This window comes from Emys orbicularis, chromosome 19, assembly GCF_028017835.1.
Source record: "Emys orbicularis isolate rEmyOrb1 chromosome 19, rEmyOrb1.hap1, whole genome shotgun sequence".
Lineage (NCBI taxonomy): Eukaryota > Metazoa > Chordata > Testudines > Emydidae > Emys > Emys orbicularis.
In genome coordinates this window covers 5723434-5791897 of record NC_088701.1, presented here as the reverse complement: position 1 = coordinate 5791897, position 68464 = coordinate 5723434, and the positions used below count along the sequence as shown (strand labels likewise).

The following is a 68464-nucleotide window of genomic DNA, read 5'->3' as shown; positions in this document are numbered from 1 at the left end:
TGGCAGCAATCTCCGGCTCCCACGGCACTGGGATCACCTTGACCAGGAGTGGGGTGGGTCAGAGAGGGGAGGTGACTGTTCTCTACTCGGCGCAGGAGAACCGTGTCCAGGTTTGGGTGCTGCGCTTCAGGAAGGATGAGGACAAATTGTAGAAAGGCCAGAGGAGAGCAACAGAAATGATCAGAAATGATCAGAGGTTTAGAAAACATGACCTGTGAGAAAAGGTTGAAAGAATTGGGCATGTTTTGTCCAAAGAAGAGTCGGCTGAGGGGGGACATGATAACAAACTGCAAATATGCAAAAGGAGTGTGATCAGTTGGTGCCCATGTCCACCAAGGGTAGGAGAAGAAGGAATTGGCTTAGTTGGCAGCAAAGGAGATTTAAGTTAGATATTAGGAAAAACTTTCTAACACTAAGGATGGTTCAGCACAGGAACAGGTGACCTAGGGAGGTTGTGGAATCCCTGTTATTGGCGGGTTGTAAGAACAGGTTGGACAAACACCTGCCAGGGATGTTCTAGGTGCACTTGGTCCTGCCTCAGCACATGGGAATGGATTGTTTGACCTCCTGCGGTCCCTTCAACTCCCCATTTCTGTGATTGTGTGATGTGGTGCTAGGCCCTCTGCACTGTGGTCAGTTTTCCCCATAGGTACTCAGCAAAGTAAATGCTTATGGGGCTGGGAGAAGTGGTAGGGCAGAAGGAAGGAGAGCAGGGCATGCTGAGAAGACGGTGCTTTCCTGTGTGCAGTACTGTCGGTTGATACGATAACATGCAACAGGACATGAGTCGACTTGGCTTCTTGTCTCATTTCTCGAAGATAAGGAGGGTACAAAGCTCAGAATTCTCAGAATTGACCTTCCCTGACAGCGTCTAAGGGAGCACCGTGGGAACCCGAGGTCAGGGCCGGCTCCAGGCACCAGTGTAGCAAGCAGGTGCCTGGGGCGGCCAATGAAGAGGGGGCACGTCCAGCCGCTCGGCGGCAATTCCGGGGCGGGCGAATTGCCGCCGTAGAATGAAGCAACAGTAGAGCTGCCGCCGCTTGCGATTGCGGCTTTTTTTTTTTTTTTTTTTTTTGCTGCTTGGGGCGGCAAAAACGCTAGAGCCGGCCCTGCCCGAGGTGACGCGTATCCATTGGGTGAGTGGAACAAAGTCCATGGGCTGAACTCGGGTGGGGCTAGGAGAGTGCAGAGGGGCCCATGGGTCTGTCTGCGCTGGGGCTGGAAGGTGAACGTTCCAGCTCAAGAAGACGTAGTCGCACTAGCTCTCATGTAGCTAGAAATAGAAGTGTTGCCATGGGGGCGGGAGGGGCTGGCTGCCCTGATTTTGTACCTGTGGTCTTGGACGGGATTGTAGTCAGGGCAGGGAGCCTCTCCTGTTACTTGCCCAAACGCGGCCACGCTTCTATTTTTAGCATGCCAGCTGGGTCAGAGCAAGCCCAGGTATGTCTCCTTGAACTAGAATTTACACCTAGGCCTACGCTACATTGGTGTAACGTGCAATTTCCTCTGCTCCCTTCAGTGCTCACATTGCACCACCTGAGACTCCATCCAGATCCACTGAAACACCCTTCGATTTACTGGGCCAGATTCCTGGGGCTGGCTGAGATGGGTTCACTATGAGACCAGAGCGTGGAGTGATCAAAGATGGCTTTCCACTGCTTTAACAGCTACTGAATCCCAGGGGATAACTGCGGATCAGTCTGGTTAAATCTATCTCTGAAGTGTTCACCCATATATGTCAGGCTAATATATCACATGATCAATAGGTATGATTCAAATTACATATATTAATATGGATAGTATGTGCTTAAGGCATATAACATTTGCCTTTGCGAACAGGGGCTGCTAACAGGGAGTTTCGCAAGGGAGTTTAGAAGGGGAGTGGGAAGGGAGTGGGAGTCCCTCGCCAGCCGTAACCCCATCCCCGTGGCCCCCCCCTAAAACCTATAAACCAAACCACATTCCAAAACTTCCTTCTGTAAACCACCCTTTCACTAACTAGGATACAATGCAGGCAGAAGCCCAGCAGCAGAGTGGGGGCTATCCAGTTTATTGCACCGACTGTTGCATGTATGATTACCTGCCCTGTGGGCGGGTGGCGTATGTGTGCAGTCGGTGCAAGGAGCTCCTGGCCCTCAGAGACCATGTACGGACTTTGGAGGCCAGGGTGGCGGAACTGGAGGAGCTGAGAGAGGCAGAGAGGTATGTTGATGAGGCTTTCCGGGACACTGTAGAATTGTCCCACCTCCGCTTAGACAGCACCTGTGCTGTTAAGGAGGAAGAAGGGCCCAGGGAAGTAGAGCAGTCAATGGGAGCAGAGGGAAACTTTCCCGTAGTTGGGACCCTCCTTCCAGATGGTTCTGGGGTTGCCTCTCGCACTGAGGTTGCCTCTCCGGGGGAGGGAACTCCAGTTTCTAGGAAAAGGCAGGTGTTAGTAATGGGAGATTCGATTATTAGAAATGTAGATAGCTGGGTCTGTGATGACCGGGAGAACCGTATGGTGACTTGCCTGCCTGGTGCAAAGGTTGCGGATCTCTCGAGGCATCTAGATAGACTTATGTGTGGTGCTGGGGAGGAGCCGGTGGTCGTGGTACATGTAGGTACCAATGACATAGGGAAGGGTAGGAGAGATGTCCTGGAAGCCAAATTTAGGCTGCTAGGGAAGAGACTGAAATCCAGGACCTCTATGGTGGCATTTTCAGAAATGCTCCCAGTTCCACGCGCAGGGCCAGGTAGGCAGGCAGAGCTTCAGAGTCTCAATGCGTGGATGAGACGATGGTGTAGAGAGGAGGGGTTCACGTTCATTAGGAACTGGGGAAACTTCTGGGATGGGAGGAGCCTATACAGGAGAGATGGGCTCCACCTAAACCAAAGTGGAACCAGACTGCTGGCACTAAACATTAAAAAGGTTGTAGAGCAGTTTTTAAACTAGGAGATGGGGGAAAGCCGACTGCTGCAGAGGAGCGTGTGGATCGGACACAGACTTCCCTTAGGGGAGAGTCTGATGATAGAGAATCTCCAGGTTATAGTCAGGAGCAGAGGACTGAAAAGTATAATGTAAGGGCCGGATCAGATGATAAACAGCCACATAAAAAAGAATCTGGCACATCAGAAAAAGGCAGGCTAATAAACAGGGACAAGTTTTTAAAGTGCTTGTACACAAATGCCAGAAGTCTAAATAATAAGATGGGTGAACTAGAGTGCCTTGTGATAAAGGAGGATATAGATATAATAGGCATCACAGAAACCTGGTGGACTGAGAGCAATCAATGGGACACAATCATTCCGGGGTACAAAATATATCGGAAGGACAGAACAGGCCGTGCAGGGGGAGGAGTGGCACTATATGTTAAAGAAAGTGTAGATTCAAATGAAGTAAAAATCTTAAGCGAATCCACAGGTTCCATAGAGTCTCTATGGATAGAAATTTCATGCTCTAGTAAAAATATAACATTAGGGATCTATTATCGACCACCTGACCAGGACAGTAATAGTGATGATGAAATGCTAAGGGAAATTAGAGAGGCTATCAAAATTAAGAACCCAATAATAGTGGGGGATTTCAATTATCCCCATATTGACTGGGAACATTTCACTTCAGGACGAAATGCAGAGATAAAATTTCTCGATACTTTAAATGACTGCTTCATGGAGCAGCTGGTACGGGAACCCACAAGGGGAGAGGCGACTCTAGATTTAATCCTGAGTGGAGCGCAGGAGCTGGTCCAAGAGGTAACTATAGCGGGACCACTTGGAAATAGTGACCATAATACAATAGCATTCAACATCCCTGTGGTGGGAAGAACACCTCAACTGCCCAACACTGTGGCCTTTAATTTCAAAAGGGGGAACTATACAAAAATGAGGGGGTTAGTTAGACAAAAGTTAAAAGCTACAGTGACTAAAGTGAAATCCCTGCAAGTTGCGTGGGCCCTTTTTAAAGACACCATAATAGAGGCTCAACTTCAATGTATACCCCAAATTAAGAAAAACAGTAAAAGAACTAAAAAAGAGCCACCGTGGCTTAACAACCATGTAAAAGAAGCAGTGAGAGATAAAAAGATTTCCTTTAAAAAGTGGAAGTCAAATCCTAGTGAGCCAAATAGAAAGGAGCACAAACACTGCCAACTTAAGTGCAAGAGTGTAATAAGAAAAGCCAAAGAGGAGTTTGAAGAACGGCTAGCCAAAAACCCCAAAGGTAATAACAAAATGTTTTTTAAGTACATCAGAAGCAGGAAGCCTGCTAAACAACCAGTGGGGCCCCTTGACGATGAAAATACAAAAGGAGCGCTTAAAGATGATAAAGTCATTGCGGAGAAACTAAATGGATTCTTTGCTTCAGTCTTCACGGCTGAGGATGTTAGGGAGATTCCCAAACCTGAGCTGGCTTTTGTAGGTGATAAATCTGAGGAACTGTCACAGATTGAAGTATCACTAGAGGAGGTTTTGGAATTAATTGATAAACTCAACATTAACAAGTCACCGGGACCAGATGGCATTCACCCAAGAGTTCTGAAAGAACTCAAATGTGAAGTTGCGGAACTATTAACTAAGGTTTGTAACCTGTCCTTTAAATCGGCTTCGGTACCCAATGACTGGAAGTTAGCTAATGTAACGCCAATATTTAAAAAGGGCTCTAGGGGTGATCCCGGCAATTACAGACCGGTAAGTCTAACGTCGGTACCGGGCAAATTAGTTGAAACAATAGTAAAGAACAAAATTGTCAGACACATAGAAAAACATAAACTCTTGAGCAATAGTCAACATGGTTTCTGTAAAGGGAAATCGTGTCTTACTAATCTATTAGAGTTCTTTGAAGGGGTCAACAAACATGTGGACAAGGGGGATCCGGTGGACATAGTGTACTTAGATTTCCAGAAAGCCTTTGACAAGGTCCCTCACCAAAGGCTCTTACGTAAATTAAGCTGTCATGGGATAAAAGGGAAGGTCCTTTCATGGATTGAGAACTGGTTAAAGGACAGGGAACAAAGGGTAGGAATCAATGGTAAATTCTCAGAATGGAGAGGGGTAACTAGTGGTGTTCCCCAAGGGTCAGTCCTAGGACCTATCCTATTCAATTTATTCATAAATGATCTGGAGAAAGGGGTAAACAGTGAGGTGGCAAAGTTTGCAGATGATACTAAACTACTCAAGATAGTTAAGACCAAAGCAGATTGTGAAGAACTTCAAAAAGATCTCACAAAACTAAGTGATTGGGCAACAAAATGGCAAATGAAATTTAATGTGGATAAATGTAAAGTAATGCACATTGGAAAAAATAACCCCAACTATACATACAACATGATGGGGGCTAATTTAGCTACAACGAGTCAGGAAAAAGATCTTGGCGTCATCGTGGATAGTTCTCTAAAGATGTCCACGCAGTGTGCAGAGGCGGTCAAAAAAGCAAACAGGATGTTAGGAATCATTAAAAAGGGGATAGAGAATAAGACTGAGAATATATTATTGCCCTTATATAAATCCATGGTTCGCCCACATCTCGAATACTGTGTACAGATGTGGTCTCCTCACCTCAAAAAAGATATTCTAGCACTAGAAAAGGTTCAGAAAAGAGCAACTAAAATGATTAAGGGTTTAGAGAGGGTCCCATATGAGGAAAGATTAAAGAGGCTAGGACTCTTCAGTTTGGAAAAGAGAAGACTAAGGGGGGACATGATAGAGGTATATAAAATCATGAGTGATGTTGAGAAAGTGGATAAGGAAAAGTTATTTACTTATTCCCATAATACAAGAACTAGGGGTCACCAAAAGAAATTAATAGGCAGCAGGTTTAAAACAAATAAAAGGAAGTTCTTCTTCACGCAGCGCACAGTCAACTTGTGGAACTCCTTACCTGAGGAGGTTGTGAAGGCTAGGACTATAACAATGTTTAAAAGGGGACTGGATAAATTCATGGTGGCTAAGTCCATAAATGGCTATTAGCCAGGATGGGTAAGAATGGTGTCCCTAGCCTCTGTTCGTCAGAGGATGGAGATGGATGGCAGGAGAGAGATCACTTGATCATTGCCTGTTAGGTTCACTCCCTCTGGGGCACCTGGCATTGGCCACTGTCGGTAGACAGATACTGGGCTAGATGGACCTTTGGTCTGACCCAGTACGGCCTTTCTTATGTTCTTATGTTCTTATGTTAACATTCCATTGTATATACTCCTCTAGCAGTTACATGGCCTGGAATGGTGGCCAGTGTCTTTCTATAGTCTTGTTCACCTATGCTATCCCATGATATCTTGCATTAGCCAGGAAAACTGTCAGGATCAGCACATGTGGGTGGTCTACTGTAGTAACAGGCAGGGAGTTACTCTCACTGGAGTGTCCCAAAAATAAGGACAATATATATGGGACAAGCCTAGGAGATGCATCATGCTCTTGGTACTTGAAATTCCTGAGTCCAGAACAAAGAGCTATGGGGTACCGTGTGTGTCATAACTATGAAGGGAAGGGTAACAGCTGTACTGTAAAATCCCTCCTGGCCAGAGACTCCAAAATCCTTTTACCTGTAAAGGGTTAAGAAGCTCGGGTAACCTGGCTGACACCTGACCTTAAGGACCAATAAGGGGACAAGATACTTTCAAATCTTGGGGGGGGGAAAGGCTTTTGTGTGTGCTCTTTGTTTTAAGGGGTGGTTCGCTCTTGGGACTGAGAGGGACCAGACATCAATCCAGGTTCTCCCCATCTTTCTAAACAAGTCTCTCCTATTTCAAACTTGTAAGTAAAAAGCCAGGCAAGGCGTCTTAGATGTACTTTGTTTTCTCAACTTGTAATGTACCTTTTACCAGAGTGTTTATCTTTGTTTACTGTACTTTGAACCTAAGACAGAGGGGGGTCCTCTGAGCTCTTTAAGTTTGATTACCCTGTAAAGTTATTTTCCATACTGATTTTACAGAGATGATTTTTACCTTTTTCTTTAATTAAAAGCCTTCTTTTTAAGAACCAGATTGATTTCTCCTTGTTTTAAGATCCAAAGGGGGTTTGGATCTATATTCACCAGGTGTTGGTGAAAGGAAGGAGGGGGGAAGGGTCAATTTCTCCTTGTTTTAAGATCCAAGGGGGTTTGGATCTGTATTCACCAGGGAATTGGTGAAAGGTTTCTCAAGGCTTCCCAGGGAGGGAATTCTTGAGATGGTGGCAGCGGACCAGAGCTAAACTGGTAGATAAGCTTAGAAGTTTTCATGCAGGCCCCTACATTTGTACCCTAAAGTTCAAAGTAGGGATACAGCCTTGACATGGTGGCATAGCGGTGGGATACATTTTAAACCCAAAAGCCAGTAAGAGATTTTTTTTTTCCTTCTAGCTGCTTGGAAAGCAGAGCTGAAGGTAGATGCATATCTTATCTCTCCTTGCCTGAAGGCAGAGGTGTTAAGTTTTTTTTAACAAGGGGCTTTGTTAAGAGAAGTGTTCAAATAAGCAAACAAACTTTGAACTGGTAAAGATAATTTACAAGCTGAATTGTGTTTTTTTTTCTTTTTTACATCCTCGGAAGTAGCTAGTTAGAAAGTCTCTGTTAACTCAGCAGCACTCAGCAGGAGCCTGAGCTAAGTACATCCCAGTTTCAGTCAACTGCAGAGGGGTGTGACCCAGCACAAGAAAACCAGGAAAATGACTACCAAAGAAGAAAAAGCTAAAGAGGAGGCCCACAAGAGAGCTATGGAGCTGAAAGAAAAAGAGATAGAGCTGAGAGACAGAGAAGAGAAAGCCAAAGAGGGGGCCCACAAGAGAGAGATGGAGCTGGAAAAAGCCAAACAGGAGGCCCATGAAAGAGAAGAAAAAGCCAAACAGGAGGCCCATAAAAGAGAGATGGAGCTGAAAGAAAAAGAGATGGAACTGGAAGCAGCAAGGACTAGGCAGGGTGCATCAGACCATCCTAACAACTCCTCTCCAGGTACCACTTCCCATCCCAGGAAATTCCCCACCTACAAGGCAGGCGATGATACTGAGGCCTTCTTAGAAAATTTTGAAAGGGCCTGCCTTGGATACGACATCCCTCCAACCCAGTACATGGTAGAGCTGAGGCCGCAGCTCAGTGGACCCTTAGCAGAGGTGGCGGCTGAAATGCCTAAGGAACACATGAACAGTTATGAACTTTTTAAAAACAAGGCCAGAATCAGAATGGGGCTAACACCTGAGCATGCCCGTCGGCGGTTCAGAGCCCTAAGGTGGAAACCTGGTGTGTCATTTACCCGACATGCCTACCACATTGGGAAAAATTGGGATGCCTGGATATCAGGAGCAAATGTTAAATCTACGGAAGAGTTGCCCTTCCTATTGCAAATGGAGCAGTTTTTAGAGGGTGTTCCTGAGGAAATAGAAAGGTACATCCTAGATGGGAAGCCCAAAACTGTAACCGAGGCGGGGGAGATTGGAGCCAAATGGGTGGAGGTGACAGAAAAGAAAAAAGCTAGTAGCAGTTGGAGCGAATATCAGAAGGGGCAAGCCGAAACAAAACCTTATCACCGGGGACAACCCAAGGCCCCACCCACATCCCAAGAGAAACCCCAGACGCCTTCTCACCCCACCCCACCAGTCTCCACCAACCAACATCGCCCCGGTGATACCTTAGCAGGGCGATGTTTTAAATGTAATGAACTGGGGCATATAAAGGCTCACTGCCCCAAGAACCCCAACCGATTACAGTTCATTACACCCCAATCACACCAAAGATCCCCAGACCCAGATGCCTCTCTCATACTCTCGGAGCGAAGGGAAACCTTGAGAGTGGGCGGAAAGAAGGTTATCGCTTGGAGGGATACTGGGGCACAAGTGTCAACTATCCACCAATCCCTAGTGGACCCCAAACTCATCAACCCGGAGGCTACAGTGACAATTCAACCCTTCATGTCACAGTCTGTAACCTTGCCTACAGCCAAGTTGCATGTCCAGTACAAGGGCTGGTCAGGAATGTGGACTTTTGCAGTCTATGACAATTATCCCATCCCCATGCTGCTGGGGGAAGACTTGGCCAACCATGTAAAGCTAGCCAAGAGGGTGGGAATAGTCACCCGCAGCCAGGCTAAGCAAGCTTTCACCCCCATCCCAGTTCCTGAGCCGTCCACCAGGGCCCCGTCTGTGTTACCGAAGACCCAAACACAGGTGGTGGAACCGGATCCCCTGCCAACGACTGCAACAGCCATAGTGGCTCAAATCCCAGAGACCCAGCCAAAGCCAGTCCCGGAACCGGAACTGGCAACGCAACCAGCACCAGAACCATTGCCAGCACTGAGTCCAGCGCTTGCAACCCCGTCTACAACTCCAATGCCAGAGGACACCAGCGAGCCTGAACTGGCGGAAGCAGCAGATAACCCTACCCAAGAGGCTCAGCCAGAGCCTGAGATACCACATAGTGCACCAGCGGACAGCGGTTCACAGTCAATGGAAACAGCCCCAGCACCTGCATCGCTTCCAGAGGGACCAAGCCCCAGTCCACAGTCCAAGGAGGAACGGATGTCTCCAGCATCAAGGGAACAGTTCCAGGCCGAGCAGGAAGCAGATGACAGCCTTCAGAAAGCTTGGGCGGCGGCGCGGAGCACCCCACCGCCTCTCAGCTCTTCTAACCGATCCCGGTTTGTTGTAGAAAAAGGACTTTTATACAAGGAGACTCTTTCTGGTGGGCACCAGGAAGACTGGCATCCTCAAAGACAGTTGGTAGTTCCCACTATGTATCGGGTAAAGCTCTTGAGCTTAGCCCATGATCATCCCAGTGGCCATTCTGGGGTGAACAGAACCAAAGACCGGTTGGGGAAGTCCTTCCACTGGGAGGGAATGGGCAAGGACGTTGCTAATTATGTCCGGTCTTGTGAGGTGTGCCAACGAGTGGGAAAGCCCCAAGACCAGGTTAAAGCCCCTCTCCAGCCACTACCCATAATTGAGGTCCAATTTCAGCGAGTAGCTGTGGATATTCTGGGTCCTTTCCCAAAGAAGATACCCAGAGGAAAGCAGTACGTACTGACTTTCATGGATTTTGCTACCAGATGGCCGGAAGCTGTACCCTTAAGCAATACCAGGGCTAAAAGTGTGTGCCAGGCATTAGCAGACATTTTTGCCAGGGTAGGTTGGCCCTCCGACATCCTTACAGATTCGGGAACTAATTTCCTGGCAGGGAACATGAAAAACCTGTGGGAAGCTCATGGGGCGAATCACTTGGTTGCCACCCCTCATCACCATCAAACCAATGGTCTGGTGGAGAGGTTTAATGGAACTTTGGGGGCCATGATACGTAAATTCGTAAATGAACACTCCAATGATTGGGACCTAGTGTTGCAGCAGTTGCTTTTTGCCTACAGGGCTGTACCACATCCCAGTTTAGGGTTTTCACCATTTGAACTTGTGTATGGCCGCGAGGTTAAGGGGCCATTACAGTTGGTGAAGCAGCAATGGGAGGGGTTTACGCCTTCTCCAGGAACTAACATTCTAGACTTTGTAAGCAACCTACAAAACACCCTCCGACACTCTTTAGCCCTTGCTAAAGAAAACCTAAAGGATGCTCAGGAAGAGCAAAAGGCCTGGTATGATAAACATTCCAGAGAACGGTCCTTCAAAGTAGGAGACCAAGTCATGGTCTTAAAGGCGCTCCAGGCCCATAAAATGGAAGCGTCGTGGGAAGGACCATTCACGGTCCAGGAGCGCCTAGGAGCTGTTAACTATCTCATAGCCTCCCCCACCTCCAACATAAAGCCTAAGGTATACTATGTTAATTCTCTTAAGCCCTTTTATTCTAGAGAATTAAACGTTTGCCAGTTTACAGCCCAGAAAACTGATGACGCGAAGTGGCCTGCAGGTGTCTACTATGAAGGAAAAAGGAATGGTGGCGTGGAAGAGGTGAACCTCTCCACGACCCTGGGACGTCTGCAGCGACAGCAGATCAAGGAGCTGTGCACAAGCTTTGCACCGATTTTCTCAGCCACTCCAGGACGGACCGAACAGGCATACCACTCCATTGACACAGGTAATGCTCACCCAATTAGAACCCCACCCTACCGGGAGTCACCTCATGCCCAAGCGGCTATACAAAGGGAGATCCAGGACATGCTACAGATGGGTATAATCCGCCCCTCTAGCAGTGCATGGGCATCTCCAGTGGTTCTAGTTCCCAAACCAGATGGGGAAATACGCTTTTGCGTGGACTACCGTAAGCTAAATGCTGTAACTCGTCCTGACAACTATCCAATCCCACGCACAGATGAGCTATTGGAGAAATTGGGACATGCCCAATTCATCTCTACTTTAGACTTAACCAAGGGGTACTGGCAAGTACCACTAGATGAACCCGCTAAGGAAAGGTCCACCTTCGTCACCCAGGCAGGGGTGTATGAATTCAATGTACTCCCTTTCGGGTTGCGAAATGCACCCGCCACCTTCCAAAGACTTGTAGATGGTCTCTTAGCGGGATTGGGAGAATCTGCAGTTGCCTACCTCGATGATGTGGCCATTTTTTCTGATTCATGGACAGAACACCTGGAGCACCTGGAAAAAGTCTTCGAGCGCATCCGACAGGCAGGACTAACTGTTAAGGCTAAAAAGTGTCAAATAGGCCAAAACAGAGTGACGTACCTGGGGCACCAGGTGGGTCAAGGAACTATAAATCCCCTACAGGCCAAAGTGGATGCTATCCAAAAGTGGCCGGTTCCAAAGTCAAAGAAACAGGTCCAATCCTTCTTAGGCTTGGCCGGATATTATAGGCGATTTGTACCACGCTACAGCCAAATCGCCGCCCCGCTGACAGACCTAACCAGAAAGAAACAGCCAAATGCAGTTCAGTGAACTAATAAGTGTCAAAAGGCCTTTAACCAGCTTAAGGCAACACTCATGTCTGACCCTGTGCTAAGGGCCCCAGACTTTGACAAACCGTTCCTAGTAACCACAGATGCGTCCGAGCGAGGCGTGGGAGCAGTTTTAATGCAGGAAGGACCGGATCAAGAATTCCATCCTGTCGTGTTTCTCAGCAAGAAACTGTCTGAGAGGGAAAGCCACTGGTCAATCAGCGAAAAGGAATGCTACGCCATTGTGTACGCGCTGGAAAAGCTACGCCCATATGTTTGGGGACGGCGGTTCCAACTACAAACAGACCATGCTGCGCTACAGTGGCTTCATACCGCCAAGGGAAATAACAAAAAACTTCTTCGGTGGAGTTTAGCTCTCCAAAATTTTGATTTTGAAATACAACACATTTCGGGAGCTTCTAACAAAGTGGCTGATGCACTCTCCCGGGAAAGTTTCCCAGAGTTAACTGGTTAACAATTGTTCTTGGAATAAAACATATTGTTAGTTTTTATATAATCAGTAGTATGTCTAAAGGTACATGTGTCTTATTAACTCTGTTTTCTCCTAGAACTCCAGGAAGAAATCACAGCCAGTGTGGAACCGAACGTCCAACACTATCTGTGATTTGGGGGGCGTGTCATAACTATGAAGGGAAGGGTAACAGCTGTACTGTAAAATCCCTCCTGGCCAGAGTCTCCAAAATCCTTTTACCTGTAAAGGGTTAAGAAGCTCGGGTAACCTGGCTGACACCTGACCTTAAGGACCAATAAGGGGACAAGATACTTTCAAATCTTGGGGGGGGAAAGGCTTTTGTGTGTGCTCTTTGTTTTAAGGGGTGGTTCGCTCTTGGGACTGAGAGGGACCAGACATCAATCCAGGTTCTCCCCATCTTTCTAAACAAGTCTCTCCTATTTCAAACTTGTAAGTAAAAAGCCAGGCAAGGCGTCTTAGATGTACTTTGTTTTCTCAACTTGTAATGTACCTTTTACCAGAGTGTTTATCTTTGTTTACTGTACTTTGAACCTAAGACAGAGGGGGGTCCTCTGAGCTCTTTAAGTTTGATTACCCTGTAAAGTTATTTTCCATACTGATTTTACAGAGATGATTTTTACCTTTTTCTTTAATTAAAAGCCTTCTTTTTAAGAACCAGATTGATTTCTCCTTGTTTTAAGATCCAAGGGGGTTTGGATCTATATTCACCAGGTGTTGGTGAAAGGAAGGAGGGGGGAAGGGTCAATTTCTCCTTGTTTTAAGATCCAAGGGGGTTTGGATCTGTATTCACCAGGGAATTGGTGAAAGGTTTCTCAAGGCTTCCCAGGGAGGGAATTCTTGAGATGGTGGCAGCGGACCAGAGCTAAACTGGTAGATAAGCTTAGAAGTTTTCATGCAGGCCCCTACATTTGTACCCTAAAGTTCAAAGTAGGGATAGAGCCTTGACAGTGTGGTACCAGAAAAACAAGGTAGAAAGATGGTAGGTTAAGACTAGCCTCAGAGGATGCATACAGTACCTCTTTCCGTGTAAACAGGTTGGATATAAAAAGGACGGCTTTAGGGGTGTGACTTTGGAGGCAAGCCTTATTTGTAAGACAAATTTAGCACTGCTGCAGGAGACGTTCCCGGAAATTGGAGTTGTATTGAACCTTTGTTCCTGTAATATGCTGTTACTGAGTATTAGCAATAAACCAGACGAATATTGGTTATTTGGTCCCTTGGGCATATTGCATAATGAACCAAAGTGTGGTCGAGCAATTGACCATACGGTTTACCAACAGTAGGGAAAACCCAGAATCTTCAGAACTGGAAAGGTTTACGGGCCGCATGTCCCAGCTAGAGTAAATGGGCAGAGCTTCACTGAAGTTAAAAGAGTGATGGCAGTTTACACCCGGTGAGGATCTGGCCCTCTCTGTGTGTGAGGTTTAGTCCCTGTATGTTCATTTGTCCATTCAGTCTCATCCCTTCTGTTCATGGGGTTCTAGTTTGCCACTAGACACACTGTCTTTTACATGATTCCTCCTTCTGCTGCGTCTCACTGAGACGTCTCCGAATGGTGTCGCTAGGTCTCGCCCTCTACTTAAGGGTTGGTGGCGCAGACAGCAGTAACTGGAGGACTAGCAGGCTGGCCGAGTGGCGGTGGGGTGGGATTGAGATGCATTGGCATAGCTCTGCCTGGGTTTGGAGCTCAGGACTGGGATCGAGATTGAGGGGCACCACAGTGACGGTGGTTGGGGGGAATCCCGGGGCTAGAATTGCCGGGGTTGTGGGTCAGGATTGAGGGGCATCAGCAGAGCTGTGGAAATGAGGATGCCCAGGACAGAAATGTGGGGGTGGGGCTGTGGGTCAGGATACAGACCATTAGCAGAGCTGTCCTGCCACGGGAGTCAAGGTTGGTCGCCAGCGCCCCCTGGAGGTGATCAGCACCTTGCAGGAGTAGGGCAGTGTCGGGCAATACAACCAAAGACATTGCCTAACTAGGGTGTGGCTTTCAAACTGACTCAGTGACTTTGGAGGAGAGCTGTGCGCACAGCAGAGTGTTTGGGGCGCTGGCCAAACTGAGAAGGAAATTATTTCAGATCCACCTGAAATGAAAATTTTTCGATTTTCTCAACGAAAGAGAAAATCAGGAAAAAATGGTTTCAGGTCAAATGAAATGTTTTGTTTCCATTTTGGCCACTTTTGAGTGCTTATTAATAAAAAGCAACGTGGGAGCACTGTGAGGCGGTGCTGTTTCTCCCCGACCCCCACACGCTGTAGCTCTGGTTTTCGAGCACTTCGCTGGGATGTGGGCAGGCCCGGTTCAAGTCCCCCTGTACCTGAGTTGGAGCAGGGGTTTGAGCTTGGGTCTCCCATACTGCAGGTGTAGAGTAGTCTGGGGTGGCTCTCGCTCACTGTCTCCTGCTGAAGCTGTTCCAGTCACAGAGACACGTCCAAATCCCCCTGCAATATCCTCGCCTCACTTCCCACGGTTACTAAGGAACATTGGGGAGAGGGAGATTCATAGATTCATAGATTCTAGGACTGGAAGGGACCTCGAGAGGTCATCGAGTCTAGTCCCCTGCCCTCATGGCAGGACCAAATACTGTCTAGACAGACATTTATCTAACCTACTCTTAAATAGCTCCAGAGATGGAGATTCCACAACCTCCCTAGGCAATTTATTCCAGTGTTTAACCACCCTGACAGTTAGGAACTTTTTCCTAATATCCAACCTAGACCTCCCTTGCTGCAGTTTAAGCCCATTGCTTCTTGTTCTATCCTTAGAGGCTAAGGTGAACAAGTTTTCTCCCTCCTCCTTATGACACTCTTTACACAAACCATGAGCAAAAGACCCACCCCCAGGTAAGTTGGGCAGTGTCCTTTTCCCCTCAGGGTCTGAAGTCCAGCAACCCAAGTGTTAGGCCACTTGCATGGAACTTTGAGTTGCTTTCCCCTGCCGTGAAATGCAGGAATACCAAGATGAGACCTGCCCTGACAGTGGAGAATCGAGTGGCGATAGCCCTGTGGTGCCTGAGAGGTGTTTCCGCAGCAGTTTGTAACTTTAAAATGGTGGATCTCAAGCCCCGGAGGGCAGGGCCAGATTTAAACCTCACGCGGCCCTAGGCACAGCATCTTCAGCACACACACACACCCCCGCCCACAGCTGACCTCCATGTTGTACATAGTATTAGAGAGGTAAGGCACCCCAGAATGCCCGGTGCCCCTAGACATGTGCCTACTATGCCTCTTTGGAAATCCGGCCCTGCTGGAGGGTAGACCCCAGTGGTATGTCTACAGCATACTAAGCCGGAGCTCTGACTCAGGCTTAAGACCAAGCCCCACTTCTGGCCACACAGAAGTTAGTTTGACTCAGGCCTGCAGAGCCTGCTAGGGGATGGGGTCAGAGCCGAAGTCCCACTGTGATGCAAGTCAGAGCCCAAACGCTTTGTAGTGTGGATGCAGCTCAGCTCCATGTCACCGACTTGGGTGTGGAGAATCTGCCAACACTATCTAACAATCCCCAGGGACTGCGCTTCCCGGCCCTTCAATTCCAAAACTTGCCCCTTGCTTCCCAGGAACCTTATGTAACATGGGGATACTGATAATGGCCTCCTTTGTAAAGGACATTGAGACCTTCTGAGGAAATGAGCTACAGAAGAGGTAGGTGGTCTTAGGGTGCAGGTCCAACACAGACTGGTCTGGCCCCTCTTCTCAACAAGGGGTCAGCTGCTGCTCTGGAGGTGAAAGGCTCTTGGTATCTCCTCAGCCTCAAGGCCTTGTAATGTCCTAGGGACGATCTCCCTCTGGGTTCCTGACCAGGACGTCGGTTATTCCTTCCACTTAGAATCCACCCTTACGATTGGAGACTGGCCACTTCCCAGGGCTTTGGGAGATGAGTCAGAGCTGCGGGACACCAGTGTGGTGCTGAGGTGGCCAGCTACTGCTCTCATTTACCTGGGTGCAGGGCAGGAGTAACTCTCCCGAAGTCAATGGGGTTTCTTCTGATTTTTCTGTGGAATATTCCAGCTGCTGGGGATGGTTCTAACAGGGTTCCCACACCCAGGAAAGACTGAACCTGCTCCCTTCCCCCACCTTGAGGAGCAGCAATCAGATGTTTGTAATGAACCAGCAGCTTCCTCCCCCATGCGAAGGCTGCAGTGTCTGGAGCTGGGCGGGAGCAGGGAGGTGTTTCAGACATGCAAGGCTCCGCTTCCCCTCCACGTTCTTCATTGCTGTGTAGGTGGGGTTGGACTGAGCTCCCCTCTGACGTGGCGAGATGAGCTGGGGGAACAGACTCCAGCAACAGACTGTGTTTCCAGAAGCACCTGCTGTGCCTAGGAACTCAGCAGAGGGAACTGTTTTGCCAAAGTGACCCCTTTGGGCGGGTGTTGGGTTACAAATCACTTTAGTAGGGAGTGCAGGGGAATGGCATGTTGTCACCCTGACTATGTGAGGAAAGGGCAGCAGAACTGTGCTTAGCCTGCCCTGATTGACGCTCACTCACTAAGCAGGGGGGTGGGGATGCCAAATCCCTGTGAGAGTGAGAGAGAAAGAGGGTGGGGACAGGTGTCTGTATCCGGGGGTGTGGGCTCTGCCTAAAGAGTCCTAGATGCCATTTGACCATCTCCCTCGCCACTGTGTAAAGGCAGAGCTGATCAGACACACTGGAGAGTCCTTGTTTTGTTAACAGGTTTCAGAGTAGCAGCCGTGTTAGTCTGTATCAGCAAATAGAACAGGAGTACTTGTTGCACCTTAGAGACTAACACATTTATTTGTGCGTAAGCTTTGGTGGGCTAAAACCCACTTCATCCGATGCATGCTGTGGAAAATACAGTAGGAAGATATATATACACAGAGAACAGGAAAAAATGGGTGTTGCCATACCAACTGTAACGAGAGTAATTCATTAAGGTGAGCTATTATCAGCAGGAGAAAAAAAAACTTTTCTAGTGATAATCAGGAGGGACCATTTCCAACAGTTGACAAGGAGGTGTGAGTAACAGTAGGGGGGAAAATGAGCATGGGGAAACAGTTTTTACTTTGTATAATGACCCATCCACTCCCAGTCTTTATTTAAGCCTAATTTAATGGTGTCTAGTTTGCAAATTAATTCCAATTCTGCAGTTTCTCGCTGGAGTCTGTTTTTGAAGTTTTTTTTGTTGGAATATTGCGACTTTGAGATCTGCAATTGAGTGTCCAGGGAGGTTGACGTGTTCTCCGACTGGTTTTTGAATGTTATAATTCTTGACGTCTGATTTGTGTCCATTTATTCTTTTGCATAGAGACTGTCCGGTTTGGCCAATGTTCATGGCAGAAGGGCATTGCTGGCACATGATGGCATATATCAAGTTGTTTTTCTCCTGCTGATAATAGCTCACCCCTCCTTCTAAATGGAAAAGTACCAGGTTTAAGATGGATTTCATTATCAGGTGAATGGTCACATGTCACTGTAAGCCCCCCAGTCTCCATTCCCCATTGGCTGGCCCACACGTACACAGGGAGGCTTTCAAGTAACTAAGGCCATTTACAACTGATTGTTTCGGGAGCACCCTTAATGGCCTCCACTTAATATGTTTTTCATCAGTGATACAGGTTTATATCTTATTCTCCTAACTCCAGATATAGAAATAACACATGCAAACAAATAGGATGAACACACTTAGTAGATTACAAGCTTTCTAAAGACACCATACAAGGGGTATTTAGCATAAAGCATATTCCAGTTATGTCATATTCATGAGCATATTTCCATAAAGCATATGGAGTGCAACGTCACAGGGGGCTCCAGCCGGTTTGGTTTTGTATTGGAACCCCTAGGTATTGAACCCGGCCCCGGTGGCTGCCGACTCCACCTGGCAGAAGGGTTACTCCTGGCAAGAAAAGCAGAAAAATGACAATAGGTTCCAAGGCCACTGAGAGCGTAATGTGCAAACTGGTGGGTTGTCTCTGGGAGGCGACACACAGAGCCCCTGGATCCTGATCCTTAGGGATAATGGGGCCAAGGGAAATTCTTCATGGCGCTGACTGCTCATTGGGGATGATCCGTCTGCACTGACAAGGTTTCAATCCCAGGGGACAATCTGATCTATTCAGATCAATACACTGCAAGAGCCAATGCCTGCCTAGTCCACCTGAGTGACCCCTGGAGCTCTCAGGAGAGCCAAGGGAAGGGAACGCGGAGGTGCCAGGACAGGGCATTCTGTTCTGGTGCCTAAGACATCTAGGATACTCCTGGATAGTGACCGACTCTCACTAACACTTGCAGTGACGTTCCCAACTGGCTCATAACCAATCCTGCATCATTCGGGGGGCAAAGCACCTTTACAGCAGTGATGAGACCCAGCTAGAGATGACTGTTTCACAGGCTGGTATTGGAACAGAGCAGAGGACCTCTTACCGTCTTGGTGCTGGTGGTGGGGACAGCAGACATGGATAGATCGTATGTCTGAGATTTCGTGCTGAACATTCGGAATCCCTTGATCCATCTCCTGTACTCCTCTCTCACCTGGAGAGTGAGGGACACGGTCACTGCACTATGTAACTAACTCTGAGAAGATCAGACATGGCCACCGCGAGGCCGGTGAAGGTGCTGGGCGCTGACGGGCTGTGGCTGTTACCTGGCGATTGAGGAGACAGTGCACCAGGAAGATGAAGGCTCCCTGCAGGCTGTTGACGATGGTGAATAAATATGCCATGACCGTGGCTGCTGGGCCGACTTGGAGGAGACCAAGGCTCCATGTGCAGCCCAGAATGAAGAGCTGGGCGATGGCTTTAAAGGTCAGTAACCTGGATAAAGGCAGATGGAGAGATCCTGTTACAATAACCCTATGGAGAGCAATTGGGTCAAGAGGATCTGGGCAGGGTAGGGTGGAGCTACCGGCCCCGGCTTTCCTGTGTGGGACAGGGTTACTGTCAATGCAAACACACTCGGAATTCATTCCTATGGATCCTAGATATGCTGTTCCCCTCCTGCAATCCCTCCCACCCTCTGGTGCCAAGGACCTTCCAAACCAAGGTATCTGACCCTCCAGGATTGTTTTGTTGCCGTCTCACCTGTGGTTTCTGAGGGTGGACACATCTGCATTGAGGGAGGAGAGTCTGTTTCTCAGGATCCACAGGGTCAGGGCAAAGAACGTTATATTTATCTGTGGGAACAGTGGGAAATATTTCCTGTAAAACATCACATCCGGGGCTGGTGACTCCAGCTGAGGCAGAGAACGATCCCAGGGGACCGAGCCGAACACTGCAGAACCGGGGACTGCTCATTTCCGGTGGGAATCATCCCCTCTTCTGTAATATCCCCTGGCAGCTCCTGGTCCCTCCCCATGCATGGAGCTGACAGCACAGCCAGGGCTGAGATGGATCAATGGGATCACAGAGGTCAGATGCTGCTCCGAGTTAAATATGGAGCCTTTCCAGTGGAGTCAGGAGTTATTTTGGGTTTACACTGGTAACTGAGAGCGGGATTTGGTTCAGAGATTCCAGATTCTGCCTCTAGAATACTTCCTGCCACTTTCAGGCTGTAACAATTTCCCCTCCCCGCAACTTCCCCAGGGGGTACGGAGGAATATTTAGGGACATTTGTTTCCCTCCCTACAAAAAACGCTGCAGAGCGTAGCCCTGTCCCTTCCTCGTTCCTTGGGTCATTAACTAGACTAGGCCAAACTCTTCTGTCTTCACTTGGCAAAACTCCTACTGACGTCCATGGGAGCTGTGCCCGAGTAAAGGCTGTAGGCCTGGGGATACAGCACAGGGACTCATCCCGGGACTGACCACAGCAGATGAGCCAGGTGGGACCTAACTGGGTCTTTCCTTGTGTTTTATGGGCCACGTTCTCCTCCCTGCTTCACTGAAATCAATGGGGTCGCAGAGGTGAGAGGAGAATGGGGCCCTGTGGTTCTGTGAGGTACCCACCAGGATTATGGCACAGACTGGACCCAGGAAGCTCCAACGAAAGCCGCTCTTCAGGCTGAGCCAGCAGCTAGAGGGAGGGAGGAAGAAGGTGACGTTAATGGGATTATTGACCTTTTTCAGCCCCGGGGGCAGAGAGGGGGTGTCACAGGGCAGCTGGCTCTCAAAAGCGAGATGGATCTCAGCCTGCCTGTGACATGGCTGACTCTCTTGCAGGCAGCAGTCAAACAGCCCTCCCCATGTACCTCAGCATCTCCTGCTTTCAGCCCCCACTTCCTCTTTCACCTCCTCAAATGACCCTTTCTGGTGGATGGGCGCAGTATTGCTGGAGGGCCAGACATGCAGCGGATGGACATTGGCCTCGCTGCACTGAAGGAAGTGGAGCTACCCTGATTTACACCAGCTGAGGATCTCACCTGGGGTGTCTAGAACACGCCACGCCCTGTTTTAGTGGAGTCGCTCACTTTAGAGGGGGGATCCTCAGGGATCTGCACACGGGAAGAAGGTGCATTTGTTTCCTAACCACCAGCCCCACAAACCCAGCCTGGGAGCTGGGAGTCACGCTGGGATCTTTCTGGCTTGTTCTTCCACATCATCAGTGGGGTGAGGAGTGTAGATGTCTGACAGGTGGGAACTCAACTGCAGCGCTCGGGGCAGCTTAGTGTGACTGGGGATGGGAAGGGTTCCAGGGGGACATTCAGCTCCCTGGTGGGGTGAGCCAGGAAATCTAGGTGCAAGTCAGACCTGGGGTGAGCCGGACAACCGCATGGAAGCCACATCCCAGCTCCCCTTTGGGATGGGTGCTGCACGTACTGTGTGGAAGTTCCGTAGCCATCAGGATTCACCGCTGCAGAAATCGCCACCACCAGGGCTGGGAAGCCGTAGCCGAACGGGTACATGAATCTCTTCTTGAACCGGCTGGCGCTGGTGTAATTCACGACCTTCAGGTTCCTGACGGTGAGGAAGAGGTGCAGCCCCTCCAGGAACATCCAGGTGAAGCAGGCCAGGAAGAGGTAGTGTAGGAGGCCAGCAATGACAGCACACGCCACCTGGGGGAGACAGAGAGACACTGCGGTGGGGAAGGGAAATGCTGAGTATGGGGGAGACCTGCCTGGGGGGGGGGGGGGGGTCACACCGGGATTCTTGCTAGGACAGGTCTCCAGTTATAGAGCTCCATGGGTCCTGCGGGTGCACATTGCTGATGCAGGAAGGGAGCAGAGATGAGTGGTTAGAGCAGGGGAGCAGGGCTCAGGGGATCCAGGTTCTGTTCCCAGCCCTGCCACAGAGTCCCTGGGTGACCATTGGCAAGTCACGTAGGAGAGGAATCGAGGCACAGGGAGCCTGTGACATAGGGATAGAAGTGGCTGAACTCCAGGGGTTGGGGACACTCAGACCCTGTGCCCAGTGTGAAGGGGCCTAACGGGGTGGAAACATCCCCCCGGGAATCCCCTCTATGTCCTGCACAGCCCAGAATCCGGGGATCACAAAGGGGTTCAAAGCCACACACCCCAGCCCTGCCCTGAGGAACAGAGCAGGGGAGAATCAGGCCGTACCTGACTGCCGGTGCGGGTCAAGGCAGCGAGGAAGAGCAGGTCGGCCAGGAAGAGGCAGAGGCAGAGCTGCAGGTGGAGGGAGGTGCTGACGTTGCGGATGGAGCGGCACAGGAGGAAGGTGAGGATGGCGAGGAAAAGGCAGAGCAAGGAGAGGGTCAGTCCCACGTAGGTGATGATGGTCAGTGCGTAACTCTCCTGTAACACAGCAAAGGGACAATCACCAGTGACCCCAGCCCAGCCCCCTCGGCTCCGACTCAGCCTTTTGTGCAGCAAAGCCTCCAGTGGCTCCAGGGAGAGCTTTGCCCACGGCTGAGTGCGGAGCTCAGGGTCCAGCCCTGTGATCCGAGTCTCACGGTGAGATACCGTCACTGTGGTGGGAGCCATTAGGACGGCGAAGCTGGAGAGATGGTCACAGCTGCAGTTGGTGTGAGTGCTGTTCGTGTGCACGGTGGTGCAGCCGTCCGGAGACCAGCTGCCTTTCTCAGCCTCTACTTTCCAGTAGACGCAGAGAGCCTCTTCCTCCTCCTTTTTGGCCTGGAAACACAACAGAATCATCCTCATCCTCCCAGGACCACAGAACATCGTTTCTGTTATCACATGTCTATAGCGAACCCGAGGCCACCTACAGCTCCACGGCTCTCCCCACGCAGCCCCCAGTGCCCACTGGGGCCATCCCGGTGACAGCAGAGAGAGAACGGAGATCCTGATGCTCCAAAAGCATAGGCCCTGCTACTGGAGCAAAAGGGAGATGAATCCTTGCTAGCCGTTAGCACAATAAGGAACGTGGCACATGGCTGAGCAGTTCTGACTGCATCCAGCAGAGGGCAGTGCTGTGTGCACACATACATATAAGCACCATAAACATTTCATTACCGTATCAAAGTGTTTCATGCTGATTCCCTGAACCACAGTCTCTACAGAAAGTGGCTTTCCAGTTATTCCGGCTCAGGGATGAGCTAGGCGGAGCTGTTACCCTAGAGCAGAGGTGGGCAAACTTTTAGGCCCAAGGACCACTTCGGGGAATGGAAAATGTATGACGGTCCATGAATGCTCACAAAATTGGGGTTAGGGTGTGGGAGGGGTTGAGGGCTTTGTTTGGGGGTGCAGGCTCTGGGGTGGGGCTGGGGATGAGAGGTTGGGGGGGCAGGAGAGTGCTCCGGGCTGGGATCAAGGGGTTTGGAGAGCGGGAGGGGGATCAGGGCTGTGGCAGGGGGTTGGGGCATGGGGAGAACTTGAGGAGTCCAGGGGCCAAGCAGCGCTTAAATCAAGCAGCTCCCAGAAGCAGTGGCATGTCCCTTCTCCAGCTCCTACGCAGAGGCATAGCCAGGCGTCTCTGCACGCTGCCCCATCCGCAGGCACCGCCCCTGCAGCTCCCATTGGAGCACCGGAGGGGGTCATTGGAGCATGTAGGAGCTGGAGCGGGGCTATGCCGTGGCTTCTGGGAGACATGTGGTGAGGCCCATGACCCTTTGCCCAGGCCGGAGTGGGGCCGAGCCATGTGGTCTGTCTCCCAACCCAGCGCTCCAACCAGATTGGGGCCGAGCTGCATGGTACGGCCCCCAACCCCAGCGGGAGCTCGTGTGCTGTCTTAAAATGGCTTCCTGTCCAGATGCGGCCCACGGGCTGTAGTTTGCCGACTCCTCCCCTAGAGCACTTTGCACAGCCATGTGTCATGGTGCGACGCCCGATAACCTCCTCCAGTAACACAGCCCCAGTGCATCGGGAATAAGGAGGCCGCCGCTTCTCAGGACCATCGGGATCCAGAAAGGCGGCACGGTCCAAATGCCCGGCAGGAGATGGTGCCTTCTATAGGCCCCTCTGGAGCCCCAGATATGGAGCAAAGTGAGGGGATTTCCCTCCACGCACCTGTCTGTGGCGCAGGGTGAAGTGTGCTGGTCTGGAGAGGTTAATGGGTCTCCCGTTTCCGATGGCCCCACTCACCACCCTGGAGTTGAGATGACTCTTCTCCAGCTTCCCACCAGCTGGTAGATTTCCCTCGCTGAGAAGTGTCGCATTGATGATGGAGTCCAGGGTCGAGTAGGAAATAAAAGCAGCAGCCCCCAAACCTGCTGGGAGAGGAGATGATCCCTCGTTAGGGAGCTGGGGACGCTATGGCAAAGAATGAGCCGGCCGGGTGCCCAGGGGTCACAGTGAGTCTGTGGCAGATCTGGGAATGGGACCCAGGATCCTGACCACAACTCTTAAGATTTAGCCACTGGACCATAATGCCTCCTCCCCCGGAGCCCCCAAGAAGGCGTCCCAATGGAAACGTCTAGCTTCAGGATGCAGAGATGAAGATTCAGTTTCTCAGCGAGACCAGGAGAGGGGCTGGCCAGAGATGAGCTTCCCCTGGTGCTGGAGGATTCGGGGCCCTGAATATGGCAGCTGAGGGTACATGTTACCCTGGTCCCCCACATCTGCATTTGAGGATCTAGCTAGACCAGGCCGTCCCTGCCCTTTCCATTCTCTGGGCCCACTTCATACCAGAGACCCTCTCATGAGCCGTCTCCCCTCTGCGCCCCCAACTCCTCACTGCTCGGGGCTCAAGCTGTGGGACAGCCAGGAACGAAGGCGTCAGCTCCATGGCCACAGCCTGAGAACCACTGGCTCAGCCAGCAAGGAGCACTCCAGGGCTAGAGACAGAGGCCAGGGCCCGGCCTGGGGATCCATGGAGAGGGAGGGAGGGAGAAATGGGGAACCCAGAGTGGAGTTCGGTGCCCGGGAACTGCTCTGTGCTGTGGTTTGGGCTCTGGGTGTCTCCATCCCCAGGATGGTACCTCGTGTGGCTGCCCTGGTGACTGTATCACAGTGCACGACCATCGTCTCCTCGTGAGCTCTCAGCGTGAAGACCTCAGTGTCCCGGCTGCAGTTTCCTGTGACGAGCCGCGTCTGGATAGCTGCAGGGGGGTGGGGGTGAGGAATGACAGAGCCCCTCACTGTGAAACCCCTTCCCTGGGAATCTGTCCATTCTGGGCCAGTTCCACCCCCCTCCCACTCCACTTGGAGCTGGGGGGCTTCAGGGCACTTCGCACTGTGGGAGGTGGAAATTTGGTGCCCCCCCCCCCCCCCGAGTTCCATTGATCACCCCCCGTATCCCCTCCCCCCATTCTGGCTGTGTCTCCCTGGGGTTGCTGCGTCCCCAGAAGGGAGAGTATTCGGGGTGGGGGGTGGCAACTGGCTCAGCGTGGCAGCCCCTAGTGGTGGAATGCCAAATATTACATTTAAACCCTTCTCGGGCATTGCTTTTGCTCCGGGGGCACTGGCGGGGCTGGGTTATATTTCCTGGTGCAGGGTCAGTGCTGGTCTGTGTCTGTACTGAACACAGGCTCACATCCACAATGGTATATAGGCTCTAACTTCCAGTGGATTTGGGGCACAGTGTGTAACCCCATATCTCACGGCAGCCAGCAGGTGGCGCTGAGAGCCACACGTCCCCCCTCACCCATCGACTCTGTCATCATGTTCTGTGTTGTCTTATCCGGAGACCGGAGCGCAGTGGCCAGCACAGCCCATTCCACGTTCAGCAGCAGGACCGTCAGGGCGGACCCCACGTCCCCCTTGTCTCCGCCATCCCAGAGGGAGGTGCTGTTCAGGAGGGCGTTGAAAGGGAGAGTCGCGTTCTGGGGATAGGAAAGGAAAGGCCCTGGGAGCGAGGAGTCCGGGGGTTTAGGTGCCAGGTCCCGTGTGTTCCCAGGGGGCATCGGGTATCACAGCCTCTCCCAGTTGAGGGGGCTGCAGTACTCTCAGAGGGGGAGCCCTTTACAAAGGGGGTCCACTGAGGCTGACTCGGGGCCCCACTGGGACCTGAAGCTAACTGGGGCTAGAACCCTTTGTCCTTCCTTCTTCGCTCCCACATCCCTCCATTACAGATGCCAGGGAACAACATTGTCACAAGTCCACGGCTTCCTAGGCTGTCTCTATGCTGCATCCGGCAGCTGCTCAGAAATGTCTAGCAGGACAGGGATAGAGCCCAGATCCTGCTGCCTGGAAAACTCAGGTCACTGACAGATGAGCTGAGGAGAATCCCCATTAACGGTCAGCAGTATAGCACCTCTGATGAACAACAACAGTTCTGAACACTAGAGGGCGCATGTGGGTGGACAAACACAAATGTGCACTCACACCACTATGGGCATGTGCGCGCAGACACAGACAAACACCACTAGAGGGTGCACCCCCCCTCCCCCACCCCACAGCAGTGGAGGGCACAGATCTTTTCTGAAGAGTATCTACATGTCTCCCTCCCGCCCAGTGAAACTCCTAACCCAGCACACAGGGCCTGCTCTAGGCACCAGCAAACCAAGCACGTGCTTGGGGCGGCACATTTGCAGGGGCGGCATTCTGGCAATCTTTTTTTTTTTTTGCTTCAAAAGCGTAGAGCCGGCCCTGGCAGCAGCAGTGCATCGTGGGTGGGAGGCGCCCTGAGGCTGCTGCAGTTCGTGCAGCGGGGAACAGCACCTGCACTTTGTGGCTGGGCTGAGCAGGCTCCAAGCGGGGGACACTTGGGCTGGGGGCAACCCCACGGGACACATGGAGCTGCCTGCAGATGCCGCAGGGCGGCCGCCCCCCAGCGCTGCAGCTGGGGCTGAGCGAAGCGGCCCGAGCCGCCCAGGGACTGTGGCAGGGTGGCCAGAAGCAGCAGCAGCAGCAGGGCCATAGAGGGCGGGGCGCTGCCATGCGGGGCCCACGTCCTGCTCTCCGGGGCTCCACTCTGTCTGGGTCTACCCTGCCCCGGTTCCTCAGCCCCCTGCCGGGTCTCGGCTGGTCCTGGAGGTGGGAGCCCTGGCTGGAGGGACCCTGGGCTGAGGCGTGGCCCGGGAGCCCCGCTGTTTACCCCGACCCTGCCAGCACCTGACCAGCTGGAGGCGAGGGGGGAGCGGGCGGAGTCAGCACTGGTGGTGGGGAGCCCAGGGCTGGGGCGGCAGGGGGTGTGTGTGGGGGGGAGAGCCCAGCGCTGGGGTGGAATGACATGCGGGTGCGGGAGGGCACTGGTCGGGGGGGGGAGGGTGAGAGCCCAGGGCTCAGGTGTGGGGCAGCCAAAAATTTTTTTGCTTGGGGCAGCAAAAAACCTAGAGCCGGCCCTGCCAGCACAGCATCACGCAGGGCTCTGGGGCACACACAGGGACACTAGCCCTCAGGTCACATTCAGCGGGCAGAGCCTCTCACCTCCAATGATAACGCCGCACTCCCGTCTCCACACATGGACTTCAAAATGTCTAAGGCTGAATTAAAGAAAGAGCAAAAACTGCTGCTTCTGCCGCTCCGCTTTCCCTGCAGAGAGACCCAGGGCAGAGAGTGAGTTCTGCAAGTGCTGAAGGGCGACCGACATTGGTGTTTGCCTTATGCAGGGGCCTGATCCTGACACCCCTCATTGAGTGAATAAAGCTTTTCTACCAGACGTGTCCAGGACATGTACGATGGTGCTGTTGCCAGAGCGCGAGGTTCATGTGGAGAAAGGGAACCGTTTCTAGTAACAGCTGGAATACATCAAGGCTTGGGACTAAACCCCTTTTTGTTCACGTCGGTGCTGGATGCATTGACAGAAAGCAGCCAGAGAGTGGCCCCCTGGCACATGCTTTTTGCAGATGACGTAGTGCTCGTGGGGGGAGAGGAAAGAGGAAGTGAAGGAAGATGCAGCGAGACATGGAGATGCATATTGGAAAGAAACGGCATGAAAACCAGCAGAAGAAATCAGAGTATATGGTCTGTAAATTCAATGCTCTCCTGCAGGAAGACAATGGGCGTGTAAGTCTAGGGCCAGCCACTAGGAAAGCTACAGAAGTTTTAGAAGGTTCGATATCAATTTGCAAACGCCTAGAAGATAATACGGTGATAAGTAACAGTCAGCATGGATTTGTCAAGAACAAATCCTGTCAAATCAATCTGATAGCTTTCTTTGGCAGGGAAACAAGCCTTGTGGATGGGGTCATAATGGACCACAAGATAAATCTGAGTCAACAGGGTAATGCTGTTGCAAAAAAAGCAAACATCATTCTGGGATGTATTAGCAGGAGTGTTGTAAGCAAGACACGAGAAGTAATTCTTCCGCTCTACTCCGCTCTGATTAGGCCTCAACTGGAGTATTGTGTCTAGTTCTGGCGCCACATTTCACGAAGGATGTGGACAAGTTGGACAAGTTGGAGAAAGTCCAGAGAAGAGCGACAAAAATGATTAACGGTCTAGAAAACATGACCTATGAGGGAAGATTGAAAAAATTGGGTTTGTTTAGTCTGGAAAAGAGAAGACTGAGAAGGGACACGATAAAAGCTTTCAAGTAGATAAAGGATTGTTACAAGGAGGAGGGAGACGAACTGTTCTCCTTAAGCTCTGATGATAGGACAAGAAGCAATGGGCTTAAATTGCAGCAAGGGCCGTTTAAATTGGACATTAGGAAAAGCTTCCTGTCAGGATAGTTAAGAACTGGAATAAATTGCCCAGGGAGGTTGTGGAATCTCTAGCATTGGAGATTTTTTAGAGCAGGTTGGACAAGCACCTTTCAGGGGTGGTCTAGATAATACTTAGTCCTGCCATGAGTGCAGGGAACTGGACTAGATGGCCTCTCAAAGTCCCTTCCATTCGTACAGTTCTATCATAGTACAGGAAAATGATCAACTCAACAAGAAACTTATAAGCAGACTGGGAAAGTCATGGAGTAAAGGGCGAGAAGCAAGGGAGTGCTCTGCGATAGGAGAACACCTATCAAACAGAAAGGTAAGATCTAGAAGATGGTGATCAGGGCTGCACTTTTGTATGGCTCCGAAAGCCAGGGACTGAGGAAGAGCCAGGAGCTATTCTTGAAGACAGAAGAAGTGAAAATGTTAAGATGGATGCTTGGAGTTACAAGGACGGGGACCACGTTCGAAATGAGGGAATTAGGGCAAGAGTGAAAGTAGGACCAATTATAGAAAAGCTGAGGGAACCAGGCTCACATGGTGTGGGGTTGTGACAAGAAAGTCAGAAAAACAAACAGGAAACAAGGTGCTAAACATAGATGCAGAAGATAAGAGGATTGGGAGACCCCAAATTAGATGGTGTCAAGTATCGGGGGTAGCCGTGCTAGTCTGTATCCACAAAAACAACAAAGAGTCAGGTGGCACCTTGAAGACTAACAGATTTATTTGGGCATAAGCTTTTGTGGGTAAAATTCCTCACTTCTTCACATGCATGGAGTGAAAATTACAGCTGCAGGCATTATATAGAACTGTATGGTGACTTGCCTGCCTGGGACGAAGGTTGCAGATCTCTCGAGGCATCTAGATAAACTTATGTGTAGTGCTGGGGAGGAGCCGGTGGTCGTGGTACATGTAGGTACCAATGACATAGGGAAGGGTAGGAGAGATGTCCTGGAAGCCAAATTTAGGCTGCTAGGGAAGAGACTGAAATCCAGGACCTCTATGGTGGCATTCTCAGAAATGCTCCCAGTTCCACACACAGGGCCAGGTAGGCAGGCAGAGCTTCAGAGTCTCAATGCGTGGATGAGACGATGGTGTAGGGAGGAGGGGTTTACATTTATTGGCAACTGGGGAAACTTTTGGGATGGGGGGAGCCTATACAGGAAGGATGGGCTCCACCTAAACCAAAGTGGAACCAGACTGCTGGCACTTAAGATAAAAAAGGTTGCAGAGCAGTTTTTAAACTAAGAGATGGGGGAAAGCCGACTGCTGCAGAGGAGCACGTGGATCGGACAGAGACTTCTCTTAGAGGAGAGTCTATTGATAGAGATTCTCTAGGTTTTAGTCAGGAGGAGAGGATGGAAGAGGATGAAGTATGGGCCAGATCAGATGAGAAACATTCACAAAAAAAAGGATCTGACACATCAGAAAACAGGTTTTTAAAGTGTACACAAATGCTAGAAGTCTAAATAATAAGATGGGTGAACTAGAGTGCCTCGTGTTAAAGGAGGATATTGATATAATAGTAATCACAGAAACCTGGTGGTGTGAGGACAATCAATGGGACACTATCATTCCGGGGTACAAAATATATCGGAAGGACAGAACAGGTCATGTGGGGGTGGGAGGGGGAATGGCACTATGTGTGAAAGAAAATGTAGAATCAAATGAAATACAATCTTAAATGAATCCACATGTTCCATAGAATCTCTAGGGATAGTAATTCCATGCTCTAATAAGAATATAACAGAAGTGATCTATTATCGACTACCTGACCAGGACAGTGATAGTGACGATGAATTGCAAAGGGAAATTAGAGAGGCTATCAAAATAAAGAACTCAATAATAGTGGGGGATTTCAATTATCCCCATATTGCCTGGGTACATGTCACCTCAGGACGAAATGCAGAGACAAAATTTCTCGATACTTTAAATGACGGCTTCTTGGAGTAGCTGGTACAGGAACCCACAAGGGGAGAGGCAACTCTCGATTTAGTCCTGAGTGGAGCGCAGGATCTGCTCCAAGAGGTAACTATAACAGGACCGCTTGGAAATAGTGACAATAAAATAATAACATTTAACATCCCTGTGGTGGGAAGAACACCTCAGCAGCCCAACACTGTGGCATTTAATTTCAGAAAGGGGAACTATGCAAAAATGAGGGGGTTAGTTAAACAGAAGTTAAAAGGTACAGTGACTAAAGTGAAATCCCTGCAAGTTGCGTGGATACTTTTCAAAGACACCATAATAGACGCTCAACTTAAATGTATCCCATATTAAAAAAACACAGTAAAGGAACTAAAAAAAAGCCACCGTGGCTTAACAACCATGTAAAAGAAGCAGTGAGAGATAAAAAGGCATCTTTTAAAAAGTGGAAGTCACAACCTAGTGAGGTAAATAGAAAGGAGCATAAACACTGCCAAATTAAGTGTAAAAATGTCATAAGAAAAGCCAAAAAGGAGTTTGAAGAACAGCTAGCCAAAAACTCCAAAGGTAATAACAAAACGTTTGTTAAGTACATCAGAAGCAGGAAGCCTGCTAAACAACCAGTGGGGCCCCTGGATGATCGAGATAAAAAAGGAGCACTTAAAGATGATAAAGTCATTGCGGAGAAACTAAATGAATTCTTTGCTTCAGAGTTCACGGCTGAGGATGTTAGGGAGATTCCCAAACCTGAGCCAGCTTTTGTAGGTAAGAATCTGAGGAACTGTCACAGATTGAAGTGTCACTAGAGGAGGTTTTGGAATTAATTGATAAATTTAACAGTAACAAGTCACCGGGACCAGATGGCATTCACCAGTTCGGAAAGAACTCAAATGTGAAATTGCGGAACTATTAACTATGGTTTGTAACCTGGTCCTTTAAATAAGGTACTGTACCCAATGACTGGAAGATAGCTAATGTAATGCCAATATTTAAAAAAGGGCTCTAGAGGTAATCCTGGCAATTACAGACCGGTAAGTCTAATGTCAGTACCAGGCAAATTACTTGAAACAATAGTAAAGAATAAAATTGTGAGACACATAGAAAAACATAAATTGTTGGGCAAAAGAAAACATGGTTTCTGTAAAGGGAAATCATGTCTTACTAATCTATTAGAGTTCTTTGAAGGGGTCAACAAACATGTGGACGAGGGGGATCCAGTGGACATAGTGTACTTAGATTTCCAGAAGGCCCACACCAAAGGCTCTTATGTAAATTAAGTTATCATGGAATAAGAGGGAAGATCCTCTCATGGATTGAGAACTGGTTAAAAGACAGAGGACAAAGGGTAGGAATAAATGGTAAATTCTCAGAATGGAGAGGGGTAACTAGTGGTGTTCCCCAAGGTTCAGTCCTCGGACCAATCCTATTCAACTTATTCATAAATGATCTGGAGAAAGGGGTAAACAATGAGGAGGCAAAGTTTGCAGATGATACTAAACTGCTCAAGATAGTTAGGACCAAAGCAGACTGTGAAGAACTTCAAAAAGATCTAAAAAAACTAAGTGATTAGGCAATAAAATAACAAATGAAATTTAATGTGAATAAATGTAAAGTAATGCACATTGGAAAAAAATAACCACAACGATACATACAATATGATGGGGGCTAATTTAGCTACAACGAGTCAGGAAAAAGATCTTGGAGTCATCGTGGATAGTTCTCATCTCCAAAAAGATATACTTGCATTAGAACAGGTTCAGAGAAGGGCAACTAAAATGATTAGGGGTTTGGAATGGGTCCCATATGAAGAAAGATTGAAGAGGCTAAGACTTTTCAGCTTGGAAAAGAGGAGACTAAGGGGGGATACGATAGAGGTATATAAAATCATGAATGGTCTGGAGAAAGTGAATAAGGAAAAGTGATTTACTTGTTCCCATAATATAAGAACTAGGGGCCACCAAATGAAATTAGTGGGCAGCAGGTTTAAAACAAATACAAGGAAGTTCTTCTTCACGCAGCGCACAGTCAACCCGTGGAACTCCTTGCCTGAGGAGGTTGTGAAGGCTAGGACTATAACAGGGTTTAAAAGAGAACTAGATAAATTCATGGAGGTTAAGTCCATTAATGGATATAAGCCAGGATGGGTAAGGAATGGTGAAGAAGAACTTCCTTTTATTTGTTTTAAACCTGCTGCCCATTAATTTCATTTGTGTAGACATAAATATATATATAAACAAATTGGGATTGTGTTTTTCAGTTGTGCGTCGTCTCGTTAGCGGAGTGTTCCAGGGGTTAACAGAGAGACAAGCCGGGAGGAATGAGACAAAGTCAAAGAAAATGAAAGTGGGCACTTTAAACCGGGCTTTTACTAAAAGAACCCAAGAGGTTTAGGAGCTCCTGCTTGGGGTGTGGGAAAGAATTCTGAATCGGCAACATGGTAAAGCAGGTGCTTAACTTTAAGCATGTGCTTCTGTTCTAATGTTTGAAGTCTCCTTGTGTACTAATGATCAGTAATAATAAATAAGATTATTTCATTAATAGTGGTAAGGCCTGTGAGGCTGGTGAAAGGATTTGCAAACCTGCCCTGTAGTGACAGACTCCAGGAGCTCAGTTGGATTAGCAAAGACAGGGAAGGGGTCACTCGGTCAGTCTATAGGGACTGTGATCATGGGCTCTTCAGTCTAGCAGCCAAAGGGCTGGAAGCGAGACTGTCACACTGGATATTGGCAGGGAGGGTAAATTAACCCTGGGACAGCTTCCCCGGGGTCCTGATGGATTCTCAGCACTGGCCCTTTCCCAATGGAGCCGGGACATTCTGCTCTCAATGGAGCAGGAGTTAATCCAGGGAGGGCGGGGACCTGATTTCTCTTCTCCCCCCGGCTCCAACACGGGCAGAACAGGCCCTCGCCCTCCCTGGATTAATTCCAACACTCCCCTCTTGCTCCCCCTGCTCTGGCCCCACAGCCAAACCCCACCCAGCAAGTGCACCTGATGGGGGGCGGGGAAGGGCTGCAGGGCAGAAGGCTCCTGAGCTGTTGTGGAGCGCGGCCCGGGCCCCCCTTACCCAACGTCCTGGCCAGGCACATTGGGTCGCTGCTACTTGGGGAGTCTCCCTGTGCCCTTTGGGGGGTGGCTGCTTGTGCCCCTGATCAGATCCAGGGCCCCGCCAGCCAGTGAGGAATGGCTTTACTCCAGGGGGATCTGGAGTGACTCCCGCTCTGCTGGGGAGGATTGAGGGGAAGAGCAGAACCAGACCTGACCAGAGGCCCAGCGAGGGCCGCGCCTACCTCCAGCTCGTAGAAGGCCATGAGCACGGCGAAGCTGGTCAGGTGGTTGCACTGGCAGCGGGTGATGGTGGCGTTCAACTTCTGCAGGGTGCAGCCGTCGGTGGCCCAGCGCCTGCTGTCAGGCTTCCAGTAGGCGCAGAGGAGGCGCAGGTCGGTCTTGTTCTCCTGGGGACAGAGAGACGCTTGGGGCATGGGGGGGCAGGAGCGGGATGGGGGCCTGGCTGGGGCCGGTCTCCCCAGGCCCCGAGAGGGCAGGTCGGGGGGGTACGAGGGGCTGGGCTGGGCTGGGGGCACAGAACATCAGTTTGTCCCTGTGCGGGAGGCGGATTCGCCTGCTGCCCGGAGTGGGGGGTGTTACTAGAGATGGGTCCAGGCTCTGCCCCCCAGCGCCCCAGGCTCCCCTCCCCCCATGCCCAGCCCAGGGGCTCACCGGCACCGGGTGGCTGAAGCGGATGCTGACGGAGAGGCCGAGTGCCTGGGGGTTCGGGTCACTGATGAAGGCCGACACCACTGGAGACAGCACACGGTAGCTGGGCCGCCCCGGCTCCTGCGCCCACTTCCCCGTCTGGCCAATCTCGTCCCACTCGGGCGCCTCCACCCGCCCAGCACCGTCCAGGATGGGGCTCATCCCCTGGTATGTCAGCAGCCCGGCCAGCGTGAAGCCTGCGAGAGACAGAGGAGACGGATGAAATGGGGGGCAGGAGGGGCCCTGGGGCAGACTGGTCCCAGGGGTGCTGTGCTGCTGCGGGTGCTGCCCCCAATGCCCTGGTGTGACGTTATTGATATAATCTGGGACCATATAGATCATTGTTGCAACCAAGGTCCTGTAGTGGCACCCAAATCTTGTATAAAGGGGGTCAAATGGGGTGTCATAACTATAAAGAGAAGGGTGACAGCTCTCCTGTGTACAGTGCTATGGAATCCCTCCTAGCCAGAGACTCCAAATCCTTTTACCTGTAAAGGGTTAAGAAGCTCGGGTAACCTGGCTGACACCTGACCCCAAGGACCAATAAGGGGACAAGATACTTTCAAATCTTGGGGGGGGAAAGGCTTTTGTGTGTGTCCTTTGTTTAAGGGGTTGTTCGCTCTTGGGACTGAGAGGGACCAGACATCAATCCAGGTTCTCCCCATCTTTCTAAACAAGTCTCTCTTATTTCAAAATTGTAAGTAAAAGCCAGGCAAGGCGTCTTAGATTTACTTTGTTTTCTCAACTTGTAAATGTACCTTTTACTAAAGTGCTTATCTTGTTTGCTATACTTTGAACCTAAGACAGAGGGGATTCCTCTGAGCTCTTTAAGTTTGATTACCCTGTAAAGTTATTTTCCATACTGATTTTGCAGAGATGATTTTTACCTTTTGCTTTAATTAAAAGCCTTCTTTTTAAAAACCTGATTGATTTCTCCTTGTTTTAAGATCCAAAGGGGGTTTGGATCTGTATTCACCAGGAGTTGGTGAAAGGAAGGAGGGGGGAAGGGTCAATCTCTCCTTGTTTAAGATCCAAGCAGTTTGGATCTGTATTCACCAGGGAATTGGTGAAAGGTTTCTCAAGGCTTCCCAGGGAGGGAATCCATCGAGAATGGTGGCAGCGGGACCAGAGCTAAGCTGGTAGATAAGCTTAGCAGTTTTCATGCAGGCCCCTACATTTGTACCCTAAAGTTCAAAGTAGGGATACAGCCTTGACATGGTGGCACAGCGGTGGGATCGTTTTAAACCCAAAAGCCAGTAAGAGATTTTTTTTTTCCTTCTAGCTGCTTGGAAAGCAGAGCTGAAGGTAGATGCATATCTTATCTCTCCTTGCCTGAAGGCAGAGGTGTTAAGTTTTTTTTAACAAGGTCCTTTGTTAAGAGAACGGTTCAATAAGTGAGCAAACTTTGATCTAGTAAAGGTAATTTACAAGGTGAATTGTTTTTTTTCTTTTTTCTTTTTACATCCTCGGGAGTAGCTTGTTAGAAAGTCTCTGTTAACTCAGCAACACTCAGCAGGAGCCTGAGCTAAGTACATCCCAGTTTCAGTCAACTGCAGAGGGGTGTGACCCAGCACAAGAAAACCAGGAAAATGACTACCAAAGAAGAAAAAGCTAAAGAGGAGGCCCACAAGAGAGCTATGGAGCTGAAAGAAAAAGAAATAGAGCTGAGAGACAGAGAAGAGAAAGCCAAAGAGGGGGCCCACAAGAGAGAGATGGAGCTGAGAGACAGAGAAGAGAAAGCCAAAGAGGAGGCCCACAAGAGAGAAATGGAGCTGGAAAAAGCCAAGCAGGAGGCCCATAAAAGAGAGATGGAGCTGAGAGAAAGAGAAGAAAAAGCCAAACAGGAGGCCCATAAAAGAGAGATGGAGCTGAAAGAAAAAGAGATGGAACTGGAAGCAGCAAGGACTAGGCAGGGTGCATCAGACCATCCTAACAACTCCTCTCCAGGTACCACTTCCCATCCCAGGAAATTCCCCACCTACAAGGCAGGCGATGATACTGAGGCCTTCTTAGAAAATTTTGAAAGGGCCTGCCTTGGATACGACATCCCTCCAACCCAGTACATGGTAGAGCTGAGGCCGCAGCTCAGTGGACCCTTAGCAGAGGTGGCGGCTGAAATGCCTAAGGAACACATGAACAGTTATGAACTTTTTAAAAACAAGGCCAGAATCAGAATGGGGCTAACACCTGAGCATGCCCGTCGGCGGTTCAGAGCCCTAAGGTGGAAACCTGATGTGTCATTTACCCGACATGCCTACCACATTGGGAAAAATTGGGATGCCTGGATATCAGGAGCAAATGTTAAATCTACGGAAGAGTTGCCCTTCCTATTGCAAATGGAGCAGTTTTTAGAGGGTGTTCCTGAGGAAATAGAAAGGTACATCCTAGATGGGAAGCCCAAAACTGTAACCGAGGCGGGGGAGATTGGAGCCAAATGGGTGGAGGTGACAGAAAAGAAAAAAGCTAGTAGCAGTTGGAGCGAATATCAGAAGGGGCAAGCCGAAACAAAACCTTATCACCGGGGACAACCCAAGGCCCCACCCACATCCCAAGGGAAACCCCAGACGCCTTCTCACCCCACCACACCAGTCTCCATCAACCAACATCGCCCCGGTGATACCTTAGCAGGGCGATGTTTTAAATGTAATGAACTGGGGCATATAAAGGCTCACTGCCCCAAGAACCCCAACCGATTACAGTTCATTACACCCCAATCACACCAAAGAACCCCAGACCCAGATGCCTCTCTCATACCCTCGGAGCGAAGGGAAACCTTGAGAGTGGGCGGAAAGAAGGTTATCGCTTGGAGGGACACTGGGGCACAAGTGTCAACTATCCACCAATCCCTAGTGGACCCCAAACTCATCAACCCTGAGGCTACAGTGACAATTCAACCCTTCGTGTCACAGTCTGTAACCTTGCCTACAGCCCAGTTGCATGTCCAGTACAAGGGCTGGTCAGGAATGTGGACTTTTGCAGTCTATGACAATTATCCCATTCCCATGCTGCTGGGGGAAGACTTGGCCAACCATGTGAAGCTAGCCAAGAGGGTGGGAATAGTCACCCGCAGCCAGGCTAAGCAAGCTTTCACCCCCATCCCTGTTCCTGAGCCGTCCACCAGGGCCCCGTCTGTGTTACCGGAGACCCAAACACAGGTGGTGGAACCGGATCCCCTGCCAACGACTGCAACAGCCGTAGTGGATCCAATCCCAGAGACCCAGCCAAAGCCAGTCCCGGAACCGGAACTGGCAACGCACCCAGCACCAGAACCATTGCCAGCACTGAGTCCAGCGCTTGCAAGCCCGTCTACAACTCCAATGCCAGAGGGCACCAGCGAGTCTGAACTGGTGGAAGCAGCAGATAACCCTACCCAAGAGGCTCAGCCAGAGCCTGAAATACCACATAGTGCACCAGCGGACAGCGGTTCACAGTCAATGGAAACAGCCCCAGCACCTGCATCGCTTCCAGAGGGACCAAGCCTCAGTCCACAGTCCAAGGAGGAACTGATGTCTCCAGCATCAAGGGAACAGTTCCAGGCCGAGCAGGAAGCAGATGACAGCCTTCAAAAAGCTTGGGCGGCGGCACGGAGCACCCCACCGCCTCTCAGCTCTTCTAACCGATCCCGGTTTGTTGTAGAAAAAGGACTTTTATACAAGGAGACTCTTTCTGGTGGGCACCAGGAAGACTGGCATCCTCAAAGACAGTTGGTAGTTCCCACTAAGTATCGGGTAAAGCTCTTGAGCTTAGCCCATGATCATCCCAGTGGCCATTCTGGGGTGAACAGAACCAAAGACCGGTTGGGGAAGTCCTTCCACTGGGAGGGAATGGGCAAGGACGTTGCTAATTATGTCCGGTCTTGTGAGGTGTGCCAACGAGTGGGAAAGCCCCAAGATCAGGTTAAAGCCCCTCTCCAGCCACTACCCATAATTGAGGTCCCATTTCAGCGAGTAGCTGTGGATATTCTGGGTCCTTTCCCAAAGAAGACACCCAGAGGAAAGCAGTACGTACTGACTTTCATGGATTTTGCTACCCGATGGCCGGAAGCTGTACCCTTAAGCAACACCAAGGCTAAAAGTGTGTGCCAGGCATTAGCAGACATTTTTGCCAGGGTAGGGTGGCCCTCCGACATCCTTACAGATTCGGGAACTAATTTCCTGGCAGGGAACATGAAAAACCTGTGGAAAGCTCATGGGGTGAATCACTTGGTTGCCACCCCTCATCACCATCAAACCAATGGTCTGGTGGAGAGGTTTAATGGAACTTTGGGGGCCATGATACGTAAATTCGTAAATGAACACTCCAATGATTGGGACCTAGTGTTGCAGCAGTTGCTTTTTGCCTACAGGGCTGTACCACATCCCAGTTTAGGGTTTTCACCATTTGAACTTGTGTATGGCCGCGAGGTTAAGGGGCCATTACAGTTGGTGAAGCAGCAATGGGAGGGGTTTACGCCTTCTCCAGGAACTAACATTCTAGACTTTGTAAGCAACCTACAAAACACCCTCCGACACTCTTTAGCCCTTGCTAAAGAAAACCTAAAGCATGCTCAGGAAGAGCAAAAGGCCTGGTATGATAAACATTCCAGAGAACGGTCCTTCAAAGTAGGAGACCAAGTCATGGTCTTAAAGGCGCTCCAGGCCCATAAAATGGAAGCGTCGTGGGAAGGACCATTCACGGTCCAGGAGCGCCTAGGAGCTGTTAACTATCTCATAGCCTCCCCCACCTCCAACATAAAGCCTAAGGTATACCATGTTAATTCTCTTAAGCCCTTTTATTCTAGAGAATTAAACGTTTGCCAGTTTACAGCCCAGGAAACTGATGACGCGGAGTGGCCTGCAGGTGTCTACTATGAAGGAAAAAGGAATGGTGGCGTGGAAGAGGTGAACCTCTCCACGACCCTGGGACGTCTGCAGCGACAGCAGATAAAGGAGCTGTGCACAAGCTTTGCACCGATTTTCTCAGCCACTCCAGGACGGACCGAACGGGCATACCACTCCATTGACACAGGTAATGCTCACCCAATTAGAACCCCACCCTACCGGGAGTCACCTCATGCCCAAGCGGCTATACAAAGGGAGATCCAGGACATGCTACAGATGGGTATAATCCGCCCCTCTAGCAGTGCATGGGCATCTCCAGTGGTTCTAGTTCCCAAACCAGATGGGGAAATACGCTTTTGCGTGGACTACCGTAAGCTAAATGCTGTAACTCGTCCTGACAACTATCCAATGCCACGCACAGATGAGCTATTGGAAAAATTGGGACATGCCCAATTCATCTCTACTTTAGACTTAACCAAAGGGTACTGGCAAGTACCACTAGATGAACCCGCTAAGGAAAGGTCAGCCTTCGTCACCCAGGCAGGGGTGTATGAATTCAATGTACTCCCTTTCGGGTTGCGAAATGCACCCGCCACCTTCCAAAGACTTGTAGATGGTCTCCTAGCAGGATTGGGAGAATCTGCAGTTGCCTACCTCGATGATGTGGCCATTTTTTCTGATTCATGGACAGAACACCTGGAGCACCTGAAAAAAGTCTTCGAGCGCATCCGGCAGGCAGGACTAACTGTTAAGGCTAAAAAGTGTCAAATAGGCCAAAACAGAGTGACGTACCTGGGGCACCAGGTGGGTCAAGGAACTATAAATCCCCTACAGGCCAAAGTGGATGCTATCCAAAAGTGGCCGATTCCAAAGTCAAAGAAACAGGTCCAATCCTTCTTAGGCTTGGCCGGATATTATAGGCGATTTGTACCACACTACAGCCAAATCGCCGCCCCGCTGACAGACCTAACCAGAAAGAAACAGCCAAATGCAGTTCAGTGGACTGATAAGTGTCAAAAGGCCTTTAACCAGCTTAAGGCAACACTCATGTCTGACCCTGTGCTAAGGGCCCCAGACTTTGACAAACCGTTCCTAGTAACCACAGATGCGTCCGAGCGAGGCGTGGGAGCAGTTTTAATGCAGGAAGGACCGGATCAAGAATTCCATCCTGTCGTGTTTCTCAGCAAGAAACTGTCTGAGAGGGAAAGCCACTGGTCAATCAGCGAAAAGGAATGCTACGCCATTGTGTACGCGCTGGAAAAGCTACGCCCATATGTTTGGGGACGGCGGTTCCAACTACAAACAGACCATGCTGCGCTACAGTGGCTTCATACCGCCAAGGGAAATAACAAAAAACTTCTTCGGTGGACTTTAGCTCTCCAAGATTTTGATTTTGAAATACAACACATTTCGGGAGCTTCTAACAAAGTGGCTGATGCACTCTCCCGGGAAAGTTTCCCAGAGTTAACTGGTTAACAATTGTTCTTGAAATAAAACATATTGTTAGTTTTTATATAATCAGTAGTATGTCTAAAGGTACATGTGTTTTATTAACTCTGTTTTCTCCTAAAGCTCCAGGAAGAAATCACAGCCAGTGTGGAACCGGACGTCCAACACTATCTGTGATTTGGGGGGCGTGTCATAACTATAAAGAGAAGGGTGACAGCTCTCCTGTGTACAGTGCTATGGAATCCCTCCTAGCCAGAGACTCCAAATCCTTTTACCTGTAAAGGGTTAAGAAGCTCGGGTAACCTGGCTGACACCTGACCCCAAGGACCAATAAGGGGACAAGATACTTTCAAATCTTGGGGGGGGAAAGGCTTTTGTGTGTGTCCTTTGTTTAAGGGGTTGTTCGCTCTTGGGACTGAGAGGGACCAGACATCAATCCAGGTTCTCCCCATCTTTCTAAACAAGTCTCTCTTATTTCAAAATTGTAAGTAAAAGCCAGGCAAGGCGTCTTAGATTTACTTTGTTTTCTCAACTTGTAAATGTACCTTTTACTAAAGTGCTTATCTTGTTTGCTATACTTTGAACCTAAGACAGAGGGGATTCCTCTGAGCTCTTTAAGTTTGATTACCCTGTAAAGTTATTTTCCATACTGATTTTGCAGAGATGATTTTTACCTTTTGCTTTAATTAAAAGCCTTCTTTTTAAAAACCTGATTGATTTCTCCTTGTTTTAAGATCCAAAGGGGGTTTGGATCTGTATTCACCAGGAGTTGGTGAAAGGAAGGAGGGGGGAAGGGTCAATCTCTCCTTGTTTAAGATCCAAGCAGTTTGGATCTGTATTCACCAGGGAATTGGTGAAAGGTTTCTCAAGGCTTCCCAGGGAGGGAATCCATCGAGAATGGTGGCAGCGGGACCAGAGCTAAGCTGGTAGATAAGCTTAGCAGTTTTCATGCAGGCCCCTACATTTGTACCCTAAAGTTCAAAGTAGGGATACAGCCTTGACATGGGGTGTCTAAGACAAGGTTATGGTTTACTGGTTATGATTAGGCTGTCTATATGTGTGTATCAATTTTGTAGTTGAAGTTATGAATACTGGCTCTATACTGTCTGTATTTCAAACTTATGCTATGTTGCTGGGTGACATCCCAGACAAACTGGTGTTAGCTCTGCCTAGCCTGCTTGATGGCCCATTAAGGACCATCAGCTATACAATGGACCCATTGAGAGAAGGCAAATATGCCTTGAGACTCAGCAAAGTATGCAGGAACCTGCCCATGTGACTCCAGACTCCATGTTGCTGTAATTTTCCACAGTAAGGACAAAGAGGTGTTCTGACACCTGGAAAAGACTATATAAGGCTGATGCCTCATCTCCATCTTGTCTTCAATCCTGCTTCACACCTCTGGAGGAACTTTGCTACAAGCTGAAGCTTTGAACAAAGGACTGAGGACCCATCCCAGCGGGGGATGTATTCCAGAGACTTGATTGGAACCTGCAGTTTAGTCTATCGCTGCTGCAAGCCTGAACCAAGACTTTTGCCATTACTGTATGTAATTGATTCCATTTAACCAATTCTAACTCTCATCTCTATCTTTTTCCTTTTATGAATAAACCTTTAGATTTTAGATTCTAAAGGATTGGCAACAGCGTGATTTGTGGGTAAGATCTGATTTGTATATTGACCTGGGTCTGGGGCTTGGTCCTTTGGGATCAGGAGAACCTTTTTCTTTTACTGGGGTCTTGGTTTTCACAACCATTCGTCCCCATAACGAGTGGCACTGGTGGTAATACTGGGAAACTGGAGTGTCTAAGGAGATTGCTTGTGAGACTTGCGGTTAGCCAGTGGGGTGAGACCGAAGTCCTCTTAGTCTGGCTGGTTTGGTTTGCCTTAGAGGTGGAAAAAACCCCAGCCTTGGGCTGTAACTGCCCTGTTTGAGCAATTTGTCCTGAGTTGGCACTCTCAGTTGGGTTCTGCCAGAACCGCATTGTCACAGTGGCGTAGTCGTGCTTGGATCCACAGAACCAGGTCAATTAAGCTTTGGGTCAGAACCCCACGCTATCCAAATTTGAATTTTGGGATTGAGAGTTTGGTTGGTTAAAGAACAGTTGCAATGGGTGAGCAAAGAGCATATGAGGGCCTTGACAAAAAAGCCCTGAAAGATTTGTGTTCAGAAAAGGGGATAAGCTTTAGAAAGAAAGCTACAAACCAAGAACTGAGAGAGCTGTTAATGGCCAGTGATCAGAGGGCAGGAGATGCCACAGAAGCTGCAGAAGCAATTGGAATGCAAAAGGCAGCAAGTAAACTGCAACTTGAGCATGAACAAAGACTGGCAGAAATTCGATGGCAGGAACTAGAAGCTGAGGCAAAAGTGGAAAGATTTCAGCTCCAAGTCCAAAAAGCAAGGGACGAAAAGCAGAAATTGTATCCTCTTGAAAGTCCAGTTTATAACAATGTTGGTATGTTGTATAACTCGGAGCAGTTGTCTGGGTGTAACCAAATGTACCCCAGCGCTGCCACCTTTTATGTAAATGCTTTTACTGTGTGTTCAGTAGAGGGTGGCTCCATAACTTGTGCCAATGCTCTATATGGGAGTGGTAGTGAAAAATTCACAGAGAATGTAAAAGTCAATGGGAAAAGCTGTTTGGGGCAAATTATGGCTTCTAACATCACTCTTGTTAAAGCAGATCTTGTCAAAGAGGAAGATTATTTACCAAATCAGAGTGTGAATGTTGTAGTCCTCTATGAGTTTACTGTAAGCGTGCCTTTAGCCAGAATCCACCTTGAATGGAATGGGGCTCAGCATGAGGTTATAGCTGGCGTAAGGAAGTTATTGCCTAAAGATCTTTTGATTGGGGAAAATGTTAAAGCTTTGTTCAGTCCAGGTAGTCAGTCACAGGACAGGAATGATCTTAAACCTCTGTCTATTGTGGGCAATGATTTGCCTGGGGAGGGTTGCTCCAAAGGTTTGTCTGAGAAGAGCGATTTGTCTGTAAATGAAGTTTTTGAATGTCGGTCTAGTGTCTCAGAAGTGAATCTGAAGTTAAATCAAGAGCAGCAAAATCTTATTGGGCAGGAAAATGTTTCTCTGGAGCAGATTAAAGTGGATGGTCAGGTGGAAGCCCTAACTGAGGAAGGAAAGGGTGGATTTTTGATGGGTGATGCATTGGTGGCTAGTACAGCTTGTAAAAGTGAACCTGAAAAGGGTATATCTGTTGGGAGTGGCAAGGTGCCTGGTAAGGAAGCTGCCCCACTCTCCCAGTCTTTGTCTGTAATCAGCCCTGTGTGCTGGGACAAAGGAGAGGAAGGCAGGAAAAGTTTGGAGGAGCCAAGGCAGCCTTGTGAGCTGATGGCTTTGTCTAGTCAGCAGTTTGGGAAGGCAGGGATAGTGGAAGATGAATGTCCCTATACCTTACCTGTTTCCTGTGTGGAGAATACTGATAGTGAAGGCAATGTGCCTGTATCTGTCAGGGGTATTGACTTGCCTATGGAGGAAGCTACCTCAGTCTCCAAGCAGTTGTCTGTGAACAGCCCTGTGTGCTGGGACAAGGGAAATGAAATCCCGAGCTGTGTGTCTGGTAAAAAAGGTGTCTCCAGCTCTTCTTTGTCTGTGGAGCAGACAGAAGGTGCCTTTCAGCCTGTGATGGTTGAGAATAGTGCAGTTGTCTCAGAGTTGGTTCTGAATTCAACTAAAGCCCAGGAAGGGAATGGTCCTAAGTCTGTATCTGCTGGGGAGAATGGCACTGTAACTAAGTTGCATCCAGTTAGTGTCTTAGCAAAATCCCAGAGACCAGACAATTCTGGTGCTTATATTTTGCCTATTGCTAGTGTGTGGTTGGTAAAGGATGTAGCAACTCTGTCTGATCAGGGTAATATCCTAGCCAGGGCACAAGGAGAGCATGAAGGTGATTCGGTTGTGTTACCTACTGATGGTGTGGAAACTTGTAGCAAGAAGGAAAAGATTCCTGAACTTGTGTGTGGCAAAGGGAAGGGAAATGTTTCTAACCTTTTATCTAGGAAGTCTATGGGTTGGCCTGAAAGGGGATTGTGTAGAAATCTGTCTGATGGGCCAAAGGTGATCCTGAATGTAAGTAAGACCCAGAAAAAGTCTGTTGTTGCTCAGGGAAGTGTTCCTTTAGAGCAAGCCCTAGGTGAAGAGGGTAAGGGCAAAATTTCTGTGAGGGGTGATTTGCTGCTTAGAAAAGCTCCTGGGGAAAGGAATCCTCATGGTAATCTGTGCAAGCAGTTCACTGCAACTGAAGGGTGTAAGAGTGACAAGGAAGTTTCAGTTCCTAACAGCCAGAAATTTTCTGTTGTGAATGGATCCCCTGACTTTCCTTTCGAAAGATCCAGTGTGGGTAGCTTTGAGAAAGTCTCAGGTGGAGTAAGAGCTGTTAAGAAAGTTGAGGAGCCCTATAACCAAGTGGCGGTGTGTGGCCAGCTTGTTGGGAAGACAATGGTGTTGGGACAGGACTGTCTCCATGCTAATTCGTTAAGTGAGCAGTCTGTGCTTCAGGGTCTGAGGACAGATTTGGTTACTGGTGTTTCAAAGCAGAACAGTTTTATGGCCGAATGCTTGAGGATGCAGGGGAGAGCAAGCACACTCTCACCCTCAGACTCTTTGGATTTGTGTGGTATCTCTTTAAGACAGAGTCCAGCCTTGGAAATGATAGCAGTTAAGGATATGAAAACTGGTGGACTGGCTCCTGTCTGTGGTAATGCAAATTACTTGCCTGGCTGGGAGAGGAAGAACTTGCTAATAGCTGTTAGCACAGAGAGCCCACCCCATCAGCCAGTGAATTCTGTTAAGCAAGAGAAATCAGGGTTTGATCCTGCAGGACAAGGAGGAAGGAGAAAACTGAATTTTGCAAAGGGAAGCAACAGGTTAACCCTAAAATGCCCAAATTCCAATGGTATTGAGCCAAAGCTGTGGCATGACAACCATGATTGCAGATGGACACTTGCAATGAATTTGTTGTTAATGCTAATGGTGATTTTGTAACTAATGTGTTGCTAGTACCAAGAACTGTAAGAATGTACAATGTTCCTAATCTGTTGGAAAATCCCTTGAACATGTTAAAAGGAATACATGAGAACACACGTTATGTTAAAAGGCCTTGTTATACTGGTGTTTCACAGGTAATGCCTGTAAACAGTCTTGGAACTTTTCACAGGGGAAAAGACATTCCAGACCTGATGTGCTGTATAAAAAGGGAAACCGAGGCACACTACCATATTGCTTTCACGGCTAAATGCCAAGATTCATGTACTATGAACATCATTAATATCTACATTGATTTAATGTTAATTGGGTTCCAAACATTTGCCAGAACTTGTATGGATAAAGTAGCTGTTTTCTTTAGTTCTTGGCAAGATCACATGAGACATACAGGAACCATGCTGCAAGAGCAGATCCAATCCACTATTGTTCTAACTAAGTTTTACCTTGAGTTTGTAAAGAGGTTCAATCATGTTGTTGAACATAATTTTGATAAACCATTTCTGTTATACTCTAATATGGCTTCTAACCCCAATACTAGCTGTAGTGAGACAAACCCAAGGATGGGGAGCTCTTGGGATGCAGTCAGTGATGTTTGTGTCATCCCTTCCTGCATCAATTTTGCGTTGGGGGTGTGACGTTATTGATATAATCTGGGACCATATAGATCATTGTTGCAACCAAGGTCCTGTAGTGGCACCCAAATCTTGTATAAAGGGGGTCAAATGGGGTGTCTAAGACAAGGTTATGGTTTACTGGTTATGATTAGGCTGTCTATATGTGTGTATCAATTTTGTAGTTGAAGTTATGAATACTGGCTCTATACTGTCTGTATTTCAAACTTATGCTATGTTGCTGGGTGACATCCCAGACAAACTGGTGTTAGCTCTGCCTAGCCTGCTTGATGGCCCATTAAGGACCATCAGCTATACAATGGACCCATTGAGAGAAGGCAAATATGCCTTGAGACTCAGCAAAGTATGCAGGAACCTGCCCATGTGACTCCAGACTCCATGTTGCTGTAATTTTCCACAGTAAGGACAAAGAGGTGTTCTGACACCTGGAAAAGACTATATAAGGCTGATGCCTCATCTCCATCTTGTCTTCAATCCTGCTTCACACCTCTGGAGGAACTTTGCTACAAGCTGAAGCTTTGAACAAAGGACTGAGGACCCATCCCAGCGGGGGATGTATTCCAGAGACTTGATTGGAACCTGCAGTTTAGTCTATCGCTGCTGCAAGCCTGAACCAAGACTTTTGCCATTACTGTATGTAATTGATTCCATTTAACCAATTCTAACTCTCATCTCTATCTTTTTCCTTTTATGAATAAACCTTTAGATTTTAGATTCTAAAGGATTGGCAACAGCGTGATTTGTGGGTAAGATCTGATTTGTATATTGACCTGGGTCTGGGGCTTGGTCCTTTGGGATCAGGAGAACCTTTTTCTTTTACTGGGGTCTTGGTTTTCACAACCATTCGTCCCCATAACGAGTGGCACTGGTGGTAATACTGGGAAACTGGAGTGTCTAAGGAGATTGCTTGTGAGACTTGCGGTTAGCCAGTGGGGTGAGACCGAAGTCCTCTTAGTCTGGCTGGTTTGGTTTGCCTTAGAGGTGGAAAAAACCCCAGCCTTGGGCTGTAACTGCCCTGTTTGAGCAATTTGTCCTGAGTTGGCACTCTCAGTTGGGTCCCGCCAGAACCGCATTGTCACACCTGGCCACGCCCCATCCCCCTACACACCCCAGCCTGGCACCAAGGGGTGCTGTGCTGCTGCCCCCAATGCCCTGGCCGTGCCCATCGCTATACCCACCCCAGCACAGGGGATGACCACATACCTTCTTTCTGCCCTGGGGCTCCGGCCCACTTTAATTCCATCTGCGTCTTGCTCTGCTGCAGCGTCACGGTCTCCTGGCTCTGGTTCCCGGCCTGCCTGACCACCAGCCCCAGCTCTGCAACCACAATACCAGCCAGGGCTCACAATAGAGAACATGGGGAGGAAGCCTGTAGCTAGGCAAGGTGCTTTCCTGGCTGTGGGGGGAGCTCCCAGCTACTCCAGTCCCGGCCTCTCCCAGCAGGGGGCGCTATGGGGAGCCGGGTGGGAGCACTGGCTGTGGGGGGTGTCACAGAGTCCCCGGGCGATGCTCTGGAACTGCTCCCCACAAAGCCAGTCAGGACTTTGGGGAGCCTCCTCTCCCATAGAGCAGACTGTCTTCAGGGCAAGAAGCTCACACGGCTTCACCTCCTGGGTCTGCCCTTGGAGCATTCAGCATTTGCCCCTCCGTGCGCTTCCCACAGCGAGTCCGCCCAGGCGGGGTCCTGGGGAAGCCAGAAGTCCTGTACGCACCCCCACTTCGCAGTCAGACGTGACTCTTAGCCAGCCAGTAAAACAGAGGTTTATTAGATGACAGGAACACGGTCTAAAACAGAGCTTGTAGGTCCAGAGAACCGGATCCCTCAGCCGAGTCCATTCTGGGGTCCCGCGAGCCAGACACCCACATCTGCCCTCACTCCCCATCCCCAGCCAGCTCCCAACTGAAACCCCCTCCAGCCCCTCCTCCTCTGCTTTGTTCCTTTCCCGGGCCAGGAGGTCACCTGTCCTCTTTGTTCTCCCACACCTTTAGCATCCCCTTGCAGGGGGGAAGGGCCTGGCCATTAGTTGCAAGGCGACAGAGGGTCAGTCAGAAACTGAGGCACCCACACAGTATTCAGAGGAAACATTAAGAACAGTCCCACTTTGTCACAGGGGGGAGTTCCCATCTCCCAGCAGGGGGCGCTGTGGGGAGCAGGGCGGAAGCACCGTCTGTGGGGGGGGGAGCTCCTGTCTCCCAGCAGGGGTCACTGTGGGGAGTGGGACGGGAGCATAGGCTGCGGGTGATAAAAGCCCAACTGGAAATACTGGGACTGCGTGGGCAGGCGCTGACCTGTGCCGTTGGGGGATGCGATGCTGATCGTGCTGTCAGGCAGGGTCAGGGCCAGCGTTCTCAGCAGCTTCTCCACTATGGCCATCAGCTCCGTCGCGATCCGGTGTCTCCGCTCCACGCTCTCGCTCTGCTGCCCGACCAGATTTATCTGCTTCTCCAGAATGTCCAAGAAACCCTGGCCAAGCAAACGTGGGGGGTGTTGGTGTCCCAGTGCCTGAGCCTCTTCCGCGCCCCCCATTCCCAGATTGCTAGTCCTCCACTGTCTTCCCACAATCCCCCTGAAAGGAAAGACAAGTTCTCCTGCAATTGACATCATTGCCTGGAAGGTCAGACTAGATGATCACAATGGTCTCGTCTAGCCTAGGAGCCTAGGAGAGCAGCTTCTTGGGCACAGAGCCCCCTGGAGAGGCAGGCATGGGAATTTTTGGGCAGTGCTGCTGTTTATTTCTCTCCTGTTCCAGGCACTGCATCCTGATAGATCACCCTGGGACTAGATCTGAGTAGGAGCAGCGATTCCTCCCCCTAATGGGAACCAACCCAGCAAGGCCCCGAATTTTGGCTTGGCACCTGCAGCTGCCCCATCACAGACTCAGCGCTCTGAGCCTTCATCTGCTTCAGCTCCTCCAGCGCCGCCTTGCAGAGACGTCCCACCTGTGCCGGGAAGCTGCCCAGGAGGTTCTGCAAAACAAGGCCCAGGCCTGGCTCAGGAAAAGAGATCACAGAATCGCAGCCCACCTCCCCCCGTCCCGAGAGGATCCCTCGGCTCAGAAGCCAGGCGCCAGAGGGAGCGCGGGCAATGCCCCGTCTGGCCCCTAGGGGGTGCACGGCGTTTGCAAGGGATGGGGGGAAGGCGGTTGCAAGCTGAAGCGTGTTGCAGCAGCCTGATGCTGCTGATCCTGGAGGGTGAGAATCACCCCGGGGGCAAAGGCCGTGGCTGGACTGCAGGGGCTCCAGGGACTGGCCACTGGCTCTTTGCACAGGGGCAAGTTTGGCCCCAGAATCCTCGTTGGGCGAGATCAGTGAAAAGCAACGTGGCACTAAAGGGGAATCGGGGTCTATCCCCTCCCCCACCCCAGGGTGTGTGCCCCACTAACCTTGGCTTCGGCAGAGTTGTCATCATCCAGCAGGGGGGGGCAGGTGAGCTCTGGGGATGGAAAGGGAGGAGGAGTGAGAGATGGGTGGGGGAAATGTGGGGTCTGGCTGGGTAGGTGCATGCACACCAGAGCCAGGCATACAGAGCAGGACTCCCTCCCTCCAGCAGGGGGAGCAGTGACCCCCCCCCCCCACACACACTCAGCCCCACACATGTGCCCAGCCCCTTGTCCCCATCCTCTGCCCACAAGCTGGTCTCTGTGAAAGGAACCCTCCCCCCTCCCCGTCCTAGGGGGACTGAGCCACAGTGGGGTGGGGTGGGGGCTGTGGAATCATCCCAGCCGTATCTCCCCTCAACCCTCTCCCCCAGCTGTGCGTGGTTCTGGTGTGTGTTGGTGGGGGAGTGAATCCAGCAGGGAGCTCCGGGCTGGCCCCACAGTGGCCTCTAGGCACAGACTGCGCCCCCTGCTGCCATCTTCCCAGGGCAGAGACTCCAGCCGTGCAGCAGGAATACAGGCACTGCTGCAGGGGGAGAGACGCCCGGCCCCTGGCATCCCTGGAGTGACCCCGGCTCCACTCCCAGAGCCAGACATGGGCACGCTGGTGGCTGTGGCTCTGAGACAACCAGAAACACCCCAGTGGATGGACAGGCTGGGCTGGGAGGAGGTGAGGGCCTGGAGGCTGAGCTCCCGCGAGCCAGGGCTGAGACCCAGAAAGATCCCGTCCATGGGGGGCAGGGGGACTGGCGCACCGTCCCAGACCAGTTCCCAGCTCGCTGCCCCCTCGGGCAAGACCTCTGCCTGTGTAACCTCAGGCCCTGCCCAGCCCCCCCAGGTGCCCCCTCCATGCCCCCAGTGGCAGGACCCACCTTTGCACAGGGTGGTGCTCCCATTGAAGCGGATGTAGCCGGCCCGGCACTCACACTGGTAGCTCCCATTGGTGTTGGTGCACGTGGCGTTGGGGCCGCAGATATCTGGGGTCTTCTTGCACTCGTCGATGTCTGAGAGGGGAAAGCGGGGGGGGGGGGGGTGTCACACACAGCACAGCTGAGGGCGCACGGGGGGCGAATGACCATGGAGGTACCCCCCACCGATTGCAGGGGGTGTGGTCTGTCGGTCAGTCTGTCTGCTCCATCTAACCCCCCCCCATTCTATTCTTTCTTCCCTGCTACGTGCAGGGCCCCAATCCCTGCGGAGCAACCCCTCCCCCACCCACCAGATCGGAGGGGCCCAACCTTTTCCAGACCAGGACCCTGCAATCCCCTCCCTGCACCAGCCCTGACAGAGCGGGGTTAAGGCGGGGGCCCGATCAGCCAGTTAAGCTGCAAAGGGGAAGTGACTTAGGCTGCGTGCTGGGCGCTAGCTAGAAGGAAGCTCGCCTGGGAGGGGACAGTTGGGGCTTCTATACAGCCCGAGGGCTGGGCCCAGTGGTGGGGGCCTGAGTCAAGAGGGGCTAGGAAGTCCCGAGGGGGGCTAGGAGCCCCGGAGGAAGGGTTTTGCTAGCAGGGATAGGAGAGGGGGGTCTGACTTTGAAAGGCTCCCGCAGAATGGGGATCACAGTGTGACCTGGCTGGACGCCAGAGACACGGGGAAGCCAAGAATTCGGGAGCTATGATCATAGAATATCAGGGTTGGAAGGGACCTCAGGAGGTTCTAGTCCAACCCCCTGCTCAAAGCAGGACCAATCCCCAACTAAATCATCCCAGCCAGGGCTTTGTCAAGCCTGACCTTAAAAACCTCTAAGGAAGGAGATTCCACCACCTCCCTAGGTAACCCATTCCAGTGCTTCACCACCCTCCTAGTGAAATAGTGTTTCCTAATATCCAACCTAAAACTCCCCCACTGCAACTTGAGACCATTACTCCTTGTTCTGTCATCAGGTACCACTGAGAACAGTCTAGATCCATCCTCTTTGGAACCCCCTTTCAGGTAGTTGAAAGCAGCTATCAAATCCCCCCTCATTCTTCTCTTCTGCAGACTAAACAATCCCAGTTCCCTCAGCCTCTCCTCATAAATCATGTGCTCCAGCCCCCTAATCATTTTTGTTGCAATCCACTGGACTCTTTCCAATTTTCCCACATCCTTCTTGTAGTGTGGGGCTCAACACTGGACTCAAAACTCCAGATGAGGCCTCACCAATGTCGAATAGAGGGGAATGATCACGTCCCTCGATCTGCTGGCAATGCATCTACTTATACAGCCCAAAATGCCGTTAGTCTTCTTGGCAACAAGGGCACACTGTTGACTCATATCCAGCTTTTCGTCCACTGTGACCTCTAGGTCCTTTTCTGCAGAACTGCTGCCTAGTCACTCGGTCCGTAGTCTGTAGCAGTGCATGGGATTCTTCCGTCCTAAGTGCAGAACTCTGCACTTGTCCTTGTTGAACCTCATGAGATTTCTTTTGGCCCAATCCTCTAATTTGTTTAGGTCCCTCTGTATCCTATCCCTACCTTCCAGCGTATCTACCACTCCTCCCAGTTTAGTGTCATCCGCAAACTTGCTGAGAGTGCAGTCCATGATATCCTCCAGATCATTAATGAATGGAAGGGAAGAAAGGGGGTGCTGAACTGGAGCTGGTTGCCAGAAGGGGGCGCCATGCTCAGAGTTACAGACCCCAGCCCGATGGGTCCCCTCCCTGTTCTGGATACACCCAGCACTACCCCTCCCATGGAGCACTAGGAGAAGGGTGGGTGGGCTGCGCCCAGGAGAGTGCAGGGGAATTGGGAGCTGTCCCTTTAAACTAGTTTCTTTGCTCTCTGGTTGCGCTCACGGGGGTCGATGGCAGAAGCCCGCAGACCCCCGACATGCGGCCAGGCCCTGCACGGCTGGTAAACGGGTTGTTTGGAATCCAGCTGGATCCAGGGGATCCCCCTATTCCTAACACTGTGCAGTGAGCAGCGGCCTGACAACGTCCATTCCCGGACCCTGCTGTGACCCCCAGGCCCAGGGCCCCGCGGGGCGAATCCATCGAGCCCAGAGACAGATGACACTCACTGCCGATCCGGCCTATGGAAGCCAAAGCTGGAAGAAACGCGCCCAGCCTGACCCCCAGCATAGCCCGAGCCGGAGTCGCCACCCAGCGGGTCACCAATCCGGCCCCAAACGGAGGGGACTTTACTGCCCTCGCTGGACCCTGGGGCCTTTCACCGCTGTGGAGAGTCTGATCTGACAGACGGGCCCCGCCCTGCCCGGGCACAGAGAGCCCTGCCGTGATCTAGCCAAACGCTGGAGGGCCGTGCACCCGCCAGGCTGCCAAGGTCCAGCTGCCGGGCAAAGGGGGATACACAGAGGATGTCGGGGCTCCATAGTGCAGCAGGGTCACTCACCCCGTGCAGGGAGTGGGGTTTTCTACCTAGGGACCAGGCTTGTACGTGCAGAGACGCACTCATTCCGGACAGCTAAGCTCTCCCTGATATTTATCCATAACGCTTCTGCCTCTCACAGAAATCCTTGTGGCTAAAATCCCCCTCACCTGGATATCAGCAAACAAGTCAATCAGTGGGGAGAGTCAAGAGCGCTCACGGATCCTTCCCTTGGGCTGTGCTCCAGCAGCTCTTTCTCAGACTCCCCTTCTCTCTCTTTCCAGTGACAGCGTTTTGCTATTTCCCGCTACACTTCTTCCCCTCGGTCGTTATTTGCATAAAGACAGCACCTAGAGCGCTGCACACACACACTGCCATAAAGAGCTTCTGGTCTAAATGGGCAAGAGGTGGGAGAGAAAACTGTGGCAGGCAATTGCCCAAGGACACCCAGCAGTAACAGAGCTGGGAATAGAACCCAAGTCTTTTGAGTCCCAGTCTCATACCGACCCACTAGACCTGTCTCTTTCAGCTTGTTTCTTCCATAGAAGGCCAAGAATGTGTCTCCCCTCCCTCACCATGCAGCTTTTACCCTCTGCTCCCCCTCACTGAGAGGAGCTTTGTGTCTCCTGGCTCACGGCTGGGAGTGCATCAAGGCTGGAAAAAATGGGGTTCCAGAAATTAATGGGCTTGTTGAGCCCAAGCTGGATTAAAGGTTGTCCGACACCGAGTCCTTGGCTCTGTCTCAGCCCAGTTTGCTTTGCAAAGACCTGACCTTCCCCCACCTCAAAGCTCTGCTACGAAAGAGCATCTTGGGCTCTGATTGCAGGTTTGGGGGGGATGTTGCAGCTTCTAATGACATCCCCAAGGCCCTACGCTCGTGCCGCGGTGGAATTAAGCAGCATGGCAAGAGAAATGGCGACCTTCAGTCCCCGGGCTCAGTTTCCAGTTTGTAAGACAGGCTGGGAGTCAGAACAGACACTTTGCCCGGGTGTGGCGCAGAGAAAGAGCGAGACCTCAGGGCAACCTGGTTAGTTTCACCCTCCAGGCATGCGGGTTAGTTTCAGAGATCCTGGGTCAGTTCAGTGGCTGTGCATGAACACCATCGCCAACGCCAAGCAATCAATAAAAGCCCCAAACCGTGAGCCAGGCTGCAAAAAAGGTCACAAGATTGGTTTAAAAATCACGAGATTTTTAAAAAAAGTCCATTTCAGGGTTCATTTTGTTTGACTCTGGTTTGGGAGCTGTCAGTCACCCCACCGTAATGTTTCACAGTTTTTCCTCTGCCATGTGGGCCAGGTCCTAATTTTGATTTTAGCCAAGAGCAGAATCACGTGACTCTGGGAGGTGGGGCTTTAAGGAAACGCCAGGGGTTAGCAACACTGCAAACAAGCCAGAAACATCATGCCTTTGTCACGACTCTTTCCAGCTCCCGTTGTACCTGTGCAGATCTTAGATGGATCCTTTCGACTCTTCCCAAATCCCCAACTGCATCTACACATGTAACTCCCTGGCATGTTGATGCAGTTCCCGTGGGGCTCACAGATTGTGGTGTTTTGCTGGCACTCGTCAATGTCTGCAAGGAGAGAGAAAGCGCTAGGTCAGGCTGATCTAGGAGCTGTACCTTGGGCACTGGGGTGACGCTGCTGGGGGATAATCCAGGCGTCCGAAATGCACCGTGCTCTGGGGAACGGGGCTGGTTAGAGCCAGGAGTTCAGTTTCTGGGTCAGTGACCGGGAGCAAGTTGGCTATTGTCCAGAATGAGCCGCTCCAGCTGGGAAGGGAAAAGCAGCCCTGCCAGGACACGCGCCTGCTGCTTGCTAAAGCTACCAAGTGGATCTGGCGATGCCCAGTGCCGCAATATCAGTGCAGATGGCAATGCCTGAATGAGCCGTCCGCCCCTGGCAGGGACAAATGGGGAGCTGCTTTGGAGGAAGGGGATAGAGAATAACATGAGGGCTAGTCTAATGCCTGGATATCAGTCAATGGGGTGACCTCCTCTGCAACCCATGAGCTGCCCAGGGCTCCCCCTTGCACATAGGACAGCGCAGAACCAGAGAGGTTCAGAGACAGGCAATGAGAATGATCAGGGGTCTGGAAAAACCCTCTATGGAGAGAGATTGAAAAGACTGGGACTGGCACCTTAGAGTGAATGTAAGAGGGGACGTGTTAAGAGCCTATAAATGACTGACGGGGGTAGAGAAGGGAGAAGGTTCTCCCCACCTCATAACACGAGAGCAAGGGCCAGTCAGGGAAGTGAGAAGAGGGGAAATTTGATACTGAGCCAAGGAAAGGCTGTTTCACGCAATGTGCGATTAGCCTGTGGAACTCCCCACCACAGGAGTCACTGAGGCCAAGAATTTAGCAAGATTCCAGGAGCGAATGGACATTCCTACGGATGATGAGAACAGCCAGAGTGATCATAGTTAAAGGGCACAAACATTTGGGAAGAGAGAAAACCTCCTGCTGTGGGGCTTCAGCCCAGCTGAGTATTAGAGACCAGGAAGTGAGGGCAGATTATCCCCCGGCTGCCACTGCTGGGCTCTTCCACCATCCTCTGCAGCATCTGGCTTTGGCCCGTTGGAGCCGGGATACCAGGCTAGATGGGCCACAGCTCTGATCCCGTCTGTACTGTACAAGTGCCAGCGTTACTTGTGTCTCAGCCTGGCCCACGCCACAGTTTTGCCTCTTCAGAGGCTGAGTGCTCCCGGGGCAGACTGACCCCTGTAAGAACCGACCGGCTGCATCCTGCCAAGTGCTGCCTCCTCCGCCCCTCGACCCTGCGACACTCGCGAGTTCTCCTGAAAGCACCAAAGCGTCTCCGCGTTTCCAGAACCTGCTTTATTCCGGAAACGACGTACAATCGGGTTCCGCACCCAAAGGCTTCCAAGAGTCCATGCGGGATGGGAACGGAGCTTCCAGGACCGAGGCTGGGGTGCCCAGCACTGCAGCTATTCCCTGCCTCCCAGGACCCACGGGGGAGTATCGGGATGTGTCTGGGACACACTGTGCTGTGGCTATTCCCTGCCCACCAGCGCCGATAGGGGGCAGAGCGCACTGTGCTATTTCCATGGCCCAGACACGAGGCCCCTTCCCAGCTCAGGGGGGCACTAGCAGCCCAAATGCTGCGAGCTGGGGCCACCGAGGGTCCCCTCCCCTCTCCCCAGCACATCTCTGCAGCACAAGGAGTTTGCTCCGTGGGTCTGTTGCTAACCCCGAAGGTTTATTCCCTGTCCAAGCGCCGGGCACAGGGGTGAGCCCGGCCCCAGGCTCTGCGGGAGCAGGCGAGGGTCACGTCTCATCACAGCCTCGCTGACAGCCTCGGGCCACTGCCAAAGCCGGCAGCAGCCCCGGTGCAGCGCCAGGCCTGGAAGGAGCATTTGTGTGTGCGAGGGGGGGTCTCAGCAGGTGGGGGTCAGGGGAGAGCTCACCCTGGCAGGTGTTCTCACTCGCGTTTATGAACTTGGCTTTCCCAGAGCTGGGCTCGTAGCCAGGGATGCAGGTGCAGTAGTAACTCCCAGCCACGTTGTTGCACTTAGTGTTGCGTCCACAGTCTGCCGGGCTCGGCTCCAGACACTCTTCAATATCTGTAACACAAGAGGGGACGCTCTGTACAGTCCTGGCAGGGAGACGTTCCCCGTATCACCCCCCACCCCCCAACCCCACACACTGAGCTGGGTGACGGGACCCAGGCGACCGGGGCTCTGAGCGGTTAGTAATTAAGGCCCTGAGTCTCAGTTACCCAATGTCGGAAACAGCCCCCCGAGCCTCCTGTCCCAGGTACGGGGGCTTCGGCCCCACAAACACCCAGATCCCCCATATGAGGGGGGTGTGGGGAGACGTCCCTCCGGGGCTCCAGGCTCCTGTGTGTTGGAGGGGATGACAAGCTGCCCCTTCTCTGCCCCCTCACTCCTTGGATCCCTGCGTGGCGGGGGGGGGGGGGGGGCGGGGAGTATAGCCAGGGCTGCCCCATTCTGCTCCTGTGGGGCCCCTCTGCCCCTGGACACACGGGGGCTGATTAGGGCCCAGGCTGGGATTCAGACGGGTCAGTGTGATGGGCCCCCCCACCCTGTGCCCAATCCACAGAGCCCAACACTCCTGGCTCCTGCTGCAGCTGCTCCTGCTGCTCACACTGGAGGCCCCAGTTTGAGCCCCAGGAGAGCGGCTCTCCCCCGTGCTGCTGCCCCCCCTCATTCCCCAGCCGGGCTGAGCACCCCCAACAGGCCCCGGAGTCAGTGGAGTTGGCTGCTCCGGCCCTTAATGCCCTGCTCTGTCCCAGCCCCCCCAGGACAACGTGGGAGCCCCGTTACCGTCACAGATCTCCGTTGGGTCGGTGAAGAGGATGGGGTGATTTTCTCTTGGCCAGTATCCATCCAGGCAGGTGCAGTGGGTGTTGTTCACACACTTGGCGTTTGCTGGGCACAGCATATGGCTGTTGCAGTCCTCAGTGGTACCTGCAGGGGCGGGAACAGCTGGGCAGGATCAGCCAGTGCAGAGCGGCTCCCCCCCCCCCCACACACAGTGGGATCGACTCCTTTCACACGCCCCATTCACTGATTTTCGTCCCTGGGCGCCTGGCAAACAGCTCCGACGCCATCCACCGCCTGGCAACAAGCTGCCCTCGGCTGCACAGGGGCCTTGGCTCCCCGGGGAGCCCCCGGCACAGACAGGCAGAGCCGCCGGAGCCGGGCGTCGGTGCAAGTGAAACGTTTTCGCTCTCACCCAATTTTTCTCCCTTTTGTTGCCGTCGTCGTTACTCTCATTAGCGTCAATGTCAAACCCAAACCTCGCTTCGAACTGGAAAATGGGAATTGTTCATTTTAAAAATTATTTCATCTCCCGCCCCCCCCCCCCCCCCCGCAATTTTTTCCCAAGTAAATTGAAACATTCCTCTGAACCGAATCGGCATTTTCTGGCAAAAAACGGTTCCTTGGGAAATTCCTGCCCGGCTCTGCTCTGGATTGACTGAGAGCGGAAACGGGCATGAGGCTAGTTTGGATCCTGAGCTGCCTCCCATGACCCAGACTGTGACCTGCCTACGGGGGCTCCTGGATCCTTTAGCTGCCCGGTGTCTGGGGCTCCGCTGGGATCCGTCCCTCTGGCCAGCGTGAGGGGAAGGATCCCAGCGCAGCTTAGCCGGCTGCAGGGCTTGGGATGGGAGCAGACGGAGCAGGTGGGAGCAGCACTGGGGACCCCAGTGGGTCAGTGGGAATTCGCAGCAGAGCTGGGCTCGGGGCACAGAGTCCTGATCCCAAATACCTCCCCACCCCCGCCCCACCCTGGCACGTGGGTCCCAGGTTTCAGTTCAGCCCGATTTTAGGGGAGGGGGGGCACCTACAAATGCCACTTCTAACGTCTGAGCCATCAGGGGTTTGATTCAGGCTGGTCAATAACACGGCCCTTGGCTACAAAGGGGATCTGCCCCTCACTCCAGCCCCCAGTGTAGAGCCCTGGGCCCCAGTGTCTATTCTCTGCTGGCCACAGGGCTGGGAAGGGAAGGGGAGGGCTATGCAGGGCGCCTTCTCCTCTCCCCTGCACGCACTCACCGTGCTTTATAAACCCACCCCAAGACGCCCACCCCAAGGGGCTGCTCCCGGCTCGCCAGACCCCTGACTCTGCTCTCCTCCCACAAGGGAAAGGGACCGGGGGGGGGGGGGGCGGAGGCCGGAGACCCCGGGCAGCCGGGAGCGCTGGGGAAGGTTAGCCAGGAGGAGTCAGCCTTACCTTGTACACCATGATTCTGGGCCACGGTGCCCCACAGGCACAGGGCGATGCAGAGCCCTGAAAGACAGAGACAGGGTAAGGCACCATGGGCAGATGATAACCGCCACTCAGCTGCACACACCCCCAGCCGCCCCCGTCCTGCCAATCCTGGGCCAATGGCCAGTCAGTGCCCTGATGATTCATAGATTCATAGATTCTAGGACTGGAAGGGACCTCGAGAGGTCATCGAGTCCAGTCCCTGCCCTCATGGCAGGACCAAATACTGTCTAGACCATCCCTGACAGACATTTATCTAACCTACTCTTAAATATCTCCAGAGATGGAGATTCCACAACCTCCCTAGGCAATTTATTCCAGTCTATAACCACCCTGACAGTTAGGAACTTTTTCCTAATGTCCAACCTAAACCTCCCTTGCTGCAGTTTAAGCCCATTGCTTATTGTTCTATCCTTAGAGGCTAAGGTGAACAAGTTTTCTCCCTCCTCCTTATGACACCCTTTTAGATACCTGAAAACTGCTATCATTTCCCCTCTCAGTCTTCTCTTTTCCAAACTAAACAAACCCAATTCTTTCAGCCTTCCTTCATAGGTCATGTTCTCAAGACCTTTAATCATTCTTGTTGCTCTTCTCTGGACCCTCTCCAATTTCTCCACATCTTTCTTGAAATGCGGTGCCCAGAACTGGACACAATACTCCAGTTGAGGCCTAACCAGCGCAGAGTAGAGCAGAAGAATGACTTCTCATGTCTTGCTCACAACACACCTGTTAATGCATCCCAGAATCATGTTTGCTTTTTGTGCAACAGCATCACACTGTTGACTCATATTTAGCTTGTGGTCCACTATAACCCCTAGATCCCTTTCTGCCATACTCCTTCCTAGACAGTCTCTTCCCATTCTGTATGTGTGAAACTGATTGTTCCTTCCTAAGTGGAGCACTTTGCATTTGTCTTTGTTAAACTTCATCCTGTTTACCTCAGACCATTTCTCCAATTTGTCCAGATCATTTTGAATTATGACCCTGTCCTCCAAAGCAGTTGCAATCCCTCCCAGTTTGGTATCATCTGCAAACTTAATAAGCGTACTTTGTATGCCAATATCTAAGTCGTTGATGAAGATATTGAACAGAGCCGGTCCCAAAACAGACCCCTGCGGAACCCCACTTGTTATACCTTTCCAGCAGGATTGGGAACCATTAATAACAACTCTCTGAGTACGGTTATCCAACCAGTTATGCACCCACCTTATAGTAGCCCCATCTAAATTATATTTGCCTAGTTTATCGATAAGAATATCATGCGAGACCGTATCCAATGCCTTACTAAAGTCTAGGTATACCACATCCACCGCTTCTCCCTTAGCCACAAGACTCATTATCCTATCAAAGAAAGCTATCAGATTGGTCTGACATGATTTGTTCTTTACAAATCCATGCTGGCTATTCCCTATCACCTTACCACCTTCCAAGTGTTTGCAGATGATTTCCTTAATTACTTGCTCCATTATCTTCCCTGGTTCAGAAGTTAAACTAACTGGTCTGTAGTTTCCTCTATTAGCTCCTTGAGTATTCTAGGATGCATTTCATCAGGCCCTGGTGATTTGCAGGGATCTAACTTTTCTAAGTGATTTTTAACTTGTTCTTTTTTTATTTTATTTTCTAAACCTACCCCCTTCCCATTAGCATTCACTATGTTAGGCATTCCTTCAGACTTTTCAGTGAAGACCGAAACAAAGAAGTCATTAAGCATCTCTGCCATTTCCAAGTTTCCTGTTACTGTTTCTCCCTCCTCACTGAGCAGTGGGCCTACCCTGTCCTTGGTCTTCCTCTTGCTTCTAATGTATTGATAAAAAGTCTTCTTGTTGCCCTTTATTCCTGTAGCTAGTTTGAGCTCATTTTGTGCCTTTGCCTTTCTAATCTTGCCCCTGCATTCCCGTGTTGTTTGCCTATATTCATCCTTTGTAATCTGTCCTAGTTTCCATTTTTTATATGACTCCTTTTTATTTTTTCGATCATGCAAGATCTCGTGGTTAAGGCAAGCTGGTCTTTTGCCACATTTTCTGTCTTTCCTACCCAGCAGAATAGCTTGCTTTTGGGCCCTTAATAGTGTCCCTTTGAAAAACTGCCAACTCTCCTCAGTTGCTTTTCCCCTCAATCTTGATTCCCATGGGACCTTCCCTATCAGATCTCTGAGCTTGCCAAAATCCGCCTTCCTGAAATCCATTGTCTCTATTTTGCTGTACTCCCTTCTACCCTTCCTTAGAATTGCGAACTCTATGATTTCATGATCACTTTCACCCAAGCTGCCTTCTACTTTCAAATTCTCAACGAGTGCCTCCCTATTTGTTTAAATCAAATCTAGAACAGCTTCCCCCCTTCCAATGGTGGAATTAAAAATGCAGAAACCTGGTGCTCTGGGAAATCAGCCCCAGCTGGGATCCCTGTTAATATTTTTAACTGATTCCAGTTGGGAACTGGACTTTTTGGCCAGGGCAACCGGGTCTTTTATTGTGTGTATTAGCATCAAAGACCAGGAGCCCCCATTGTCAGGGCCAGATTTATACTTAGGGTGCCCCTAGGCACAGGGGCTCCATGGTCCCCCCCCCCCCCCCCCCGGCTTGGAGTTCCCAGGGGCTCCGCCCCCTGGAGGCGGCCAGGTGCTGCAGGGTACCCCTGCTGCCCGGAAGCTCTTAACTGCCACGGGTGGCGGGGGAAGCCCACCACTTTTAACTTTTAGGTGCCCTGCTGCCCAGCAGCCCCTCCGCCCACTGCCCAGGACCCCCCACCCCCTCTGCCCAGAGCTGCCCCATGAACTCCCCCAGAGACCCACTCTCCCAAGCCCTGCAGCCCGCACTCACTGGCCCCCCTGGGAGGTGACGCTGTCTGCTGGGCGGAGCAAGGAGCGCTCTAGCAGCAGGGGTGTGTGGGGCTGTCTCCCCCTCAGCTGGCCCTGCCCCCTGCTGGGACCTGGGAGGAGCAAAATTTGAATTTTTAGGCATCCCATAAAATGCCGACGTCCCTAGGCACTTGCCTCCTGTGCCTAATCAGAAATCCGGCCTTGCCCATTGTGCCGGGAGGCGCCCAGAGTCCACCAAACTCAGGGCCCCCATTGTGCCAGGGGCTGCCCAGAGCCGACTGAGATCAGGGCCACATCACGCTCGGTGCTGCACAGACACACAGTGAGCCAGTCTGTGACCCAAAAGGCTCATGGCAATAGGCAAAGGGAGGAGCATTCTCTCCACTTTACAGATGGGGAAACTGAGGCACAGTGAGGGGTAATGACTTACCCAAGGTCACCCAGTGCGTCCATGCAATGGACAAACCCACTTGGAAAGGGGGAGCACCGAGGGGGGATGGGGCGAAAAGACAACACAGGCTGCTGTTGATCTGCTTTTCACTCAGCTATCGCCCCAGATCTGCCCCCTCCTGCTGGTGTTTATTTATAGCCTGTTGCTCTGAGTCATTAACCACACGCCGATGTGAAGAACCAGATGATAAAGGACCCGTGGGCCGGCCTGAGGTGATGTGCAAAGGGGAAGCACAGCGGGCTGTGGAACCCCATTGTGCTTTCCTAGGAAGGGAGCTAAAAAGGGGGCGTGGCTTTGAAATTCAGCTCCGGTCGATCTTCCCCGGGGAGACTCCATGGAGGACGAGGGAGCTGGGGAGGAGACGGCATCACAGTTCCCCTTGGAGCGAAGGCCGAGCCATTAATTCAGAGATTCTCAGGCCAAGAAGGGAGCAGGCTGATCCGGCCTCTCACTCTGTACAGGGCAGAGAATGACCCAGGGATTCCTGCATCCAGCCCATAGCTGGGGATGGAGCTAGCGCAGAGCTTGAGAGAGGACAGCCCGTCTGTTCGACTCCACGTGATGGAAATGGCTGTTGTGTGTTCACACTGTCAGCTGCCTGCGCAATAGCGTGTTCACACTTGCGGCACTTGCAGCGGTATTCAGAGCGCTGCATTCTTGGCACCTATCCCACAGAGCACCTCTTTCTCTTCTGTCGCTAAGAGTTGTGGGAAAGCAGAGAGGGTCTGGGGGAATCCTGGGTCCTGCCCCAGTACCCTGTTATGCATTGCTTTGCATCCCAGCAATGCCTGTGCTTCTGTCTGCATTTGGTGCCATCTTTCAATGGTTTGTGTATCGCGTGTCCTGCCTCTTCCGGCTGCAGGAATGGATCCCGAACTGTTGACCAGTATGCTGCTCACTCTGACCAACACGTCACGAGTGGCAGTGGAGTTATTCCTTAAACTACAAAGGCAAGAGGACTGCGACATTGATCTCGCCACACATAGTAGCTACGATACGAGATTGCTTCTGGCATTCACGGAGGTGCTGACCACAGTGGAACGCTGCTTTTGGGCTCAGGAAACAAGCACTGAGTGGTGGGATCACATCGTGATGGACGTGGCTGCAGAACTTTTGGATGAGGAAAGCCTCATTCATGGGACTGTCTGATGAACTCGCCCTGTCCTGCGGCGCAAGGACACGAGAATGAGAGCTGCCCTGCCGTTGGAGAAGCGCGTCGCGATTGCACTGTGGAAGCTACTGCTACCGATCGGTTGCTAACCAGTTCGGAGTGGGAAAGTCAAGCATTAGACTCGTGTTGATGGAAGTCTGCAGGGCCATTAATCCCATCCGGCTCCGAAAGACCGTGACTCTGGGAAACGTGCGTGACATTGTGGATGGCTTTGCACAAATGGGCTTCCCTATCTAGCCACTGAGTACATTAATCGCAAGGGGTATTTCTCAATGGTTCTCCAAGCGCTTGTGCATCACTGTGGACGTTTCACGGACATTAAAGCAGACTGGTCTGGAAAGGTGCATGACACACACATCTTTTGGAACAGTGGCCTGTTCAGGAAGCTGCAAGCAGGGACTTTCTTCCCGGACCAGAAGATCAGCGTAGGGGAAGTTGAAATGCCCATTGTGATCCTGGGAGACCCAGCCTACCCCTTAAAGCCGTGGCTTATGAAGCCATACACGGGGTAACTTGACAGCAGCAAGGAGCGGTTGAACAACAGGCTGAGCAAGTGCAGAATGATGGTTGAGTGTGCTTTTGGCCATTTAAAGCCCGCTGGTGCTGTCTCTATGGGAAGCTGGACCTGGCCGATGACAATATTCCTATGCTTATAGCCACATGCTGTATGGTCCATAATATTTGTGAAGGGAAGGGTGAAAGTTTCACTCAGGGCTGGATCACAGAGGCTCAGCGCCTGGAGGCTGAGTTTGAAGAGCCAGAGACCAGGGCTATTAGAGGGGCAGCGCAGGGCCATAAGGATCAGGGATGCCTTGAGGCAGCAATTTAAAGCAGAAAGCCACTAAGATGTGGTGCTTATCTGGGGAGTGCAGTGCTTGTAATGCTAGGAGGTGATTGGTGCAGATGATGCAATATGTGGGTTTAACATAATTGTATGTTGCTTTGCAGGGCTCTTTTTGCTTTCAATAAATAAATAAATAAATTGCTTTCAAACCAGCACAATTATTTTATTTAAAAACAACAACCTGAGGAGAGAGTCAAACAAACAAAAAAAACATCAGCAGTGGGGGGGATGGGGGAAGGGAAGGTCCCAGGAGAAGGAGGGGTCCTGGGATGGCTAAAGATATTTGCATGTCCAGGGATCATATCCAACCTTCTCCTTTGGAGTACAATGCAGCGGGTGCTGTACTTCAGCAGGGCCACACTGCAGAGGGATGGGTGTTGAGTGCGGTGGGTAGTGGGAGTCCGCAGTGCTGGACTGTGAGGGGGAAGGAGTGGAAAGCCGCAGTACACACTGGAGCCAGGAGGTTGATAACAGTGTGTTGACGGTGTCTGGGGGGCGCATGGGAAAGAGTTTTGCGACACCGGCTGCAGGGGAGGGCGGGCGTGGTGCTGCTCAGTTTGCAGAGCTAGTATCACCTGGAGCGTGTTTGCTTGGCGCTCCGTAACCTCTAAGAGCCGCTCCGTGGCTTCATTCTGGCGCGCCGCGTTCTCCTTCGGTCCCTCTTCTCGCGCTCCGCCACTCCTGCAATTCCTGTCTCTCGGTGGCAGAGTGCATCATAACATCACACAGAAAATCCTCCTTAGTTGTTCTTGGCCACCTTCTAATTCTGCACAGCCGTTCAGCCGCCGATAGCAAAGCGGGAGGCTGGGCTCCCAAGGTCATTTCTGTGAAGTTTAAACACAACGTTTTACAGAAGCAGGATTGTTTGCAACACAGAGAGCACTGATTCAGTGCTTTAAACACAGCCAGTACTCACACACCTGGCACTAACTGGCTGACCCCAGGCAAGCACACATGAGCCACAAGACCCCCAAAATGGTGACTAGCCACAGGGGCAGGGTAAATCACTCTTCTCGGACCCTGCTGTACACTGGGCACGTGGCTCTTGGGGAGAGCCAGCACGGGGGCGGGGGGCTGATAATCAATCCTGTCCCCACACTTTCCACAGGATGTGATCATTATGGAAGATATCTCGCTGCTGAGGGTCAGCAGGGAATCAAGGGAGGGTCTTCTCCAACACTCCGGCTTCCACCCTGGTCCATATGCAGCTCGCCTGTGTGCAATAATGGTCCCCCATCCCTCCCGTGATGGCACAGTGGTGCGGGAAAGTTACCGTTAATGGGGCAAGAAACAAAGCAGCTCTGCCGAGAAACCTGCAGCAGTGGATTGCCCAGTATCTCCATGAGAGTTTCCTGGAGATCTCTGAGGGAGATTCCCGTGAAGTGAGGGAGTCAATCAACAGCCTGTTCCGCCGCTCAAACTAGGCATGCAGTGGGAGATAAGCCTGTTTCTGCAACCCTCCTTCCCCCAACAACTCACTTCAGCGATTCCCAAAATCAAATCCACTTACCAGGGGCCTCCTCTCCTGTTTGCGCTTCGCCAACATCCGACAGCTGTGACTGGCTAGCCTCCTCCGGGGTAGAAAAGAGCTCCTGGCTGCATGTATCTCTGACCCATGAGTCATCCTCTGCCTCTGGGTCCCCCTCACCCTCCACGTCCTCATCCAAGATTTCCTCCTCCTCCTGGCTCGGTTCACTTTTGACTGGCACGCGAGCCACCGAAGTATCCACAGTGGTATTTGCAGTGGAGGTGGGGTCACCGCCGAGTGTCGCGTCCAGCTCTTTGTAGAACCAGCAGCTCGTGGGCATAGCACCGGAGCAGCGTTTGCTTCCTGCACCTTGTGGTCGGCATTCTACAGCTCCTTCACTTCGACCCTGCACTTCAATGTGTCCCGGTCATGGCCCCTTTCTGTCGTGCATCGTGAAATCTGTCCGTAGGTATCATAATTCCTACGGATGGAGCGCAGCTGGGACTGGACAGCCTCCTCTCCCCAAATGCTGATGAGGTCCAGCAGCTCGGCATTGCTCCAAGCGGGAGATCACCTGGTGCATGGAGCAGGCATGGCCACCTGGAAAGATGCGCTGAGACCACTGCACGCGTCACCGAGCAAACAGGAAGGGGACTTTCAAAATTCCAAAGGAATTTACGGGGTGGGGATGACGGTTGGTCACCTGAGGGCAGGGCAGTAGAGTTCAAACCGCTGACCAGAGAGGCGAGAACAGGCATTGTGGGACATCTCCTGGAGGCCAATCGCAGGGCTGTAATGGACCAGGGTGTCTACACTGGCACCGTCGCACTGTACCCCCGGCACAGAAAGCTGTACGTCTCTCGGTGGGGTGGTCTTTCACAGTGCTACAACTGCGCAGTTTCTGCGCACTAAGTGGCTTGGCAGTGTGTAACCTCGGGAGTTACAGCTCAGAAAGCTGCTTTATTGCGCAGAAACTTGCCAGTGTAGACGGGGCCTAAGATGTTTCCAGCAGCGATCCTGGGCAGGGATTCAGTGAAGAATGAAACCTGATTAACTCACTTCCCTGCCTTCAATAGGATTTACATATGGCGGGAATCCTTCGTTTCCTAGTTTGATCCTCACCCCTAGTAGTGGAAAAATACTAGCAGTCCAGTACCAGGTGACATGATCACATGACCCGGCAGTGTCAAAGCAGCATCCCAGGAAGCTTCTCAGGAAGGTGGGAGATTAGCATCTTCAAAGTTCTATTGTCCGTCTTAAATGGCCCATCCAGGCTGATTGCCTACGGTCTGGGGGATGTGCCCCAGGTGTAAACCCTCTAGTAACTGTTACATAGTCAATATTCCTCACTTCAGATACAGAATTGATACATACATACAAATAGGATAATCATATTCAGTAAATCATAACCTTTCCAATGATCCCTCGCATGACCCGTCATGCATAGAACACATCAGTTATGCCAGATTCATATCATAGCAATATCCTATGAAGAATATGGGGCGTAGAGTCACATCTGGGTTTTCCCTTCGGTTTGGTAAACCATATGGTCAACTGCTCGACCACACTTTGGTTCGTTATGCAGTATGCCCAAGAGACCAAATAACCAATATCGGTCTGGTTTATTGCTAAAAGTCAGTAATAGCTAAGGCTGGGTGTCTGTCACGGAGGTCATGGAAGTCACGGATTCTGTAACTTTCTGTGACCTCCATGAGTTCTGCAGCAGCTGGTGTGGCTGGCCCTGGGCGACCCCTGCTGGGGCAGTCTTGGAACACCACACACTCCCAGCTCCCCAGCAGCAGTAGTAGTTTGGGTTTGGGAGGGGGCTCAGGGTTGGGGCAGGGGGTTGGTGTGCAGGGTGGTGCTTACCTGGGGGGCGGGGGGCTCCATGGAAGCAGCCAGCATGTCCCTGCAGCTCCTAGGCAGGGGGGCCAGCGGACTCTGTGCGCTGCTCTGCCTGCAGGCACCGACCCCGCAGCTCTTATTGGCTGCGGTTCCCAGCCAATGGGAGCTTTGGAGCTGGTGCTCATGGCAGAGGCAGCGCGTGGAGCTCCCCTGGCCTACCCTCCCCCTTGGAGCTGAAGGGACAGCTTCGGCCAGCCCTGCCAGCCCTCCCCCCAGTACCAGAAGGGTTCCTGGGCCATGTACCACCATGTCCCCCCCCCCCCCCCCCAGCACCTGCGACAGCCCTCCCAGGCTGCCCCACCTAGACCCGTGGTGTGCCCCGGGCCACCTCCCTCCAGCACCCGCAGTGCCCCTGGGCCACCCCCAAGAGCACTCGCAGACCCCCAGCCCAAGTTTTAGTTAGGGGTATATAGTGCAAGTCATAGACAGCTCATGGGCCGTGAATTTTTGTGTACTGCCCTTGACCTGTCCATGACTTTTACTAAAAATACCTGTGACTAAGCCTTAGTAATAGCATATTACAGGAACAGAAGTCCAATACAACTCCAATTTCCGGGAACCCGTCTCTTGCAACAGTGTTGAATTTGCCTTACAAAGAAGGCTTGTGTCCAAAGTCACACCCCTAAAGCCGTCCTTTTTATACCCAACCTGTTTACAAGGAAAGAGGTACTATATGCATCCTGTGAGGCTAGTCTTCACCTACCATCTTTCTACCTTGTTTTTTTGGTAACATACGGTACCCCTTAGCTCTTTGTTCTGGACTCAGGAATTCCAGGTACCAAGAGCGTGATGCACCTCCAAGGCTTGTCCCATATATATTGTCCTTATCTTTGGGACACTCCAGTGAGAGTAACTCCCTGCCTGTTACTACGGTAGAACACCCATATGTGCTGATCCTGACAGTTTTCCTGGCTAATGCAAGGTGTTATGGGATACTTGGCATAGGTGAATAAGACTATAGGAGGAGACAGGCCACCTTTCCAGGCCATGTAACTGCTAGTGGAGTATATACAAATAATGTTAAATGCATTAAGCACATACTATCCATATTAATATATGTAATGTGAATCATACCTATTGATCATCTGATATATTACATTATCCCGGCATATATTGGTGAACATTTCAGAAATAGATTTAACCCCCACCTAAACAATTCAGCTAGTCCTAATGACGCAGATCCAATGACCCCACCCCTCATTACAGTGCCGATAACCCCATCGAGAGCTGCCAAGCCTGTGTTAGCTTCATGGCAGAGACAGATTGTGTGTGGGACTCTCATGATGGGCACAAATGCGGCACATACAGCATTATGTTCTGCCAGCCTGGGAACTTATTGGATGACCCTGGTGGTAGACAGGGGAACAGGAGTTGGAGGAGGAGAAATACTTGAGAGAAATAAAAACTAAATACGTGTTTTAAAAATGTTATACACAGAAATAAGCAACAGAGGGAGATATGTCTCCTGGCCTCTGTCTATGGACAAAATTTTGCTAATTTACCCCACTGTGATTCTGGTGTAAATCCAATGAAGTCAATTCTTTCATTAAGAACGATTATTACTGTAGTAATATTTCGGAACCCCAGGTTTGTGCCCCTACAGAAGTCTGGCTCAACCAGCTACCTGGAAATTCCCCTGGTGTAATGGCTCTATGTTACAGCCCCCAGGCACAGTGGGCATTCC

The 68464-nt window shown here is 51.1% G+C and overlaps 1 protein-coding gene across 1 annotated transcript; it reads right to left on the bottom strand.

The window, feature by feature from the left end:
* Positions 1 to 18054: 18054 nt before the first annotated feature.
* LOC135891953 (adhesion G protein-coupled receptor E2-like) lies at positions 18055 to 65031 on the bottom strand. Its single transcript, XM_065419638.1, is given in 19 exon segments — positions 18055 to 18119; positions 18647 to 18754; positions 18867 to 19035; positions 19303 to 19394; positions 20164 to 20230; positions 20974 to 21209; positions 21714 to 21908; positions 33319 to 33483; positions 33749 to 33981; positions 46888 to 47001; positions 47974 to 48148; positions 48541 to 48651; positions 49068 to 49117; positions 49934 to 50065; positions 55795 to 55950; positions 56674 to 56835; positions 58088 to 58147; positions 64922 to 64952; positions 64954 to 65031. Coding segments are annotated over 19 exon segments (2340 nt in total). The 3' UTR covers positions 18055 to 18113.
* Between the last annotated feature and the right edge of the window lie 3433 nt (positions 65032 to 68464).